At 38.7% G+C, this 50,621-nt stretch overlaps 8 protein-coding genes and 1 long non-coding RNA gene across 15 annotated transcripts; 5 read left to right on the top strand and 4 right to left on the bottom strand.

Annotated features, from left to right (window-relative positions):
• The first annotated feature begins 1,055 nt into the window (after positions 1 to 1,055).
• On the top strand, positions 1,056 to 4,006 carry LOC137098665 (C-X-C chemokine receptor type 4-like). Its single transcript, XM_067475148.1, has 4 exons — positions 1,056 to 2,343; positions 2,465 to 2,676; positions 2,777 to 3,060; positions 3,186 to 4,006. The coding sequence occupies exons 1-4, from the start codon at positions 2,329 to 2,331 to the stop codon at positions 3,779 to 3,781; spliced, it is 1,107 nt and encodes a 368-aa protein (XP_067331249.1). The 5' UTR covers positions 1,056 to 2,328; the 3' UTR covers positions 3,782 to 4,006.
• Positions 4,007 to 11,281: 7,275 nt separating this feature from the next.
• On the top strand, positions 11,282 to 16,758 carry mcm6 (minichromosome maintenance complex component 6). The gene is made up of 18 exons (XM_067475174.1): positions 11,282 to 11,495; positions 11,663 to 11,809; positions 12,366 to 12,476; positions 12,640 to 12,727; positions 12,809 to 12,970; positions 13,055 to 13,220; positions 13,324 to 13,472; positions 13,638 to 13,788; positions 13,880 to 14,021; positions 14,164 to 14,305; positions 14,391 to 14,498; positions 14,709 to 14,864; positions 15,038 to 15,166; positions 15,261 to 15,425; positions 15,549 to 15,675; positions 15,784 to 15,972; positions 16,081 to 16,220; positions 16,308 to 16,758. The coding sequence occupies exons 1-18, from the start codon at positions 11,398 to 11,400 to the stop codon at positions 16,416 to 16,418; spliced, it is 2,481 nt and encodes an 826-aa protein (XP_067331275.1). The 5' UTR covers positions 11,282 to 11,397; the 3' UTR covers positions 16,419 to 16,758.
• A 124-nt stretch (positions 16,759 to 16,882) lies between these two features.
• si:ch73-71c20.5 (DUF4748 domain-containing protein) lies at positions 16,883 to 20,718 on the top strand. The gene is made up of 3 exons (XM_067475190.1): positions 16,883 to 16,994; positions 17,235 to 17,466; positions 18,688 to 20,718. Exons 1-3 carry the CDS (start codon positions 16,952 to 16,954, stop codon positions 18,854 to 18,856), a joined length of 444 nt encoding a protein of 147 aa, XP_067331291.1. The 5' UTR covers positions 16,883 to 16,951; the 3' UTR covers positions 18,857 to 20,718.
• On the bottom strand, positions 19,479 to 29,342 carry LOC137098680 (protein lifeguard 3-like). The gene is made up of 12 exons (XM_067475183.1): positions 29,120 to 29,342; positions 24,367 to 24,693; positions 23,902 to 23,969; positions 22,860 to 22,924; positions 22,723 to 22,776; positions 22,566 to 22,616; positions 22,428 to 22,467; positions 21,745 to 21,782; positions 21,570 to 21,657; positions 21,364 to 21,459; positions 21,220 to 21,273; positions 19,479 to 21,076 (listed from the first exon to the last, which is right to left on the bottom strand). Exons 2-12 carry the CDS (start codon positions 24,686 to 24,688, stop codon positions 20,927 to 20,929), a joined length of 1,026 nt encoding a protein of 341 aa, XP_067331284.1. The 5' UTR covers positions 24,689 to 24,693; positions 29,120 to 29,342; the 3' UTR covers positions 19,479 to 20,926.
• Positions 29,343 to 29,581: 239 nt separating this feature from the next.
• On the bottom strand, positions 29,582 to 37,221 carry casp8 (caspase 8, apoptosis-related cysteine peptidase). Of its 3 annotated transcripts, XM_067475176.1 has the most exons (13): positions 37,029 to 37,220; positions 36,542 to 36,594; positions 35,886 to 36,043; positions 35,402 to 35,577; positions 35,155 to 35,260; positions 33,799 to 33,928; positions 32,191 to 32,228; positions 32,048 to 32,111; positions 31,810 to 31,871; positions 31,581 to 31,692; positions 31,276 to 31,403; positions 30,477 to 30,871; positions 29,582 to 30,312 (listed from the first exon to the last, which is right to left on the bottom strand). In XM_067475176.1, the coding sequence occupies exons 3-13, from the start codon at positions 35,991 to 35,993 to the stop codon at positions 30,171 to 30,173; spliced, it is 1,461 nt and encodes a 486-aa protein (XP_067331277.1). In that variant the 5' UTR covers positions 35,994 to 36,043; positions 36,542 to 36,594; positions 37,029 to 37,220; the 3' UTR covers positions 29,582 to 30,170. The 3 variants fall into 3 exon arrangements, with proteins under 3 accessions (XP_067331277.1, XP_067331278.1, XP_067331276.1); XM_067475177.1 differs by lacking the exon at positions 36,542 to 36,594 and having other exon boundaries at positions 31,276 to 31,358; positions 37,029 to 37,221; XM_067475175.1 differs by lacking the exon at positions 36,542 to 36,594.
• A 206-nt stretch (positions 37,222 to 37,427) lies between these two features.
• On the bottom strand, positions 37,428 to 40,711 carry catip (ciliogenesis associated TTC17 interacting protein). 2 transcript variants are annotated; one of them, XM_067475180.1, is made up of 9 exons: positions 40,289 to 40,711; positions 39,949 to 40,134; positions 39,786 to 39,841; positions 39,616 to 39,702; positions 39,150 to 39,317; positions 38,671 to 38,795; positions 38,045 to 38,121; positions 37,892 to 37,959; positions 37,428 to 37,770 (listed from the first exon to the last, which is right to left on the bottom strand). In XM_067475180.1, exons 1-9 carry the CDS (start codon positions 40,392 to 40,394, stop codon positions 37,588 to 37,590), a joined length of 1,056 nt encoding a protein of 351 aa, XP_067331281.1. In that variant the 5' UTR covers positions 40,395 to 40,711; the 3' UTR covers positions 37,428 to 37,587. The 2 variants fall into 2 exon arrangements, with proteins under 2 accessions (XP_067331281.1, XP_067331282.1); XM_067475181.1 differs by lacking the exons at positions 39,616 to 39,702; positions 39,786 to 39,841 and having other exon boundaries at positions 39,920 to 40,134.
• On the top strand, positions 39,245 to 40,077 carry LOC137098684 (uncharacterized). The gene is made up of 3 exons (XR_010910631.1): positions 39,245 to 39,334; positions 39,627 to 39,750; positions 39,969 to 40,077. It is a non-coding gene; the product is annotated as an uncharacterized lncRNA (long non-coding RNA).
• Positions 40,712 to 40,840: 129 nt separating the features above from the next.
• Positions 40,841 to 44,874, bottom strand: LOC137098678 (caspase-3-like). Of its 2 annotated transcripts, none has more exons than XM_067475179.1 (6): positions 44,468 to 44,874; positions 42,781 to 43,127; positions 42,650 to 42,684; positions 42,328 to 42,424; positions 41,684 to 42,233; positions 40,841 to 41,541 (listed from the first exon to the last, which is right to left on the bottom strand). In XM_067475179.1, the coding sequence occupies exons 2-6, from the start codon at positions 43,118 to 43,120 to the stop codon at positions 41,388 to 41,390; spliced, it is 1,176 nt and encodes a 391-aa protein (XP_067331280.1). In that variant the 5' UTR covers positions 43,121 to 43,127; positions 44,468 to 44,874; the 3' UTR covers positions 40,841 to 41,387. The 2 variants fall into 2 exon arrangements, with proteins under 2 accessions (XP_067331280.1, XP_067331279.1); XM_067475178.1 differs by having other exon boundaries at positions 42,328 to 42,433; positions 44,468 to 44,871.
• On the top strand, positions 43,586 to 50,316 carry LOC137098681 (interleukin-5 receptor subunit alpha-like). Of its 3 annotated transcripts, XM_067475184.1 has the most exons (11): positions 43,586 to 43,668; positions 45,387 to 45,445; positions 45,976 to 46,046; positions 46,624 to 46,676; positions 47,318 to 47,472; positions 47,585 to 47,757; positions 48,375 to 48,508; positions 48,653 to 48,794; positions 48,975 to 49,080; positions 49,694 to 49,775; positions 49,903 to 50,316. In XM_067475184.1, the coding sequence occupies exons 3-11, from the start codon at positions 45,983 to 45,985 to the stop codon at positions 49,987 to 49,989; spliced, it is 996 nt and encodes a 331-aa protein (XP_067331285.1). In that variant the 5' UTR covers positions 43,586 to 43,668; positions 45,387 to 45,445; positions 45,976 to 45,982; the 3' UTR covers positions 49,990 to 50,316. The 3 variants fall into 3 exon arrangements, with proteins under 3 accessions (XP_067331285.1, XP_067331286.1, XP_067331287.1); XM_067475185.1 differs by lacking the exons at positions 43,586 to 43,668; positions 45,387 to 45,445 and having other exon boundaries at positions 45,970 to 46,046; positions 47,404 to 47,472; XM_067475186.1 differs by lacking the exons at positions 43,586 to 43,668; positions 45,387 to 45,445; positions 47,318 to 47,472 and having other exon boundaries at positions 45,970 to 46,046.
• Positions 50,317 to 50,621: the final 305 nt, after the last annotated feature.

The raw sequence follows: 50,621 nt of genomic DNA, 5'->3' as shown, positions 1-50,621 counted from the left end.
ATGTGTTGTAGGCATTCTTGTTCACCTAAAATAAGTATGCTAAATATATTCAAATGCTTCATTATTTCAGCATGCTTTCATCCCACAGTGCATTAGTACAACTGCAGAAAGATCTCAGAAGGTGATGTTAAATTACCTAATAATCATTGTGCTTTTGAAGTTTAATTATCTCACACTGCCAAACATTGCATGCTAGATTTGGGGTATGAAGTGAGGGGAAAAACAACAGTAACATTACAGTATGTAGAACATAGAAAAACTTGAAATGATTGACTTTTAAGAGTGCCGTTGATAGACATCATCATTTTACAATGCAACGCTAAAATTCAACCAACTGTTCGGAAAACACATAAAATTACTTAATAAAATAGTTGGCTGTGTGTAACAAAAATGTGATCTTTTCCTGAGCAATACAGTAAAAAAAAAAGTTTAGCTTTCATTTACATATACATCTATAAATTAGCAGCACGCCATAAAGTTATAGAGATAGTGGGCAGAAGTAATGAGCCCTGTTTTTGTAATAGCCCACATGATGGCGCTACTTAGACATTAGAGTAATCTTTCATCCATACTTTCCCCATTGGCTATGCTTAATGTTTGTGCCTTTTGTTGTCCTCTGCTTTCACATATTCAAAATGGTTTGCTTTTCTCCCATAGACAGCTCTCTGAACCCTACACATGTAACAAACACCTGGCAGTGAGACTTTACAGTTATAAGATGTTAAAATGTCAGCTAAAAATCAGGGCAAGTGTCTCTTCTAAGCAGCATGTTATCTGGATGAGTTTGGTGAGGATACACCAGGAACACAGCAACAGTAACAACAGTCACTTGCCAAGATTTACACACCAATGTTATTTCTGAGATTTCTATGCTGATACCAGTGGATGTGGAGGAAGAGTGGGGAAACTGAGAAATAGATAAGGGACTGGGGTCTCGCAGGTTTGACATACTGTTTGGGGGGCGGGGAGGGGAACTGTTTACCCATGGGATTGATGTATGGTGGATTAGAGGATTACAGTCAAATCTGCCAAGGAAGCCAGGAAATGTGTCTGTTGGCCAAGTCGGCATCACTCGCAGGGAAAAGAAATCTGTCCTATCTTGCACTTGCATCTAATGAAATGCCAATATTTTTTCTCCTTCACTTGGATGTTTTTACTTGTTTTGTAGAGTTAGTCAATCGGGATAAAAGCATCTGCTATTGACTAAATGTTAATTGTAGAATATGCAGTTTAGTTATAATTGCTGAATACACTTGTTATGACTTTAATAATTAAATCCATTTGAAAAATAATTGATAAAGTAATTACTTTTTTCAATTTAATTTATTCCATTTACTGGGCCATTGAAGCTTTATCATTACAGTTTTCCATTGGTTGGTATAGCAATGTGTGTAAGCATGCTGCCTGAAAATTACTTGTCTGCTCAGCATTAATAGAACTTTGATTGAGGAAAATCCAACCAGCTCCATTTGTTCGTCTGTGTGTTGTCAGGCTGTGGTGGGACTGGACAGATGGATCCATGAACAAGTGAATTTTTTTAATCTTTATTTTTAGGCGACTGTCGACTTATAATACATTTATTTATTTTTTAGGGAAATTAAGTTACTATTTCATTTGATATGTAATTTATATTGTAATCACTTAGTTTGGTCAGTCTATAAACTAAATATTAAACACTGTAAAAGTGCCACACTCCAGGCTCCATAGCTGAAGACTTCAGGTGTTGCAACACGACATCAAATGCACAAATATCACAAACACCCACTCATGTTTCATGGCAGTGAAAGATCAATCAGAGACTATACAACATAGCAAAGGAGGGCTGATAATCATCTTATTCACTTGCATAATATCACACGCATTCCCGTCTTCTAGTGTCTTTTAATCTTTTTAAATTGTAGAAAAATGACGCAAAGTAGGTTCATACACCTTCAAGAGCCGAAATGCCTGATTGCGTGTCCTAAATTAACAGAGCATGGTGTTTAGAGAGATGAAGTTACCGCCCCCTCCCACCACATACACACACAAACACACACACACTACACATTGTTTGATTCTCATCTGCCTTCTTTCCTATTGCCAGTAGGTCACGATTATGACAAATCCGAGGTCTCAGGGCCAAAACAATTCAAGCAGCAAACACACACCACTCAGTATCCTGTGATAGAACCACTATCAGCACCTGACACCTCGAAAACAGGAAAAACATTTTAACAGGAACACAGATGTGTTGGAGTGTTTAGGGGAGGAGCATGAACACAAGTATAAACCCCCTCTAGAAAGAAGGCTCAACTTCACTCCGCTGAGAAGGAGAAAGACTGTCTCATCATGTCGTACTATGAGGTGAGGCCACACTAGAAAAAACATGTAACCCTTTCATTCAATCTGTGTTTAGGATGCACTTTAGTTGCCTCTTCCTGTACTCTGTACCCTAAATTTATTACATTTATATTTCTATCTCCAGCATATCTTAGTGACTGACTCCGACTTCAACGACACAGGTTCAGGCTCTGGTTCTGGGGAGCTGGGGGTGGACCTGGAGGAGCCCTGTGAGGTGGAACATGTGATGACCACTGAGCTTCAGCAGGTCTTCTTGCCAGTGGTCTATGCATTCATCTTCACCCTGGGGATCACAGGAAATGGTCTGGTTGTCATAGTGCTGGGCTGCCAGCGCAGGTGAGAAGATGGTTGGAGGGTTGATGTGGTGTTTGTGGTCTTTACAAGTTAGACATAGGCATAAAAAGAATTGGGTTTGTGCTCTTGTGTTTATCCACAGGTCAAAATGCAGCCTCACGGACAGGTATCGTCTCCATCTGTCAGCTGCTGATCTCCTCTTTGTTTTGGCACTGCCATTTTGGGCTGTGGATGCAGCTCTGTCTGACTGGCGCTTTGGGGCCCCCACCTGCATCAGTGTGCACGTCATCTACACGGTCAACCTGTATGGCAGCGTTCTCATCCTGGCATTTATCAGCCTGGACCGCTACCTGGCTGTAGTTCGAGCCACTGATACCAACACTGGTGGGCTGAGGCAGCTACTGGCACACAGACTAGTGTATGTAGGTGAGTGTGAAAACTTTGTACACCTTATCTCACTTAATCCTTTTTTCTCTCCTCTCCACTCATCTTCTCTTTATTACTTCTTACTCCTATAGTCCCTTATTTGTTTTTACCTGTTCCTCGCTCAGGTGCCTGGCTGCCTGCGGGCCTGCTAGCGGTGCCTGACTTGATATTTGCCAGGACCCAGGAAGGAGGAGATGGGGCTACTCTGTGCCAACGATTCTACCCAGAAGAGAATGCTCCTCTCTGGGTTGCAGTCTTCCACCTCCAGCTGGTTTTGGTGGGTCTGGTGATTCCTGGCTTGGTCCTGCTGGTGTGTTACTGTGTCATTGTCACCAGGCTGACCCGGGGTCCGCTGGGAGGCCAGAGGCAGAAACGACGAGCAGTCAGGACAACCATTGCCTTGGTGCTGTGTTTCTTTGTGTGCTGGCTGCCCTACGGAGCAGGCATCTCTGTAGATGCTCTGCTGCGCCTGGAGGTCCTGCCCCGCAGCTGCCGACTGGAGGCTGTTCTCAGTGTGTGGCTGGCGATGGCTGAGCCCATGGCGTTTGCACACTGCTGCCTGAACCCACTGCTCTATGCCTTCCTGGGAGCCGGGTTCAAGAGCTCAGCCCGCAGAGCTCTAACTTTGAGCCGTGCATCCAGTTTGAAGGCTTTACCACGAAGACGTGCAGGGGCCTCCACGACCACAGAGTCCGAGTCTTCCAGTTTACATTCCAGCTAGTATTTTCTTGTGCTGTATATACGTGTATATACTGTGTATTTGTGTGTGTATATGAACTTATCCATAAAGTAAAGCGAAAAAGTAAGGTGTAGTCTGCTGGCCCATGACACATTTTCTACCTTACTGTGTAGATTGCTCTGTAAATAATTTAAGGATGGATTTCATAAAGCTTGTGTTTGTTTTTTGTTTATTTGTTTTTCCACGTGTTCTTAATAAAATTGTCTAACAACGCATATCTGTAAATGTGGCTTTTATTTTGAAAGTTTCTCTTACTTCTTGACATAAACAACGTTAGTACCTGTCTTGCACTGAACTCACTAAGTCTGTTTCTCAGATAGATCAAGATAGGTCAATAAAACCCATATTCTTATATAATTTAGTCTTTTATCAACCAAGCCAATGAGATGGGAGGTTGAGGCATTTCAGCTTTATCACACAAAACACGACAGGAAAAAATACAATCACAAGGACGAGAAGCATTAATTGCAAGTATTTGGTCTCACACATGGATTTAATTGTCAGCCAACAGCTCCCAACATTAACCAATTTCCTGAAAGAAAAGTGTTTTTAAGCATGGTGATTCATAGAAAAAAGTGTTGAAATCAGTTGGTGGTTACATGTTCTGGTCATTAGTTGTAATAATTCACAGTCACTGAACCGGCTGCCATCTGAATCCACTGATGCAGAGCGTGAGCACAGAAAAGATCTTTCAAAAACTGAAACTGCTTTTGGAAATGGGATGTGTGATAACAGGCATCGCGTGTGAATGTATATATGAGTGTGCATGAAACAGTGAGTGCATGGATGTTTTTATGTCAAGTCAGATTTATGTTGATGATAAAAACAGTTTTGGTGCTTCTACGTGAGACAAAAGGGAGAACGGAGGGGTCAGAGGGTCCATTTGTCCATTACCATAATGCACATACACTCTCACGAGTGCTTCCCACATTCTTACTTCCACTTGGAAGTGAGAGAAACAGAAGCTGGAAGTTTACTGTGTCGCATTTCCTGAAGCAATAGGAGGAGGAAGAAGAGGTGTGTTGTGAGAGAGATGAAACAGATGAATACAGTGATTTGGTGCTTAACCGGATGAAGACCGTGTTGATTAATGTAACTATGTCCTGTCGTGTGCTTGTGTGGTTTTATATTTAATGTTGCAGAGAAATGTTTGATAAAAAAACAATTTTCAGTCACATTTTCATGTAAGTTTGGCCCGCTTCTTCTCCTGCTCCTTCACACATTCACGCAGGGACACACTATTTGTTTCTATTCATAGTGTATTCAAAACAGGAAAGACTTCCTGCACCTCTCTTTAGGTAAAACAAGCAGCTAAAACAATCAAAACACCCAAGCAGCTCTGCACTCACCAGCACAGAAAGCTGCAATAAAGAAAATCATTTTAACAACTTGAAGAAGAGACACTGAAGATCAATCAAACCTTTGATCCAGGTCCATGAATAACCAGCTATACAGTGGACCTATAAAATCCCAAAGGGGAAAGCTTTCATAATGATACAAATAACACAGACTTTCATGAGCCAATCATACATTTTACTATTTTTCTAAGCTTTAAATCTAAATAATGTGTTTGTTTTTTTCAACAATCCTTTAGGGTAATTTTTAATAGATGCACCTTGGACTATTTCCTATAAAGAAATGGTTAAAACAATTTTGAAAGTAATGAGCAATAAATACTTGTTCATAATATTCCAAATACAACTATTTGCAAAATAGCCATTCTTGTTAGATGTATTCTTGGTGTTTGGAGCTACTGTAATAGAAAATATTAGCATGCTAACACACCAGTGAACATGGTAAACATGATTTCAACTAATCATGCTAGTATGGTATGGTAAAATGCTGTATGGTAAAATGCTGTTGCTAAATCTGTTGCAGATCTAGTGAGGTGCAAAAGTTTGCATCCCCTTAGTTTGAAATGGCAAAAAGAGTAAAACACAGTTTTTTTTCATCAACATATTATTTTATGGATATTCAGCTGGTACAATTTGTAAGAAATCGATTAAAGTGAATTTAATTATGTGTTAAATGTTTGAAATTAATTTATTTGGTGGATACAAACCTCTGCGCTGTATGCTTCCCCAACCCTGCTTTTAGAGAGATGTACAGTAAACCAAATATTCCAAGGTAGTTCAAATTGTGGTTTAATGCATCAGTGAGTTATTAAATAGGATGCACATGTTAAAAAGAGAAGAAGTAAATCAAGATACTTTCACTACAGTATTTAAACCAACGATATTACATAAATATAAGTGACATGTTTTTTGTTGGTTGGTTTGGTTGCTATATTAATAAAAGTTAAAATGCTTTATTTTAATTTAGTTACACCTACAATAAGCCAGGCTATATTTTCAATATTCCAATACTTGTGATTTACAGTATCACCCAGAGACCACAGACAGTTGTGATGCTTGGCCAGGACTGTATTTTACTCTTTGTTTGTTTTAGTTTCAGTTTGGTTCTCAGCTTGTGAAAAACACACTGACTTATTTCTGGTTAACTTACTGACTTTATTGTCTTTAAGTTCTCTAAAACAAGGTCACTATAAGACATGTTCTGTGTGGATGTGTCACTGCTTTATTTCTCTTTGCGGGGCTACACCACCAAAACAATGAAAATGTGTCACCATCTGAATACAAATAATCCAGGAAATGACTTTTTTGTCTTCTCTTCTGTTTCATATCCTGCTACACAACACAACTGTCTGTTCGTTTCATTGTGTTTTTAAGCTGTTACCACAAGTCTGACACCATCAAAGCTTCATCTCTGTGCACAAGGTGGTTTGGTGTCTGCTACATGATTACACCACAGTGCATTACAGCGCTACTATGGACTGTGCCTCTATGGGAGTCTAGACACATGTATTATAATCTTACTACTGCAAAACATTATTCTTCCTAAATATATATTTTAAGGTGTTTAATGATTAAAACCTGTGCTACAGAGCAAGTGCTACGAGGCAAGTAGCTTATATAAGTATCCTCATGTAGTATGAGTGTGTGTGTGTGTGTGTGTGTGTGGTTACAGACGGTCAGTTCCCTTCTCATTCAGACAAGTGAGTTTCCTGTTGCTGAACAATCGTGGGAAAACCAGAGGTCAAGACAAAGGGAGAAATAAAGAGGGAAAAATAGTCGGGGTCGCATCCAAATGGCCTGCAATATTTTCCTGCTTTGTTCCCAGTGGATTAATACAATGTGACAGGTGAAACCAATAGGCTGCTGTGAGTGTTTGTTTTGAGCTCAGCAGGTGAAGATGTGAGAATGTTATGGGAACAGAAACAGAAATTAACAGAATGAAAGAGGAGAAACTTGTGTTTAGCTTCACAGATGGTGTGGAAGTTTTTGATATGCAGTTTTGAGGCAACCTCACTATTCTGCAAAAGTGTCCACTTTGTATTCCAGATTTCTCCTATTGTAATGGACATTAATGTTAGAAATTCTTCTGATGTTACCCTGGGGCAAGGTACTATCTAAAAACTTAGGATTTTCTATATTCAGTTTGGCACTTTAACTCCCCCTTTCTTTATAATTTCCCAACATTATCCACAGATCAGATCATCATTACCATCACCTTAATGTTGTGGTGGAGAGGGTGACCATGGTCACTCTGGCCTGTTGCTACACATTTTCCCATGCTGTTATGCAAAAAGAATTATAAACCCATTTGGATGTAATTGAAAAAACAGCATTTTTCAACAATTATAACTACTGAATGAAGGCTTGATACACATTATAATGTACCTTTAATTACCTTTCATGAGCTAGGATGAAAATACATATAAAGAAATCTTTATGGTGTGTTAGAAAACAGTTATTCACACAAACAATCTTAGCCACATGTGTTTTTTGATTAAAAATGATGTGTTCACGTGTGTTTTTTTTTTAACATTCTTATGAAGTGTTATTTGATTTATTTGTTATTTGATTTAACACAGGATTGTTTACTGTGGTGCTGCTCTATGTCTTTGCCCTGAACAGCCTCCTCCAGTGGCCATTCAAAGTCGCCACACTACAGGCTCATTGGCGTTAGTTGGGTCAAGTGATGGAAAATATGCAAAATTACTATGTGATGTTCTGAGACATTTCTGTCATAAAACCATCCATAATAAGAGATAAGACAGACCACAGATGGAACATTTTGGTTGTAGCTCTCTTTGGATCCAACACACACTCCTGTTGAGAGTTCTTTATCAGTTGTGTTAACTCCTACAGCTCTACCAATGTCAAACACAAGATGTGGTAGAAGTACTCTGCTACAACTATAAATACCACTTTAATTTCAGGTTGAAATACTTAGCCCATGTCTTAAAATACAAAGGTATCTGTACTTCACGAAGAAAAGAAGGTATTTTAAATGTAATACTTAAATTGGGCAAATATTTGGATTTTCATAGGTAGAAATTGGGGCAATTCTTTCTAGTTAATAATAAAAAAGACTTTTGGAATAAGTTACATTAATGTAGTGGATAATGCAGTTAAGTAAAAGCAACATAAAATAGAAATACAACAATATTACCTGAGTAAACAAACACTACTTGAACTTGGCTGTAAATTGGTAGTCTTGTCATTCATAGAACAGCTGCTTATTGAAGGGAATATTCAAACAGACTGCTGAAATGTCTCAAATCGCTCCTGCAGTTAAGTCCTCTTATGTGCTGTCCACAAGCGTTATGGTGATCCAAATGCTCTTGTTCCTTTCACACACATGCAAACACACTGTAAAATAGAAAATACATAAACATATCTCTAAACTTGACAATAAATAGAAATAAAAGAAATAAAGCAATTACCAATAAAATTATAGTAAATAAAAAATAAATAAATAAACATGCAACCAGGAGGTTCAAAGAATATCAAACTGATAGATAATAGAAAGCAACCCGCTTTATAAGCTCCGTTATATTACTTGCATTTATCAATGAAATTCTTTGCCAATATAATGATGTTTTCAATCAGGAATTTAGCATTGCTGTCATTCCAAAACAAACCAAATGTTATGCGTTCTGATAATCTTACTTTTAAGCCAGTCATTAAGGTCCAAAAGTTTAAAATAGTATCCCAGTAATAGAACAATAACAATGGTTACTGAAACACCATAGTCCACGCCCACTGGTGAGTGGGCAAAAAGTTGGTTACTTAATTGATCACATGGTGCGCTCAATTATGTCCACAGACGCACCATAAAAGAGCAGCGTGTGTAGCACTTCTTCCCTCAAACTGACCTTAAGCCAGCAAGAGGTACTAGTGGGGCCCAAAGAGCCAGAGGGCTGCTCAACATAGTCATAGATGATAGGTTTACAATTTGTAACCATTGTTCAATTTCCTATGTTGCTTGCCATCTGGCTGTAGGATAATGAATCAAACCCTACAGCAGGATGTAGTTCATGCCCCACCAGTGCCATACGGCAGCTTAGAGCAGATAAAAATGAACCCTACTTCACAGCTGGACTGACCCGAATCGTAAGAAACACAAGGGGTGGGTCGCAGCTGTGAATTCAACAGCACCTCTTCTGGAGCCAGCCAGTGCTGTCTCCAGAAATTTGGAGAAGGTGGGGCGAGAAAATAGCTGAACAGCAGGCAGTTGTACTGATACCATATGCCCAGGAAGAGAAGCCGAGAAACTTCCTATGCTTCGAACAATGTTTGTCCGCCTGCACAGTGGCTAGCCAATGTTCGACCTTCTCCAATGTTTGGAGACAAAGCTTGAGCAGCCCATGGGGTGCCCTCTGCAAAAGGGATTGTTAAGACTGTCTCCAAAATTGTCTTTGCCCCTCTCCCATTCCTGACAGAGATCTATCAGCAGCACTGCATATCCAGAGCAATCTCCATCATTAAGGACCCTCCCATGGACTGTTCTCCCCCCTGCTGTCTGACAAGAGGTACAGGAGTATCAGTTGCATATTCAGCAGGATGATGAGCAGTTTCTTTGCGCAAGTGGTAAGACTAAAAAATGTCCCCCCTCGCCACTTATGTCACCCACACTGCTGTGAGACTCACTACAGGCTGTATTTGGAATCACTTCATTTTAAACTACTGTGTGTTGTGTTCGTTTTGTTTGCCTTTATATCTCCCTTAAATTTCTAGTTGTTTTTGTTTTATTTTTTTATAATATTTAGTTTTTTGTTTTGTGCACTGTAAGAAGCTGGTGAGAAATGTTTTGTTTCAGACTGTGTATTTTATAAATACCATGTGAGATGTTATGAAATCTTGAATAACTGAAATCGAAATTACTGAAATTACTTTTTTATCATCCATATCTATGTTTCCGAACTTTAAAGACACAGTGTTGGACTAACTGAGGACTACTAGTCACTCTGTGACACCTGTGACATGTGTTTGAGCTGGATGGGGTCAGATATTTGACCCTAACACGGAAGTACCGCCCATGAGTCTAAGTCATTGTACTGTCTTTTCTGAGATGTTAAGGCACCACATGTGCTGACTGCCCTCAAGTGGTGACAATGAGGAACTACATCACTATGTTACATCATGCTATAAGAACATTAGAACTCATAGCTTTTATTTACAGGGTATGGTACATTATATATGTTTATCTATGTTATCCTAATCTTTATTATTATTATTATGATTTCCATGTTCCATATGATTTTTGGCACTTAACTAGCCTTCTATCAGCTAGAAACACCTTTCGAACTTAAAAGCGTTCAGCTTATAAAGAACACATGTGCAAAATGCTTTTTAATATCTTTTATACTTCTACAAATATTTAGCTTTTTAAAACAGTTTTTCTATAATCCAAATGAATGGAGAGCGTTTTCACCTACTCTTCAGTTTTGTTTCATTTCAGCTTTAACTAGTCCGGCAAACTTCAGCCTAAAGAGACCATTCAAACTTTCAGCAAATCACAAGACTTTCAGTTATCAGCCTTGTATTCCGCTTTTTAATATCTTTTACAGTTTTTGAATAAATTCGCAGTTTTAGATTGAGTTACTTTTTGGTGAATTTTCAACTTCTCAATTAGTGTGTTTTGCAGAATGTTGGCCCAGCTAGGTGGGTGACACTCTAACTTGTCAGCTTCACCTTTTATCAAAATTGTTTTTCTGGTCTTCAGTCAACTTTCATCTTTCCTCATTAAATTCTACATTAAAATGTAGGTATTTTTTGTTGTTACAGGAAATATAACTCTCAGGGTACTATTTAAATTACTGTGTCCTATTCGTATCTGGTCATTGCCACCTCCTCCTTTCTATTTCCTCCCTTCCTCCTTGTGAACCGAACACTGTTTTGGGTATGGTTTAATTGTCTACCCTTCTTTTCCCGATTCCAGAACTGTTGTAACGTTTTCCCTTTGACTTGGTCGTCTTAAAGCATAAACGTAAAGGTGATCAGGAAGTTTTCCGCGGGGAGGAGAAAAGAGCGTCAGTAACATCACAGCCGCTGATTGGCTTCAAGCTGGACCGTATTTACATGTCATCGCTGATTGGGGGGCAACGGCGCGCCAAACGTCACGTGGTCTGTTTTTCGCGCGAAACTGTTGCTCTGTTGTGAGGACTTCAGCGTGTTAACAGTCGCAGTTCCGTACAACCGTGTATTTAGTAGTTTTTCATTTCTTTTATCGAAGTTTGACAGGATTTCATCATGGATGTTGCCACAGCAACCGCGGAGAATGCTGGGGAGATGGTGAAAGACGAGTTGGCCGAAAAGTGCCAGAAGTTATTCCAGGCTTTTTTGGAGGAGTAAGTTAGTCAGTAGCATGCTTTTTGTATTGTTCTGGGCCGAAGCGATTTGTGCACGACTTCATCGCACCAACTTATAGCGCTTGATTTTATACAATTTATTAGTTTGAGGATCAGATTATAACTCATTTATTACATTTCATTATTTTTTTGTACACTCTCCGCAGGTTTCACACCGCGGATGGGGAGGTTAAGTATGTCCGGGAGGCTGAGGAGCTGATAAGGCCTGAGAGGAACACCCTGCTAGTGAGTTTCACAGATCTGGAGGGATTCAACCAGGAGCTGGCTACCACCGTCCAGGAGGAGTACTACAGGTGAGCCCACGTTACACAAAACTCATAAAAACTGTGTTGCTCCGGAATTTAATGCTCGTGATAACATAAATCTACAAGTCTAGTTCAGATTTGACAAACTTTAAAAAGTGATCAATGTAAGTAAATAATCGAAAATAATAGACAAACAACTGTAGAGACTGGTGGAACAAACACAGCAGCTGACAAAGGTGGATCTGAATTTACTGACAGTTCTGACAGCTGGTTAATTCATAATCTTACATCATTGTTTATGAGTGGATTACATATGTATGTTTTTACAAGTAACTTGTAACTAAAGCGGTCAGTCAGTTGTAGTGGAATAAACTTAAAATTATTTAAGTACTCTTAACCAGTGAACTGCAAGTACTTCAAAATTGTACAGTACCTGAGTTATAGTTACCACCTATGCCAATCATAACTGTGATGAGAGCAGCACTTTCACTGTTATTTCATACAGTATTAGTGCACACGTCAAACAGTATGTTTTGGTGAATAAACAAAAAGCAGTTGTGGATACTTATCCTCTGGATTAACATGACGCTTTCTCTGTTTTCAGAGTCTACCCGTTCCTCTGTCGGGCGGTACGCAACTTTGCACGTGATCATGGGAACGTTCCTCTCAATAAAGAGTTCTACGTTGCCATTGAAGATCTGCCCACCAGACACAAGTAAAATTGATATTACTGTGCATTTAAACATGACATACTGTGCTAGTCTTGGTAGAAATTGTATTGTTGGTTCAATTTCCAGTTATGTTAATTTTAACTAATCTGTACAACACAGAGAAGAATGTCAAATATGTTTGATTTTTTGTGTGGGTGTTTAATATAGGATCCGGGAGCTGTCCTCCATGCGTATTGGCAGCCTGGTGAGAATTAGTGGTCAGGTTGTGAGGACGCACCCGGTTCATCCTGAACTGGTAAGATTTACTGGAGGTGCACTTAAATAATTAGCCTAGATTGGTAGCAACAGAGGTAGAATGATTTCTTTGTGGTTTTAGGTGAGTGGCACCTTCCTGTGCATGGACTGCCAGGCAGTGATCAAAGACGTCCCCCAGCAGTTCAAATACTCCCCACCAACCATCTGCAGAAACCCTGTCTGCAACAATCGCTCGCGCTTCCATCTTGACACACACAAATCCAAGTTCATCGACTTCCAGAAGGCAAGTATTTGTATTTGAATGCGAACAAATTGTACAGATGGGAACACAGGCCTTGATGTTTCTGTGATTTCATCATATGTTTAGGTGCGCATACAGGAAACGCAAGCGGAACTCCCTCGTGGTTCAATCCCACGCTCCCTCGAGATTATCCTCAGGGCCGAGGCTGTGGAGACGGCTCAGGCTGGAGACCGCTGTGACTTCACCGGGACCCTTATCGTTGTTCCAGATGTGTCTCAGCTAAGCACTCCTGGTACAGTTAGTGGTTTTGACATAGTGTAAAGTAACATTATACTTGAACAAATCCTTCTTGTCTTTTTATACGCCTCATGATTGTGTGGGTGTTGTTCTTCCAGGTATTCGAGCAGAGAACAGTAACCGTGTAGCTGGGGGACCACAGGGCTTTGAGTCCGAGGGTTTGAGAGGACTGAAAGCCCTAGGAATCAGAGAACTGTCATACAGACTGGCCTTCCTGGCCTGCAATGTGGCCGCAACTAACCCACGAGTAAGACTAACACACATAAACAAGTGCAATCTTCCATCTCTGTGGAACAATCTAAACAAGCAAATAGCTTCAAGCTTCCAAAGTGTGTGTGTGTGTGTGTGTGTGTTTGTTTTTTTCTTTTTTTAAATTATTATTAAATGTTTGTGTGTGTCCTCTTCACTGTAGTTTGGAGGCAAGGAGCTGCGGGAAGAGGAGCAGACTGCAGAAAGTATTAAGAGCCAGATGACAGAGAAGGAGTGGGAGAAAGTGTTTGAAATGAGCCAGGACAAGAACTTGTACCACAACCTGTGCACCAGCCTTTTCCCCACTATCCACGGTCAGTGCTGAACGTTGCTTTGCCTCAAACAGTGAGGCTTCAGGTGTGCTTTGTTTTTTGGTTAACCTGTGACGCTATTGTTTTTGTGCAGGCAATGACGAGGTGAAGCGTGGCATCCTGCTGATGTTGTTTGGAGGCGTGCCCAAAACGACCATGGAGCGAACCTCGTTAAGAGGAGACATCAACGTCTGCATTGTTGGGGACCCGAGTACTGCTAAGAGCCAGTTTCTCAAGTATGTAGCACAAGCACACCAATGACTCACAGAGTTTAAACATTAGATAATCCTTCCTTGTTAATTTGCATAAATGGAGATTTGCACACTTGCTCTAGCTATATCTTTATCTATATATATCTATATATACATATGTATACAGGCACGTGGAGGAGTTCAGTCCCAGAGCAGTGTACACTAGTGGCAAAGCCAGTAGTGCTGCAGGTTTGACAGCTGCTGTGGTCCGAGACGAGGAGTCTCATGAGTTTGTGATTGAAGCTGGGGCTCTGATGCTGGCTGACAATGTGAGTGTTGTTGTTGTTGTTGTTGTTGTTGTGTTGTTTAATTAGATAGATATAGATGTGTATTAATAGTATTAATTGCTTCCAGGGTGTATGTTGCATTGATGAGTTTGACAAGATGGACTTGAAGGACCAGGTGGCCATCCATGAAGCCATGGAGCAGCAGACAATCAGCATCACCAAGGCTGGAGTCAAGGTAATTCATCACATCAGCCTCAGTTAGTATGACATTACATTAAAGCCCAATGAATCTTGATTAATACACACTTTTAGTCCAAAAAAGCGATTTCATTTTGTGTTCTTGAGCATAGCAAGCAAACTCAAAATAACTAAAACAATGTAAAACCCACATGCCATCCCAGTATCTCTGTAGCATAATAACCAGACTTTGACCTGACTCCTACAGGCCACCCTGAACGCACGCACATCCATCCTGGCTGCCGCCAACCCTGTCAATGGGCGCTACGACCGTAGCAAGAGTCTGAAGCAGAATGTCAACCTGAGCGCCCCCATTATGAGCCGCTTTGACCTTTTCTTCATCCTGGTGGACGACTGTAATGAGGTTCTGAGCATAGTCTGTGGATTTGTTCATATACTTTAGATATATTCTGTGTTAAGCTGTTTTTTTTGTATTTTTTTTTTATTTCTGCATCTGATATTTTTATTTAATTTGTGCATTTAACACTGTAACACCCTACATTTGTGCCATACTCAGTGTCAACGTGTGTTTCCTAGGTGACAGACTACGCCATTGCCAGGCGCATTGTGGACCTACACTCCCGTGTTGAGGAATCGGTAGACAGACTGTATTCTCTGGATGAGATCCGCAGATACCTGCTGTTTGCCAGGCAGTTTAAACCTAAGGTGTGTGTTTGAATGTATGTGCTGATATGTAATTTAGCTTTCACTATTACATACAGCAGTTTTATATTAACATTTACACATTTTATATGTATAGATTTCCAGCGAATCCGAAGAATTCATTGTTGAGCAGTACAAGCGTCTCCGTCAGCGCGACGGCTCAGGTGGAGTATCCAAGTCAGCCTGGAGGATAACTGTGCGACAGCTGGAGAGCATGATCCGGCTGTCAGAAGCCATGGCACGCATGCACTGCTGTGACGAGGTTCGTACAAAAACATTCCTATTCATTAAACACAGAGTGCACAGGCTAAATGAAACTATATAAACTAACTAGAATATTTTGATACAGAATGGTGACCTTTCCCTGTTCTCCTTATGTCTCCAGGTGCAGCCCAAACATGTGAAGGAAGCTTTTCGTCTTCTCAACAAATCCATCATCAGAGTGGAGACGCCGGACATTAACCTAGAGCAGGAGGACGAGCTGGATGAGGAAGAGGAGCAACAGCAGGAAGGTACTGAAATACAGTAAACACACTCTGTTTCTCCTGGAGAAACAGAGATGTTGCATACTTATACTAGATAATTAATTATTCAGCAAATCAAATGACTTGTCTTTGAAGGAGAGCACATCCCTAATGGATTGAACGGTCATGTCAACGGCCACATGGAGGGTGTTAACGGCCATGTGAATGGTGTAAATGGCCACACTGGCCCTGGCAGCCACCCCAAACCATCCCTGCGCCTATCTTTCCCCGAGTACAAACGTATCTCCAACCTGCTGGTCCTGCATCTGCGTAAAACAGAAGAGGGTAAGAGAAGTTTTCCTTCCCTCCCTTTGCCTAAATTTATCTACTTTATCACTATAGTGTTGTTGTTGATTTTTTTATCTCACCTTTTCCTCGACTGACTCTTTGCAGCTGAGGAAGAGGAGGAGCTGAAGAAAAGTGCAGTGGTGAACTGGTACCTGAAGGAGATCGAGTCAGAGATTGACTCTGAGGAGGAGCTGGTCAATAAAAAGGGCCTGATAGAGAAAGTCATCCACAGACTAGTTCACTATGTGAGTCTGTCTTCTGCAACAACACTGTTCTCAGAATAGCTGACAAATGTGTGTACATGATTGACATTATGCACTGTGTTCCAACAGGATCACATCCTCATCGAGCTGTCACAGGCAGGGTTGAAGGGCTCAGAGTCTGCGAGCTCAGAAGAAGAAGCTGTTCTGGTTGTCAACCCCAACTACACCCTGGAAGATTAACCTGCTCCCTCCATACCTCTGTTGGGTTTTCCACTCTATAACATCTTTCCTGATTTTTGATATTAAACTTTAACAGTCAAGTTGACAGACAGTGTTGGTGAATATTCCTATGTAACACAGAACGGTAGCGCCGGAGATGTTGGTAGACTTTTGAGTTTATCCTCTACTGTACAAAGAATAGATTCTGTATTTTCAGACTGATGCGTGTAAATATGCTTTCTTCCAGTTTGCTGACTTCTGCTTGTTGGATTAAGTTAAGGGCCACGAAATGTGTAATTGCTGTTTATCTGTAACTATATATTAAAGGCGTACACTCCTTGGTTTCAAAAAAGATTGTATGCCCTTTTGTAAAATTATGAGTTGGAAATGTGGTTCAATAAATATTTACAAACATTTGCTTGCCTGTGTTCTGTTGCACGGTTTGATTGCAGCAGGAAACTCCTGTACACACTGACTTTGTCCACTAGGTGGCATCAGTTTTAGCTTTATAACGGCGTGAATGCGCATGCTCACTAACGGGATGTTCAATAAACATGGCGGCATCCTACGTGAGAGCAGCCAGGAGAACGCTTCAAGGTAAAATAAACATGTAGCGGCACGGCAACAATGTTATCCTCATCTGTATAGTAACTTACTGTGGTGTTGCTGACTAATTTCTAAAAAGCTTCTTATATTGTTGCTTTATAAAAATTCTGAACCACACAGGTGAGTCGTAGTGATTTTCATGATGTTCCCCTCTACCTGACTCTCATATTAACTTGACTATAGCGTAGACAAGTCCTTGCTCTGCGGTATAAGGGTCTTTTCCACCCCTAGGTGTTCCCCTTGTTCCCAGTCGGTGGCTCCTCACGCAGATCAGACGAACCCCTTCAATTTGTCAGTGTTTGCGGCTTCAGACTGCTTGTTGTAGGCCAGTGCATGTGTCTGCAGCGGCCCCCTTGTGCAGCTCCAGGACGGAGCTCAGGAGAGACGAGGAGGAACAGGAAGGCCCGGAGTACATCCCTAAGAAGAAGGCGAAGAACCCCATGATGATTATTGGCTATGCCTGGTAAGTCTTTCTTCTTGTACACCCATAGTAGGTAACAGGAAGTAAAAGGAATTGTCGATTCACCTCTGACCTCATCTGCGAAACGGTATCCTCTGTATTAAAAAGTAGGTACAACAGTAGTACTTGCAGTAGTTTTAGCGGATGCAGTATATGCAGCTGGCATACTAATAGAACTGATATATAAAACAAGTCATAAATATGAACAGCACTTATTTTAAAGTGTATAAACCAAGAAGTAATCAGAAATGAGGTGCACTTTTAGTTTAGCTGCCTAATCATTATTTATCCAGCCATAAAACACAAATGAATAATGGATTTTTTTTTCTTCAATCAAACTAAGCCAAACGTTTTTAACAGTTCTTGCTATAGCATTTATTTCTTCTTAATATTTACGTTTAAGAGATCCCTTTAAAAGGGACTTTCTGTGCAAGTAACTACAAACATCTCCATCTCTAGAAAAAGTTTATGGGAATACGATTACGATACGACTTTTAGTCTTATATCGTATTCTATATCTTATATAGTCTTATATATTAGTCACGTTAAATGGATAACTTCCAAAAGTGTTTAGTACAAATTCCTGTCTTTCCACTGCAGCAAATCAGGAAATACAGAGGGGGATTTTCTAGTAAAGCACTTTAACTTAAGATATCAGGGAGATATTAGCTCAATTTGAACAACTGCTGAAGCTCATTATGTAAAACATGGAACACTACCATTGTACAGACCCTAGGAAAGTATATATATTCATGGTGTGTAGTAACAAGATCGATGATTAAAGCAAGACCTGTTTTAATGTTCATTTGAATAAACATTTTAATGTTAACTTGCAAAATTGTGACCTAGCCTTTGAACTATTGAGCATAAAAAATGGCTTGTTTATCTTCTTGCAAGTCTTTGTGTTCCATATACTGATTTATTCTTATTCTTATATATAAATATTTTTTTATGTATTCAAATACAATAGTTAGGATGCAATAGGATGCTCTAGCCAGATTTTTGCAGTCAAAAGTTCACTGCACACTCCTAGCCACAAGTAATGCAATCTAATGTGCAGTCTATCAAACTGCAGAATTAAAAACAAAAGTGAATTAACACAGCTACTGTAAAACAGTTTTCATTCACATTCATTATCCACTTTCCATAAAACAAGTTGACGCTTTCCGAACAGTCGTGGATCTCTCTGAGCACAAAATGTGTGTATGTCTTGTCTTTGTCCAGGATGATCGGTCTCCCCATAGGTATCATTGGCTTCCTCTTGGCCAAGAGAGAAGTGGACAAGAATAGACTGAACCAGCTTAAGATCCGGCAAAGGATGAAAAGGTCAAATGAGGGAGAATACAATGGCAGCCGCTTCCGCCACCATACAGAGGATGTTAAACTGGAGTAGTAGCATTCATGCATGGCTGCAGTGATTTGCAGTGTTCAGAATGTCACTACAGAGACAACGATTCTTGCACTAGACTAATAACAGGAAAGCTGTCAACTCTGAGCTACATTTGACTTTAATATTTCGAGAGGCTCTGTGAGATGCTCAGATCTGTGTAGTAATTTCATCTGCAGAAAAGATGGATGCAGGAAGTCTAGCAATAGGTCTGTAACGAAGCGTTTTCCTGGGACACAGACTTGGATTTTTTTCTAATGAAAAAAGATGGTTCACTTCATTAAAGCAACTTCATATTTATTAACCATAAGTCTGATTGTTCTATAAAATGAAAGAAGTAAATATGTATATGTGTTCATTTTATTTAAAGAATTAAAACTACAGGAAAACTGAAATATAAAAGGTATTTTATTGATATGAAAATATTTACAAACCCCTTACCAAGTTCCCATGAGAATTTTTTAAATTTATGCTAAAGATTTAAAAGATTTACCATATTTAGAGTCAAGGTTTATATGTAACTTTGGTTGAAGTCTATACTTTGTATTTGTGTATGCAACCAGCAGAATGGGAGTTTATCAAGTATACAAAAATCCACCCTGCAGACACTCAATAACTCACCCAAATCTGACTTGGACTTAGCTTTATAAACAGCTGGATACATTGGGTAACAGTACTGCAACAGCTTATTGAGTATAAACCTGTACATATTAAAGTAAGAAGTGTCATCTCAAAAACATTGTCATAGTGAAGGCACTATAGTGTTATGAAGAGGTACAATGTAGCAGAGGCTTTAAAAATAAATCTAAATAAATCGGTCAGCAGATCTGTCATTACTTTACTTCAGGGGTGGACATGCCGTATCAATACTACAAATAAGTGTTTTGAGTATCCATGCTAGTGTTATAATTCATGACAAATATTACCTCTTACATTGTTAAACTTGTTTGGGTATATCAACACACTTCTTAAAATAGCACTGTTAAATTTTAGTTTTCATGAGGTTCTGGTTTCACACTTTGAAATTTATTTAGCCTTTTAATTTCTATGCAATTACAATGTCTATTGCTTTTTTGGTGAGAGAGAGATGAGAAAATCAACACCGTCACCGTCTCTGCAGTAAATATAAACGTAAAGTAAATTAGCAGCCAGGGTTATTTTACTTTAGCTTGGCATAAAGACAAGACACACAGGAAAGACCAATTGAGGATCTCTGGCAACAAGCATCTATAAGACCTTTGCAAAAATAAGAAACCACATATGTCAATCTCAAACTTTGTGCAGATTTGTACAAATTTGGTCTTAAATATTTATGCTAAGCTAACTGGCTGTAACTCAGTGGTCTTTGCCTTAGCATATAGATATAAAAGTGTATCAATCTTCTCAGCTAACTCAGCATTAATGCAGAGAGAGTTGCTCGCTAAAAAGCTGAACAGTTCCTTGAAGTAATTTAAAGAGCATAGTTAAAAAACCTAATATTTGCCAATAAATCATTGTGTTGATAAAATGAAATGTTTCTAGCCCCTAAATAAAAGTATGGATACTATGATCCTTGACCCGATATTACCTGATATGTGATAGAACCAATATAATTTGATGATGTCCACACCTGCTGTACTTAAAACAAAACACAGAGGTGCTCTTTGTTTGCAAACTTGAATTTGAACCAATTATTTTTCTATTATCCATTTATAAAAAGAAATTATTTTGCACACTATAGCAGTACAACTACAGCTGAGAAAAACGTGCAGACAATCTCTGCCTTGAGTCCAGCAAGAGTATAACAAGTGTTGCAGCTAGAATTCCAGTGTCTACAGATATTTAGATTCTTGGTTAAAAACTGGTGAACTGCTTGATGAAGACACACAAGAAAAGTGCATTTTTGTGCATAGGATGACCTTCCTATGACCCATGACAAGATCTCAAAATCAGCCCCCATATGTTCCATTAAGTTTAGAATTTTATACTGTACATGTACTTTGATTATGACTGAAAACAAAGCAATGGTTTTAAAATGCATGGAATGCTTTGAAGGCCGCTTGTCTGCAGGCTGCCCTAAATTGTACGCTTGCAGACTTATTTTGTTGAGGCACCAATAATCTGAAGCAGGAAAAGGAAGATCTGGATGATGTCAACGTAGATGGAGAGTGCGGCAAACACATACTCCTCTGGGCTGATTGAGTGCTTCCTGTTTCCAATCAGCAGCTGTGTGTGATAAGCTAGGAACTATAAAACACAGAAGTGATTAAAACACACTAAAGGATGGTCTGTATTAAACACAACATTAAATGAAGGTTTAATGTCCAAATTGTTAAAACATTGTGTTTACACAGCATTTAAAATAAAGAAAATGAAAAGAAAGAACTCACCATAGTGAAGACTATGGCTCCCAAAGCTGCATAAAGCATGTGAAGCCATAACATCTACAACAACAAGCAGTTATTACAAAGATGAAAACTTGAAAAGGTGTGTTGTCAGAAAACAGTGTTTTGTTTGCCTCAGCTTTTACTCACATATTTGAAGGACAGGACAATGGTTGTAATGATGCCAGTCACAAAGATTACAATCCCAAGGACGCAGAAAAGACCCTGGCACTTTGTAAAGTCAACCTTTTAAAAAGAGAAACCAACAACAGGTGTGTTACTGCACAAATACTCTGCAAACATTTGAAACTGATAAGCATTCATGCACACACACACACACACACACACACACACACCTTTGTCTGGAAGCAGAAGACTGTGACCGAAATACAGACGACAGCAGTGATACCCAGAGCGAGAAACACTACTTTTGTTTCATAAAAACTAAAAAGTAAAGAGCAACACACAGTTAATGCTGATGAAACTAGCGGGATGTTTATATCGTACTGATGGACTGCATAACAGTTTTACCTGGATATGGATCCAGTCATGTAGGAGAGAGCCACAGTCTAAAAAAACCCAAAAACAATTAGGTCTCTGTGTCCAATTGTATCTACACTTACATCACAAAAACGTAGCAAAAAGAACTGTAACTTAACCAAAACTCTGATAGAAAAATATATATACATTTAATATTACAGACAGCATAACTACAATAAATGACTATATATTCCAATTTTAAGGACACAATAGCATGATTAAAACTGCATTTCCTTGGATGCAATAACATGTGGATTAAAATGTAATTAAAACTGAGTTAGAAAACTATTGTATTGGAGCTGGTCTAAAGGTGCAACTTTCGGGCTCAACTTAGCATTAGAAATTATGCAGCAGTAACAGTGACAATCAACTTCTACTGACTGACAAAACTGATGAAGTAATACACAGAGCTATATTGATCTCTGATCTGATAAAGCAACATAGCATATCAAAAGGAACTATGCAAACACAGCACATGTTTAGTGAAGTGACTCACTGCTTAGTTTTAATATCAAATATTGAAGTCGGACTTCTTGCACTAAGACAAGACTAGCATTGGCTAATAGAAATCTTCCTCATCAGAAAAGATACTATATTGAAGGCTAAATTCTGACTTTATGCAATTTCATCTCTATTTACTGATTCACTAGTCAACCACATGTCATCAGACTTACAAAGATGAACAGCAAAATGATGTTCCATGGGAACTTCCTCCTACAAAGACAGAATAAAAGATAAAATGTTTCTTTGTATTTTATTCTATAATCTTTGTACAACTGTTTCTCATAAAAAAATTGAGCAGTCCCACTCACCGTGGGCCCTTACAGCAGACCAGCACAAGGTGGGTGATTGCATATACGGCACTTTAATAACAAAATGCAGAAAATATACCATGAACATTCCAAATTTGGATTATTATAAAACCATATATCTTTTAATGAAATGATGATAATACAGAATGAGACTTACTATGATGCCCAATACACAGCTTGGTTTCGCTGAACGAATGTCTTCACGGGGTTGCTGTGGTAAAGAGAGACACAGTTACAGATTGATTCACTGTGACACTTAGACAACTAGCTCGATTTAACACTCACTATACTCACACAAATGTGAATACAGCCACAATGCCAGTGGTGAAGAGGAGCTGAGATGCTAAAATCAAATACACCTGAAAAACACGACAGACAAAAAGGACATTACACACCGCAGTGCGTCCAGTCAAAGCCTTCATTAGCCGCCGTTTGTGACTATTCTTTAGCCACTCCTCTTCTGTTATAGCTTGCTTCTTTCTCCCACTTAGTTTTAACATCTTCATTCATGCAGAAATATCCACCGATCCGGCACACCATTTGGACCGCCCGTGCAATTCATGGCAATCCAATACAGGGGCTCAGCCATGAATTATACTTTTGGAAGGTAATAATTTCTGAGCTTTTAGACATTTTTTCTACTAATTCTATAATGTGTTTACTATTGAGGTCAAAGTGGGTGGTGGAGTCACATTGGAGTGCATTATAAGAAGAAGTGGTTCTAATGTTTTGGCCACCTGATTTAAAATGAATGAGGTGTAGTAGTAATTATCTACTTACTGGCAGTTTCAACCCAACTGAAATTGCACAAGTGGTCATAATGTTATGCCTGATCGGTGTATGTTTGAAACAAATTTCAACTTTTTATTGAGGTTGCTGTGATATGAAATATTTGAGGGTTCCTTTCATACTAGTTAATTACCTAAATGTTTTTGTTAGCCCCAGTTCGTTTCTTAAAAGTTTCCTACATAATAAAAAAGTAGACAACAAAAATATTAGTGTAATATACACTCATAAGTCAGAGAAAGTGAGAAAAGAAACTAGAATCAATTTGGAATCTGTCTCATTAAGTTTCCTTATTAAATATGCAGTCAACATAATACTTTTTAATTTAGATGATTAGAACCATTTTTGAGGAGTCTATAAATACCTTCAAATTTGTGGTCAGTGGGTTTGTCAAAGATAGCCATGGACATATCTTTGACAAAACCATATGGTTTGCTCTGAACCTACTGAAATTATATTACATGCAAATACAAACTGGGGCTTTGTCAGTATGGTGTTTGTGTGTAACAAGTGTGTGTGTGTGTGTGTGTGTGTATGTGTATGTATGTACTTTTCTGATGAAGGCATGTCGAATGCTCAGACTGTCCCAACCGCTCCCGCTCGCAGCAAACTCCTCATCTGTGTTATCAGTAAACCATAAACATGAACGATAACCACAAAGTGGTTACAAGAAAACAAGAAACACATCATCCCTGACGAGTCAGCAACAAGATGCATCACATTGGAAATGCTACAGTAGCCCGGAGAGTAAATAATCACAAACCTTATGTTAGCTCATTTTCCAACATAATGAATAGATAGTTAACTTCAGAAGCTGAGTCACCATGTTTACAAGTTTCATTTACATTATGGCATGTATTCAAACCCTTCATGAAGCAGTTGGAAGCAGATGGTACAAAACAAAACAAAAAAACCCTGGTGCCCAAGATATCACTTCTTTTAAAATGTTCATTTTTAACAAAAAAATATTGGTTATAATAAATATTTAATTCTCAAAAAGCAGCTTGGGTCTTACCAGAGTTCAGGACATCTGATGGTATGGTAGGTGGGATGATAGGTGGCATGGGAGGCTGACTTGGGTAGCCTGCGCCTGGAGGGCCAGGAGGGTGAGGCTGCCCTGGATATGGGCCAGGAGGATAAGCTGGCCCAAATCCAGGCTGGCCTGGGAACAAAGGGGCATTTGAACCTTGCGGATAAGGAGCAGAGGGTTGCCCTGGCTGGGGACCACCAAAGTTGGGGAAGCCATATGCAGGGGGAGGTGGGTAATTCCCGCCCGGAGGTGCATACAGCGGACCACGGGAGTCGTCATACCCTGGAGGGTAGTCTGACCTGGACATTTCACCTGTGAAAAGAGGAGGGGAATAAAGTCCAGTTCATTTCTGTTTAAAACTTTTAAGTAAAACAGAGAAAGTTAGCAGGGAACCACAATGACCAATGGATCTGCATGGTAGGTGCCAGGAATCATGACAATCCCACAGAGATTGATCACATGACTACTTGCGCTCTTTGGTGAATCTTTGCATTTTTAGCACAATGTTTTGTTTGTATGACCTGCAGCTCTACTTTATTTAGCACAGCTCTCATCAGTGTCACTTTCAGCTACAGGAGGCACTGGTTTCAGTGTTGTAAATAATAAGACATGTTCTTTATGCCCAGCATCAAACAGCAGAGGTGTAGTGGGCAAGTAACTAAGGGAACATTTAGCTACTTAATGTGGCTCTTATTTTAGCAACATCTGATTCACCCAGTGTTTTAGATTTCTATAAATAAAACCTTACCAACAACACAGATTTCCCCATTTTCCAGAAGCTGTTTCTGAAGCACTTTACATAAAATCTGCATTATTCATGACCAGTAATAATGCTGTATAATAATTTATTTATTTAACACACACACACACACACACACACACACACACACACACACACACACACACAGCATCTTTACAATACTAACAACTGCCACTGGAGACATAAGATATACAGTGATAGAAAATAGTAATCTACAAAGTGAAGTGAGTGAAAGCACTGTAACTAAAGGGGTCAATCAGCTGGTGGCAAGTTACACTTCAGCAGGATGTTTCTGAATAGTGAGATTGTGTCCAAGTTTTCTAACAAAGTGTTTTTTCCCCAACAAAGCTGGAGGCACCTAGTTTAACACCGACATAGTTATTTAGCTGGATCTTTAGCTGTTTACAGCTATGTTTGTGGTAAAACGTCATTACAGGTGTTGTTCATGTTTAAAGCACATTTTCAAAAAAACAACGACACAGATTTATGGTTAAGTTAGAATCTTAACAATCACACTTGGGCCTGAGGATACATTTGGGGTCCTTCCCAGGTTAAAGAGAACATATGGTTCTGCTTAGCCATGTGGTTTACAAAAACCGCTACAGACTCAGAACCCACCACATGAATTTGTAAGGGAAATTTTAAATAATGTTAATACACCACACACACACACACACTGTAGTTCCATATAGAAGGATTAAAACAAAGTTGTGGCACTTACAAAATACTTTAAAGGGTTCACTAACATATTAAAATCACTTTTACAATGGGATATATTTAGATTTCCAACACACTCCACCAAAATGGATTAAAGCTCTGAATATTTGCTGATGATCTTAGCAGTTTAGTCCTTAGTATATAACAATAAGTCATTATATGAAAAAGACAAATGTTCTTGAAGCATTGTTTTCACTGGGACTTTTAGAACAACATGCACAGTGAAGGAATTCAAAAGCTGGCTCCATGTCGTGCTGCCATTACATCACAACACGAGCACCAAGCAACGGGACAGAAAACACTAAATGGAAAAAATGCTTCAGAGTATCTGCAATCAAACAGTCACAAAACTAATCAGTACTTGGTAACTGAAGCACAGTTAGCAAACTGGGTTTGAATAGGAGGGGTGTAACTGTGTAAGTTAACGTTGGCTGGCTGACGAGCTCATGTCATTATATTTCAACGTCATCACAACAGCATTACCACTAAAACCAAATCATCATGTGGCTCTGAGTCAGCTTCCCCTACCACCATGTATAGAGATACATATACATGAATTCAACAACAAAAAGGAAGAAACAAGTGGTAAAAAAAAACAGTTCTAAAGTAGTAGAGAGTTAAAGCTCTAGCCAACTTCTGATATAACGTTTTGACTGGTTAACAATATAGACATCAAATCATGGCCCCTATTCATTCTATAAAAGTTTATCAGTGGCTGTTACAATGGAAAAAAAACACCCTCATTCTTTCAGATTCCAGCCATAAAAATCTCCTTAATTATCCTCGTGCTTCCATAATTTTAACAAGAGCACTTCTGGCCTTGTTCATTTATTTGTCCTCCATTTTTTAAATAAGTTTGCACCTTACCGATTCTGAAACTCTATGTAAGGCCTGCTACATACATTTCCTAACTAAATATTTAATGATTTGCCCAAGTTAATTTGTCAGTTTCTGTGAATGAGATCCCAGTTATTGTTTGATACGTTAATTAACTTACAGTTTTGATGCAGTGTTGTTCTTTTGTCTTTGCAGTAGTTCCAGCTTAGTTCTAATGTCTGTCTGCCTTTGCATATATAAACAATTTCTTTAAAAAAAAAAAGAATCTTCTGAGAATGACTGGGATCTTTATGCAGACAGCAAAACATCGTGCTTGGCATTATCATATTTTTGAATCTTTGAAAGCGTTTCTACTCCGACATTGTTTAGATAATTACGTTTACAGGTTTGCAATGTTACTGTAATAATTTTGTTTATGCTCATGTAGCATAACACAAACTACAGTTAGCCAAGAGGTGTATTTCCTACATGGCAGACTGGGATTTTGACTGACCTGTGTCCAAGAAATGCACTTGTTCTTTCATGTGACGCCTATCATGTGGGTGGACAAAATAACAAAATACCTTACAAGACACCAACAGGAAGAACCAGTTTGGCAAAGCCTATCATTTTTGCTTTTGTTTAGCCTCTCCAAAGTTTTGATTTCACTTTGTAATATCTGAGACTGTTGTTGAGCAAATAACATGTAAAGTGTCTTTAATGATGATGACTACTTTTCCTTTATTTGTCCTTTGTGATGACTGGTCAAACTTCTTTGTCTTGTCATTCTGCAGTGTGTACAACTGTCTGTGAAATGGCTGTGAAATTTAAAAAATGTGAAAATAAGCAGTGCTCTAGTATTTTATTAAATTTGTTTATTTATATGTTTCTTTTTTCCTGACCTGTCCATCTACAGTACAGATACCTTTCCTGGTACCTTTCTTTTACAGTAACTGATGTCTGCAACCTTCCCTGGGGTAAAAGTGAATTTGATGTAATTGTGATTTGCATGTCACAGCAGGTCCAAATCCCTGGGGAGATTTAGCAAATTCTCACAAGTGTGATGGTTGGTCACCTATTACATGTCCAAATTTTTATTTTTTTTTATTTATTTATTTTTTTAAACGTGCTGCACACCTTGTCCCAATGGCACCTGTACCTTTTAAATTCCTACTCCCACTGGGAGTAGGGGCCTCTGGTGGAAACAAAGGAAGAGGAACTTCCTATGTTGCAACTTCCTTGAGGAACTCCTCAAAAGTTTCCTGGTCCCTATAAAAAAAATCCTGCAATGCAAACAGGTCTTTAGAGTGTGAATTATTGGGAGGTGAGGAAAGTCAGATAAAAGACACAGGTATTTCTCGTTAGTCAAAAGGTAGGGTAGTTTTTCTGAGAGCAGGGATTAGTCATTCCAAATTTAAACTGTGTTGTCCACTGGGTGATATTTTGCCTAGTCATGTTTGAATTTCCCAAGATGCTCTGAATTGTCATAATGCCACCTAGTTATGTCTTGCATATGTTGATTGACTTTCCTCAAACTGCCACATAAAGTAATGGAGATTCAGATTGTTTAGAAATAAGAAAAAAAATTAACCAAGTTGAGCGGTGATGATAAAGTGAATATTTTTCCATTTGAGATTGTTGGTTGGAAAATTTAACAAGACATTTGTTTACATTAAAGATAATGATAATAAACAAAGCGCAACCTAACGCTCCCCCCGCTCCTTATCTGTATGTTCACACTGTCTGTCTCCACAGGTCAGCCATTTCACTAGTGTTTGGATAGGAGGGATCCTCCATTTACAGCTAAACGAAAAAAAGTCACATCACAGGACAACAAGTGTAGATGAGGAGAAGCAGACAAATTTAACACTAATACTGGCTTTTGATGTGTCCGTGGCAGTGATATGACGTGTGCTGGCTCACTGGGACCCTTCAATCCTTTGAAGTCATCATTACTGTTATTAGTAACCCATGCGCTTCAGCTGCTGGGATAAGTCACAGTTTTTGTTGTACGCAAAGCTCTATTCTGGGTGGAAATCATGTGTAGATAAAAGCAATGCAGTCAGTCAATTAAACAAAAACTGTGAGTAACATAAAAGAACACCTACGTACAGAGCAGCAGGCTACAAAAATCACCCATTACAATTAAAAGGCAGTAGTTATATTTGAAGTTTACTGGGAACTGAAATGGCTACGCTTACAAACACCGACTACACCCACACTCCACCCTGTTCACCGACAACCCAGCGTCACAAAAAGTCCTTTCAGTGCTTTACTTTAGCCTGCACAGCTATGGAAAGCGCCCAGCAATGGGTCAATGTGAAGCTATTTGACAGGTTACCGCCTCATCGCATCAGTAGCAACACATTAAATTCACTCTCTGCTGAGTGTCTGGGTCATTTAACAACTACGGAAACAAAACATCCTTTAACTGCCTCCACTTACCGAGTAAAAGCTCCCACCGTAAGAAACAATGTGTCCGTACTAATTCTCAGCTCTACAATGACAAAATTGGAGACTTCCCGCCGCCAAGTCCTCTCTGATGGAAAAGTAAAGACACCTGATGAACTGCTTGCTGGGAACTTGTTCTCAGGTCTGATTAATGTTGAGCAGCTGGCGGAGCCAGATGTGAAACGGCGGCAGCAGAATATTTCCTGGAACATTGAGGTGCAGGGTGGAGTCCAGAGGAATCTATCGCACACCCACAGGACGTGTGTTTGAGAGAGACAAGGCCCGCCAGACTTAGCTGACTCATTTTCAACAGGCAGGGCTCATGTTAAAGGTGCATTACAACAATACGCAAACGCTCAAGTGCCATGTTGTGTTTTTACAGCACTGGAAACTTCCCAGTGAGAGCAGGTATATAGATATACAGCACTGTGCAAAAAGTATTAGGCCATCATAACCTTTGCATAACCTTATTTTTTTTATTAAGATATATAATCTTTATTATGATATATCCAAAAAATATACACAAATCCCATTATATAAAACCACAGATCAAGGCAGCTTTACAGGCAGATGTATTATACAACGTTCTTGACACAGGCTTGACAGGTGCTCTTTCACTGTCCAGCTCATCCCATACTGCCTATGTAATATTCAAGACTGGACTCTGGAAGCCCATGGCTAAGTATGACCACTGTTCTACTAAAAGTTTTATAAAATAAGTGAAGACATTCATTACAGATTTAAATCAAGCTGCTTTGTTGTGGTCTGTAATACCTGCATTGCGATACTGAAAATTCCAAATGATGACTTTTTTCACACATTATATATCAAAATTATCATTTTCTAAGAAAAATATATTTTTTGCCATGATCTTTTTTTCTTATTATGATAAACAGGCAATAGCGTCTCAGAACAACTACAAAGACAATGACATTCAAATTCATCACCCCACTGGACCAGATAAAGTAAAATCACATAATCAGAGTCATTCAAACACCTACATACACTTGTGGATATGGAAATTGGGCCAATGTGCATGTCACAGTCATATCACATATTTCAAGACAAGCTTCTTGGTAAGAGTGTATTTTGGCTCTGGCATTTGTTTGTAGCTATTTAGATCTTCTCGTCTGCTGACCTCTCTGTTGACACGCGTCAGTATAGTGAGTATATCGTCATTCTCTGAGCTGCACAGAAAAAAAATAAGAAGCACATTTCAAATGATAATCTTCCAGAGCTGTAGGTATGTTTAATTACTGTATCACATGAACAACACAGCAGACACGTTTGAAAACATCAAAAGCATCCATTCATTAACTAGCACAAACAAATCAAAAAAGGCCATTCTCACCTTTGAGCGGATTTTTCCAGCTGCTTGCACAGCTCCTGGATGTAGATGGAGCCTTTGGAAGTATGTCGAAATGACATGTATTCTGGCACAGTGGCCATGCCCAGCAGGAAGTCTGCATTCGAAGGGACTCTCTCAATAGGGATCTGGCCTGCATCTTCCTCAAAATAGCTTTGCTTGTCCCCATTCTCCTCCTGCCTTGGCATCAGGGGAGTCGGTATGAATCCTCTCTCATAGTCATTTCCCTGGCACGCCTGAATGAAGAAAAGTTTGGGCTTCCCTGCCAAGGTGGGGGCTCTCCCACTTGTGAAGGGCTTTGTCAGTTCTGCCAGGGGCAGCCGCTGCTCATCAGTCCCATAGACACACCCCTTCTCTCCATGGGATAACACACATACCACCTAAGGTTAGAGGCAGACACACTGTTTAGGTTTAAGCTACATTGTTTAACTTTTAGTTCCAAACAGCCACAATGAAATTAAGCTGAATTTAGCAAAAACTAATGATTAATCAAACAACTCTGCATTTAAAAAAATCTATTTGACAGAACCATTGTGAACTGTCAAGATTCATTTCTGTTATTGTGCACATGAAGCCAAAACCACCAGCTGACTATAGCTTAGAACAGTCTGTGAACAGGTAGGTCTGATTCCATCCATATATCCATGTTGTACCCTCTAAACATGACAAATTACTGTACATTACTGTACAGACATGAACCACTCCTCTAACTCCTGGCAATAAAGCAAAACCAGTGTAATTTTAAAATATCAGACTATCCTTTCAAGGGTGTAACATCCCTCACCAAGGCATCGTGGTTCATAAAATTATTTGTGCTCAGCTCTCCTAGTGTAGATCGCATTTCATCTGCAGTCAGGTTGTTGTATACTTTCATTTCAAAGCCAAGACGAGAGAACAGTGAGGACAGAGCCCCTGTGTCACATAAAAAATAAATAAACACAAAATAAGTTAATTAATTAAAGAACACTGTTCAATTTGTCTTTATTGTGCTTCACGTTATATATGACAATTATTAACTTTAAACATCCTCAATCCTGATTGGTGCCAGGTCTAGTAGCTAAGAGGAAAAACTTAAATCAGTGTACATACTCTCATCATGGTCAGTTCCTCTTCGATCTTTAAGAAATAACCCAGTGAACTTTTCATTGTTGATAACCACACACCAACCACGAGGATTATGATTCAGAGGGTAGTAGTCTGCCTACAGGGCACAAGAAAACAATCGCAAACAAATTATAAACACTAATGTTCTGAAATATGAGTGTTTCAATGAATGAATTAATTCATCAATGAATAAAATGTGTTTGTGTGAAGTTACCTCTTCGGGAAGAGAGGGGGACTGTCTGAGGGATTCTGCATCAGAGTAAACCCTCCTTCCATCTGGAGAACACAAACAACAGAAATGTAAATCCCTTATATGTCTATATTATAAAAGTGGCATTAGGTTAATATTAATAGCAGTAATTAACAGGTTCTAAAGCTATACTGATTATTATTAAAATATGAATAGGAGTAATTACAAATTAATTAAATACAATTCAGTGGAAGACACTCACTGCCGGGCTGAGTCTCAGATATCGATAGGTAAGGTGGTGCTGGTTGATGTCTGGGGTTGAGTCTCTGTGGGAAGGCAACAGGGTTAATGGCATTGGTAACCAACTCACTGGAAAAAACAAACAAAAAACATTTAAACACCTACCTGGAAATCCATAGTGACATGCTCCTGACGGGTTCCCACTGCAAAGAAACCAATCACCCATTGAGTTTAAAAGGAACAACATTTAAAGTACGTGTGTAACTGAGAGCCATGTTTCATTGAAATTTTATTTATGTCTGTTATATATGAATGATTACACAGAGGAATAAAGCTGATGAGCTATACAATTAAGTTATTGGAGAGAGTAATGGAAGCTAGGCCAGGAGGAGAGGTGAGCATTTGTGAGCAGCAAGATGGTTTCATGCCTAGAAAGAGAACAACAGATGCAGTATTTGCTTTGAGGATGTTAATGGAGAAGTACAGAGAAGGTCATAGGGAGTTGCATTTTGTCTTTGTAGGTTTAGAGAAAGCGTATGACAGGGTGAAGCGAGAGGAGCTGTGGTATTGTATGAGGAAGTCGGGAGAGGCAGAGAAGTATGTTATATTGGTGCAGGTCATGTATGAAAGCTGTAAGACCGTGGTGAGGTGTGCTGTAGGTGTGACAGAGGAGTTCAAGGTGCAGGCGGGTCTCCTTTAAAGATCGGGTCTGAGCCCCTTCTTGTTTGGTCTGGTGATGGACAGCCTGACAGGCAGGAAAGTGTCAGGTGTGTTTTGCCATAAAAGAGTATCAGCGAGAATGAAAGGAAATGTGTTCAAGACAGTGGTGAGACAAGCAATGTTGTTCGGCTTAGAGACAGTGGCACTGAAGAAAAGAGAGGAGGCAGAGCTGGAGGTAGCAGAGTTTAAGATGTTGATGTTCTGTTTAAGAGTGATGAGGATGGACAGGATCCGGATTGAGTCCATCAGAGGGACAGTTCATGTTAGATGTTTTGGAGATAAAATCAGAGAGGCCAGATTGAGGTGGTTTGGACATGTTCAGAGGAGAGAAAGTGAATATATCGGTAGAAGGATGCTGAGTTGGAGCTGCCAGGCAGGAGATCTAGAAGAAGACCAAAGAGGAGATTTATGGATGTAGTGAGAGAGGACATGAAGTTAGTTGGTGCGAGAGAAAGGATGCAGAGAAAAGGGTTAGATGGAGCCAAATTATTCGCCGTGATGACCCCTAAAAGGGAACAGCCGAAAATAAAAAAAGAAGAAGATATACTGTATGAATTATTAAGTTCATCGCGGTAAATAGAAATTGATTGATGTTTGGTTAAAAAAAGTATGTATGTAAAAGTTGTTTTGCAAAGTTTTATTTTGATGCACATGACCTGAGGGGTATGGTTGTGGCATTATGGGAAGAAATAATAGTGATGCAAAGGAAAGACATAATGGCCCCAAAATAGTCACACACAGTAACTGATCTTGCTTATGTTTGCGAATATTGCGGTTAGGTTAACTTAACTGCATGGGTAATGTGACATCACATTTCGGCTACGTTAGCATGGTTTACCAATGGATGCTAGCTTGATAAACTTTAACATTACCAAAAGAAGTACATTTCAAATGTTGTAATTTTCTTTTGTTTTTTGTTTTTGAGTGTCTGCTCAAGTAAAAGAAAGAGACAGAAAGACAAAATAAGCCTTCATATTTGCGTGATGCTTGGCCATTACTTCATTGGACTGGTGTAGGTACAATATGTGTGCTTGTAGCTGGTGTCAATCTTACCATCTATGTAGTTTTGTACAACTGATGCCAACTGTTGATCAAACTCTTGCAGCACATTTTGCAGCTCATAAAGATTTGTTTTTGACAGTAGACCGGTCTTTTCCATTTCAGCAAACAAATCAAGTGATGTCTGTAAAGAAGACAAAAGATGTTCTTGTGTCTTTATGAAGAAGTTTTACATATCAAATCTGGCATTAAAAAAAGATTTTTAGATTTACTAAACATTAAGCATGCACAATGCAATGTTAATAATTATTTATCTCATGTTCACTTTTCAACAATGCAAAATGCAATGTTACTTATCATTTGTGACTTTTTGTGGCAAAGTGGCTGCAGGTCAAATAATAAAATATGTAAATAGCTAACTGTACACTATGCCAACCTAGCAAAGGTATGTTAACAATAAATAAATAGTTTATATAAATAAATCACAATTTTATGTTAAATGGGAAGGTTGTATTGAGAAGATAAATGATGGCAACCACTGTTGATGAAAGATGAGGATGTCAAAATATAGCCACTAGAGGGAAACTACAACATAGGTTTTTATGTGTAGCTGATATAATCAAACTACAACCCATAGTGAAATTAAAAGAATACAATTTAACTGTAACCAAACTTAAAAAAGAGCTTAATATCTCAAAATGTGATGTGATAAATGCTTTTCCAAATGTTTCTATTTATACATTTTAACATTTTACAAATTAGTTATTTGATGTGGAATGGCAGAAATTACACCTTTCTATTTAAACTCAAGCACTGAGCCAGGTAACCTTCACCACCGCTGCCTGGGCTTGAGAGCAGAATGTGCGCCTCGCTCTTACAGAGTAGGTTTCCTGCATAATTTGCAGGCTCCATTACGCTCCCGAGCTGATTATGCCAGTGGTGGCATCATGATCTTCCACTTGCTCTTTTGTCCAGTTCTATCTTTGAGACATTTCATACCCCTTACTCTGTAGTTCAGTGCTATCTGGCCCCCAGATGGCCCACTCTAGGGAAGGTTAGTTTTTCTTGTCTCGCTATCCTATACCCTTAGGGGAGTCATTGAGTACCCCCACCCCCCCACCCCCACCCCCTTTTTTTCCTTTCTGCTGTCCCACTGTCTGCCTGTGAGAGCGATAGAGTTGCAACTTTTGGCCGGCTCAACAGTGGGCGTGCACTATGCTGCTTCATTTGGCGCAGCACGCACAGGGATTGGTTCATTATGCTACCGCAAGATATGTTAGCAACAATAAAGAAATTAACTATGGGCTTAGTTCTTAAAGTTATGTATAAAGACTTAGTGAATGAGATGTATTTGTGGGTGTGGCAAGTTGATTTCCAAAATGCAGGAAAGGTTGGAGGTTGTGTTCTTACATTGCTTGTCTCTACGCATTTTTTGCCCAACTTGTTGCTCAAAAGAAACTTCATTTTTTCAAAATTCTCCATAGTCATGTCTTCATATACTTTGTACAGCATCACCCTAAGAGGAGAAACAGAACATCAACAAAAAGGAAAGGGATAAACAACAGAAATTAAAAATATACTGAATTAAAATTTACTGTACTTTATCTGCGTTGAATTATTGTCTTTTTCAGTTAGCAAATATTTTCAAAGTTTTTACCTGTATGCTGACAGGGTTGGACTGGCATCATTTTCCACTGGTGTCCTGCTGTCCGTCTCTAGAAGGGTGAGGAGATCTGCTCGACGGATAGTGTTAAGCAACTGAGAAAGGAAGTTGGAATTATCAAGTAAACCTCTTTCTTCTAGTCTCAAGAAGAGATCTTTTGCATCCTGAACCTGTATTAAAAAAAGCCACAAACAATGGTTTTCAAATGTTTGAGAAAGAAATGAGGGGAAACAAAGAATGTCTGTAACTGGAGAGAAATTATGTCTAGTAAATACATACAACAAAGTATTTATGTGCTTTGAAAAACCTTTATACAATTAATCACTGATTCTTTCATTAGGAATCTTAAGAGGTGTGGATGTAATTAAAAGGTTAAATAACAAAATACCTTTTTATAGTGTTAAAAATTTAAAAAGTAAGAAATTAAGTAAGTAAAGTAAGTAACTAAAAAAGTTAAAATATGTTTTGTAGTACTCACCCCCTCCAGGCGTTTCTTTTGGACAACATCACGACACAAAAAGCAAAGTGCTGCCACCTCAGTGGACTCCAACTCCTCATCTATGTGGGACAGCTTCACCCTATCCATCTCAGTTCCACGGGTCTGGTGCCGAGCTCAACACTTTCTACAGGTCAGGACTATCAGAAGCAAAAATAAGGGAGGCATCATAATAATAAAAATATCACAGAATGAGTACACAAAACACCAGACACTATACATGCAAAATTTTTTGTCCTTTGGGCTTATCCCGGGAGTTCAGGGTCGCCACAGCCGATCATTGTCTGTTGATTTAGCAGTTTTTACACCCTTTATGCCCTTCCTGACACAACCATCCCCAATTTCTACCAGGCTTGGACCTGCACTGCATAGCTGGGGATGGGAAAGAGCTGTTGGGGGTTCAGTTTCTTGCCTAGAGATACTTAGACATATAGCCGGGACTGGGAATAGAACCACTGACCCCGTGATCCGTGGAAAACTGCCTTTATGAAAAATCCCTTCATTCCACTACTAAAAACTGCACAATACAGTTACAAAAATATTACAGAAATATCAACTAACACTATAAGTACTAAACATATCAGAAATTAACATAAAATCAATCAGTCTTATATTATTAGTTTTTACATTACACTTACAGCATCTTGTGTACAGGCCCCAGTTTGTATCTGAGTTACTTTCCTTCTTCCACCTAAAGTCCAGTAAGGAAAGTGTAGGGTGTCCCAATGTTAAGTTTAATATTTAGAACTAGCTTACAATGTTAATTGTTAGACAAACTCGTGATGATTGTGAAAGTGAACTTTTAATTAAATACATTGTTGCTAGATGACATTTACAGTAATGGTGTAAGATGATATTTCGGACTTTCCTTGGTAAAATCCACAGGAACGTAACGCGATGACGCAGCTAATTTTGTCTGCGAACCTGCCAACTTTTGCTTCACTTCACGAAATGGAAATTGCGCATTTAAAATGTTTTACACAATCTCAAGTGGTCCTACAGCATCATTGTGTCATCACTTAGCTAACTTTATATAACACATAATGTAAAATAGTCGTACTGAGTTACACTGAATTGAGCTAACATATAACCCCAGGCGGCTTCACTCCTGTGTAACCGACTTACCGATGCTGACTCATAGATTGTCAGTGACAACTTGCGTCCGAAAAAGAGAGGAAATGTTAGTCTTCTTTATGTTAGTGTTTTAACAGCAAAAATGAATTCTCTTGTAACTTGATGTAACTTCTCCGCTCACTCGAACCATCGTCTGTAAACAGGCATTTCTAAACTATACGTTTCACTTTCGGCGGAAATAGCGATAAACTTCCGCCTTTAAATACGCCACAGACAATCCAGGTTTAGGATTCATACCAATTTAATTGTCTTGAATAATTTTTATTTAGGTTTGGCCTACGCGACAATACCAAAAACCAATCTACTCCAGCCTCAGCTTGATCTACAACGTAACAAAATTGTCTTGTTTTATAACAGTTACACTTTTAATTTGAAGTCGGAACAAGCGGATGTTTGAAAACATTTTATTCAGGTAACTTTTTGATAGGATCACACAGTTTAGGTGAGTTATTCTCCACGATGCTGTCTTTAACAGTGAGAAATGCAGTTTCTATACGTCGGTTAACAGGAAGTTAGATGATGAGATCTCCCCCTGACTGTGCTTTTACAGTTACCGGTCTTTCAAGCTTAGCTCATAAGTTTGGCGGGAGGCAAAAGGGAGAAAGTACTCTCTGGTAAACTGGAACACATCCTGTGGTTTCCTCAGTAGCAAGAATTGCAGGAAGTCAGATATGAGAGCACGGATTTCTGGATGCTGTCTTAGGTAAGAAGCATGATCTGCCTTCAGCTCCTCCTGGCAAAAAGTCAAAAACACATTCATATTCTGATAAAAAAAATAGACAGGTGGGAAGTAAACATTTTTCCTTATGTAAAGTAATTCTGAAAAACTGAGTCAAATAATAACCAATTTTTACCTTTCTGTCGAGGAATTTTGAGCGCATCTCCATGTCTTCTTCCCATAAATGAGGGATCTTCTCAAAACCTGACATGCAAACAGACATAAAAACATCACTGACACAATATCTAGTGTTTGTAGTGGATGAATTTTTAGGTATGAGAATGATTACCTATTTCTTGCTGTGATGGCAACTGCAAACACCTCATGGTGATAGGTGATCCCACCTGCACTCTGCTAGCCAAGTGCCTGATCAGATAAACCAGGCAACAAATTAATTTAATAAGTAATTTGCAAAACATGCATATATTTACTCATAAATACATGCACTTGTTGCACATGAAAAATAACTCACAGAAACAACTTTTGGCTCTCTATCTTTACCATGCTCTCTCTTATCCGTTTACAAGATTTTCATGCAGTATATCAAGTATCTTATGCAATGGCTTTACAGGCAACAGCTTCAAGCTTAAAAACAGTTACAATACATGGGAAAACCTTTTTAATATGGTGCATTATTGTGTAGTTAAAATTATGTGTTTTCTTTGCTGTTTAATTTTGCAGCCATCTCTTGATATTAAATATTAATACTCTGTGGCTTTCAATACATTTTCAGCCTGTCAGAAATTCTGCACCCATTGTAATATATTGTTATTATTGCTTTTGGAAATGAAGGTAGAAGAACATTTTAATAATGTATTATACAGCCCTAAATACAGTCCTGTCCATAGTGGTGACAGTGAACTGTCTAAAAATATGCAAGAATCTAGAGAAATACAGCATAGTCATTAGACTTACCCATCATTCAGGAAGTAGCACTGCCAGGTAGTGGGTTTGCCCTCAACGGAGTGAACAATTCTTTCCACCCCAAATACCTCCATGGTTTTACATCCAACTTCCAGCAGATTCAGACCCAGTTCACTCTGACCACAGATAGAGAGTCAGACACTCTAAAAAAGGTTGGGTTGAAAATAACCCAACTTGGGCTATTTGTGTAACCCAGTGATGGGTCAGATAGGGACAAAGCTAACCATTGTTTGGTTAGTTATTTAACCTATCCTGCTGGGTCAAATTCACCAATAGGTTTGTTCATGTTTGACCCATCACTGGATTAAATATGAGTGGCTTGTTTAACCGATGTTACAGGTAATAACAACCCAATGATGTCCTTTGACTTATAAAAACATTTATACATTTGAAAATATGAGGTACAGGCAATCCCTCATCATATAAGTCATTGATTTACCAATATGTCTTACACAGAAATAATTACTTACAAAAGTGGTGTGGACAATGTGCAGTCCCTCGTCAAAGGTGATGAAGGTCATGTTTTCTGGCATCGCCTTCCCCAGAGCGATCAGACGCATCAGCAGCAAGTTGGAACCCTCTGTTACCAGTCCTCTTAGGACGGACATGGGATAAGACACACTCTTTTTCGTCACCTCCTGCACACACCCAAAAAGTATTACAACAACACCAGATTTGCTGACATCTGCAAAAAATAATTTTAATGATGTCATGTAACCAGATAAATGACTCTGAATCAAATCATTGAATGGATTAACATATATGTAGTAAACAAATTTACAAAATTGCATATGTAACCCTTAGTTGTGGTTAATCATGACAAAAGCCATTTTTTTACTTCTTTCGCTGGGGCTGTGGCTGCTAGAACTGTGGGGCTGTTTTGTCTTGTTTACAGACGGTTGTCTCTCACTCTACAAATCATTTTTTTTCTCTCACCTCTCCTACAGTGGTAACTTTATCTATCACCATCTGCCCATCCAGCTGCACCATGTGACACCTCTTGTTCCAAGCATGGCCTTCAAGCTATATAAACAGAAAGATGTGACATAAGACCAAATTGCACTGGGGAAGGTGACACTGCTAACGTGAATACTGCAATGACTTACTTTGATATACTCATGATAGTCTTCCTCTAGCACCTCCAGCTCAGAATTTAAGTAAGCTTAAATTGTTAATAAATTGGTAAAGATATGAAAACACATATTAACAAATGGTAGAAGACAAAACAGTGCATATCAACCTGTGTGGGAAACCATTGCTTCTCCTGACCTGTCACTGTTGTTCCACAGGGGGACTCATCAATGGCTCCGTGGCTCTGAGCTTGCAGCAGAAGACAGGGCTGCTGGTCTCTCCTGGCAAACTCCACCGTCACTCTGAACGTACCCAGGTCTGTGCCGCACTCTGACAGAGTCACCAGAGAGTCGGGAAACACACACTTTTGTAGCTCTGCAGGCTCTGAAAAAATTAACACGAAATTAACAACTTCTTTGTCAATTTCGCCTGCGTGGTAGTCAACAGCTCACCACGTGCCAAAATCAGGTGCTAATTCTCATGTGTGAAAAGCGGATATCTCTGACATCTCAGAAGACTGTCAAAGAGATTCACCCACCGATGTTGGACATGAATGTGAGAGCTACGTCAGAGGCTTTCAATTCCTCACGGGGCTCGAGTCCTTCAGTCCACGCAGGAGACTCGTCATGTAACTGGATTTCCATGGTTGGTTGCTCTTCTATTGAAGATCTTTCTGGTAGTAAATAAGTATGTAAGGCCCTTCCGAGGTGGAAATTGCGTTACAATACATTTGTTTTTTTATCGATAGTTGGTTGTTTTTTTTTTCATTTATATGGTAAGCAGCATTTTTCTGGACTTCTGTGTACAGCCTCTCTTTTGATACGGAAAAGAACACGGACGAATCCGTTTGTCATGGCAACGACGCCACTGTACCGCAAGGACGGTTGTATCTGCGCAGCCGAATGTGGACGCAAGCTACCGTAACGTCAACGTTCTACATTATGATTGAAAGGAGCCAAAACTTATGAGATACAAAGTAAAATGTTTTAGGTAAAAAATAGCATAGTGTTGACTAAATTAAAATAATGGCATAAGCAGACTTGATCATTTAAAACCAAAATTATTAATAAAATTAAAAATTATAATAATGTAAACATGTAGTACATTTTATTGGTGTAGCACATTTCAAGAGCAGGACGTTATGAACTAATTAAAATAACAGCAGTGAAATGAAAGACACAAAAATACAGCAAAAATTAAAAGCAAAAAACAGCAACATCTTAAAACCATACTAAAGCTAAATCGTGTCATGTTTGGTGCTTTGCTGCAGAATTTGGAACCATGTGTAAGCATTTCATGGAGGTTGTTTAAAGGCATGTAAAAAATGGCATGTTAGTACGTAATATCATTTGTACATACATATCATCCAAATTCAGCATTTAGTGGTTCTATTTAAAAAATAATTCTAGCTATAAACTTTGCTAGGTTCTAAAAACCTGACCTTTGTAACCCCCACGTCTTGGAACCATCAGTTTTCAATTATTGTTCTTATAAAAAAATAAGTTTATTGTTTTATGCATACCTGTGACAGTATAAAAAGTAATGGTTCAACGTAGTAAGAAAAATGTTCTCCTGATAAATGTAAACATTATTAATCAAGACATAAAGTTTGGAAAGTTTGCATGATTTCTGGTGATTTAACTGTAGTTGCTTTGTGGTGATAAAACAAGTTTCTTCCTCAGGGTGAACCTAACTTCAGGCATCTGCTTTGCTGCACCCACTTGACTGGACCCCTCTTTCTGGCCAACTTCATTGTTCACACGGTGGAGGATGGTGGTGATGTCTTCACCCCTAAAACAATATCCATTGTTCAAAATACATTACTGTCTTTCCCTGGCACAGATTATGATCCATTAAAGTATACATAATATATGTATAATATATTTTAAGGAACAAAACTAACTAAACATACAATTCTGTGTTTCAAATTTACCTTGGACAGTGCCTCTGTAGCTGCTGACACAAAGACTGAACAAACCAGCTCCCATCTGTTTTGTGTCTAAATGCTGCATGATCTTCAACAGTGGCATAAGCAACCAGAAAATCCCCTTCCTCAGGGATCGACGGTAAAGAAGAATCATCAGCCTCAACATCTGTAAGTATCACCCCATGCTGTGTCTTGTCTCCTTGGCAAGCCTGAATTAGGAACACTTTCGGCTTGCCAGTCAGGGGGGATTGGTCAGTCGCCTTGAAATTCCTAGTTATTTGTTTAATGCAGAGAGGCTGCCAGTCAATCCCAAAGACTACACCCTTTTTTCCATGACTGAGAATACAGCAAATGAAGGCATCACCGTGCTGAAGAGGCTGCTGAAGTTCAGTGAATTCAGTATGAGACCACTCTTTTACATTAAACTCCTGCAGCTGAGAGAGGTCACCGCTCAGGGAAGCAAAATATTTCAGTGCTCGATCCATCTGGTCCTTGGTTTGGTCTTTACACATCAGCACTCTGAACCCCAGCCCACTGAACACCTCTGACAAACTTTCTGCAAGAAATGTTATTAAAAAATACAAAAATGAAGCTTCACCTGCCAGCAAATACAGTAGGACAATAGTGAATATGTGAATTCTCTAACATACGAGTATCTTTGTTGGTTCCATTTCTCACATTGCCATCTTTAAAGTTCTCATTGTTTATGATGACACAGAGGCCAACAGGCTGGCTGTTCAACCTATACTGCTCATCCTCAAAACAATGGAAACAACAGAATAGAAACACACAAAGACTTTTACTAAAAAAGTAACGTAATTATCTGTAACATTTGCATTTTAAAAGATATGTGTCTCCAAAGTATATAACAAAGCATTTAAAACCCTTCTTGTAGCTCTTTAACAAAGCCATTTAAAAATACTGACTCATACATTGTGACATATATTCTGCTACCTGAATGAAAGTCCTCACCTTCTTTTGTCTCTTGCACTCTGGTGAATTATCATCTAAGGAAATCAGGGGTTAAACTGAATTATATGGCATAATATACAATTTTGCACAACATTTCTTTATTAAAAATGGCTGCGTGTAAATGAAAGTACCCCTGATGTCCCATGAAGAAGCTTGGACAGGCTTAGGTAAGAGCTGGTTGTGATTCAGTTGTATGTTCTTAAGTTCTGGGAAGGTTGATTTAATGTCCTCATCAGTTTGCAGGAGGGTCAGGAAGTATTGGCAGGTGTTCTCTCCTTTAGTCATGATCTTATCGACAAGCTCAGTGACGTGTCCTTCCTCATCTTTCCCATAGATGATCTTAAGGTTTTGGTACTCACGTCCGGTTATCAGGTTTTTCTCATGTACTTTGTTGAGGATTAGGCTGCGGTCTCCACACAAAATTTCCAAAATTTTTGTTTTATTGTTTCTCACTGTGTCTTTTGCTGACATGGTGAACCTGACAGAGATGTGAAGAAGCAGATCATTGCAGGTTTGTGTAACTCACAGCACAGTAATCCAAATTCAAACAGTAAAATCAGATTTTTCTTTAATTTGCAGGTTTGCATTGTAGACCCAATGTTTGGCACATATTATAATATAGTTACTGATTTTATAGGCAACTTGTGAGGTTAAGGAAAAGAGTTTCTAATAGCAGATACAATAGTGAGTGTATTTGGAAAAGTGGGTGCCCAATTTGAGGCATTTAAATTACACTATGGCTAATGCAAACTTCAACCTGAATCCAGCTGTCACCGTGACCAAGTATTTCACTTTAAATACTTGGCCGATCAACCGTCCTCACTATGTAATTTGTCACTTGATTGACTTACAGGGAAGCCAGTCTGACACGAGATTTTTTTTTTCCTGAAACATGGCTCACCGCGCATGCGCATGAATACAACGGCGCCAAGGGCTGCAAAGCTCTAGCAAGCTAGCGAGATAGCCTCCCGACTATGCATCCCTGGTTGATTCTATTCAGTGCAAGTCATCAGAGTAAGGTAATGACAAAAAATGTACAGAGTTGTATTGTGCAATATGGGTTCATGTAGTTATGCAAGCTACACCAACATATATTGTGCATATAAAGAATTCTCAATATATTAATAAATAAATACATGTTTTGTATTTTTATAGTAGGTAGATCATTTTGACTTGATCATTTTATAAGTAGGTCGAAAGCCAAAAAAGTGTGGGAAACCCCTGCCTTAAAGACTCTTCTCTGGTAAAAGTAGTGGTTCACAGCGATAAACCACTATGAAGAAGAATCTGTATTCAGAAACATGATTGAACAAGCTACACAAAGGATGGATTTGTGCGTTATTAGAGGTGTATTCTAATATAGTTTTCTCTTTTTCAAGACAAAAGGTAGGCGACTAAGGGCTTGGTTTCAAGACTGTAACTTCAATCCAGTGCTCACTCCAGATGAAGAGGGTTCACTAGCTGTACTTAAAGTTTCTTGAGATCTTGGGCACAAGCAGATAATACGCAGATAATTTGCCCAATTGAAGCCCACTATCTGGTACATATCGTACCAGAGCGTGTATCGAATGAATAAAATCACATGACTACGAAGGATTATTTTACCCCCAAATCTGTCTTTGGCAAAAATAAAGTTTTATAAGGTTTCATCATCCCATTACTGAATGTTACATTTACCCATCATGTCCTGCAAACTACCCAGTCCGCTTTTATCCAAGCCAAAACCTTTATGTGTCTGACGTGAACTACTGCGCTTCCACGACACTTAGCAGCAAACGGTGCAATACAGCGGTAATAACACAAAAGTTTGCTTCTTACTTCGAACTCTGGAGCGCCAGTCAGTCCGTCCGTGTGGCTACTTTCGTTCTAAAAAAACAGGTGGACAAAAAAAAAAGGCGCTAGTTCGTAGCTGAGAAAATGTGGGGACGGTAATTGCAGAGTGTGCGTTAGCTATTTGTTTTTAATTTTCTGCTTCCGCATATGCTCTGCTGTCATCGTTCAGGTAGGCAGATTTCCCGTTGTGGCACAATTGCTCGAGAAAAACTACTACACAAGTAGTTTTCAGGAAGACGAGGCAACGTCAACACATAAGTGCCTGAGGCCGCCTAGCGGAAGAATAGTGATGTACCTTTAAATTGTGTGATGACTTCTTCCTGAAGAAAACTCCTGAGCTCTAGGGTCTAAGCAAGACCTTACCAGAGTGGACAAACTAGGACAAACTTTAATAGGAAAGTACTGGAATTTACTGGATTTCTTGGGTGACTGGAGGAGCGAACGTTACTTGAAATGTTTTAGTGAAACGCTACCAACAAAAAAGAAAGAAGCTCAATGACTTAACATCCAGATAAATACAAATGGATACTTCATCGATTTAATAGGAATGGTTCAACACATATATCAGAAGACATAAGACAATTGATTAATACATGGCGAGAACTTGGCTGTCCCTCTCTGATGGTCTAGTGTTGTTTCAGTTTGAACAAAAAAAATAACTCATTTAGTTAAAAATTGTTAACGTGTACCTACTTTATTTTAAACTGTTAAAGGGTTTGACAACGTTTTTGAAAAAGTTATCAAGTCAACATTCTTGATTTGGTAACTAAAAAGTACAGGGTCTTCAAAATGTTGTGAGTCAGTGCTGTAGTTATGAGAGAGTGAGAAAAAAAGAAACAGAAAGAAAGTCACAGTTTCCTGAAGCTCTGTACAGTATGTGACGTACTGCTTCTTTTTTCCCCAGAAGTGTGCCCTCTGTGAGTGAAAACCGCAGTCAGCGTGAAGCTGGAGGGACAGCAGGAGGTAATGCCATCGTGTTAATGTCATTTACAGTAACGTGCGTAGTATTATAATATATGGCATATTTAGTAGTACATTATAAAGCTACAAAACTATTGTAGATAATAATTCATGGCTATGTCCATTTAATATAGTTAAGAGAAAGTAGTAGCTTTAAGTGAGTGTGTAAAAAAACACTGATAATTTCTTTCTTACTTTGGTCTTTGTTAAGAGATTGGAATTGTTTTTGTAGGAACGGGACATGTGTACGGTGTTAAAACTTAATCTACAACTAAATGTGATGTTCACATGAGGAAGTCTGTTTGTTTTTTGATTATATATCCACTCTTACTAGAACCCAACCTGTATATGTAGGCAACAATAAAAAAGGGGAAGTATGAAAAGTCAGGAAATTACAAAGTATGCACTAAAAGTCTCCTGCTAAAGTATGTCATTCAACACGGTATGTTCAGTGTTTGTTGATGTAATGTAATGTACTTTTTTCTATTTCTGTCTTTGTGTGTATGTGTGTGTGTTTGTGTGTGAAACATTAGGCTGGCTATGAAACTATTTACTGTCCATCCCGTTTGGCCGATTTTTCTGAGTCTTTGGGCCTCTCAGTGTGGTGAGTGACTTTTTACATTATAGACTACTCACACACAATATGATTTTATAGATGATGATGGCTATAAAATTATTCTTCTACAGTTCACAGTGTCTTCTTAGTCAACTGTATTTGGGTTATCTTACTTTCATCAGGGTGGTGTGACAGTTTTTGTGTTCCTTGTATGAAGTATTTATGAAAACCAGCACTCCCACCACCAAGATGATAGCAGAATATCAAAACAGATGATGGATTAAGCTTGGTGTGCTGCAAAACAGTGATGTGTTTTAATTTCATTTTAATTTTGGCTTTTAGTTGAAGCTCACACAGAAATAGATGTTACTGTGTTTGTTTAGAATTGGAGGTGGGAGGTAGAGCAGGTTGTCTGTAGACGCAGTGTTGGCGTCAGTAGTTCAAACCAGTCCACATGTTAAAGTGTCCTTGAGCAAAACACTGAACCACAAGTTTATCTGTGCATATGTTTGTATCTGTGGATAAAATCATCTTCCAATATATGTAAAATCAATTTATTCATAACTGTGCAACTCTAATGCTATATATATCTATAACTCTAGATCTATACTTTCTCTTTCAACAGGGACAGAGGACAACAGTTCAGATGTTTGTCAGGAGGATATGAATCCAGATGAAGTGAGAATCAGAATGTTCTTTTAGCTCTCAAATATAGACAATGTGGTGGAAAAGATTAAACCAAAGAAAAATCAATACAGTTTAACTCAGCATTTATTCTTGTAATTGATATTAGGCAGGGTACAGATTTACCTTTTCTCTACTGAGAAATGTATGTGTTTGAGGAGCCAGAACTACACCCAGAGAACAGGAGATAGTTCGTCTACGGACTTTCTCCCTCATATCAACAGATTTCAGGGACCTTTATCTCCTCTGCTCACATCTCACCATAACTTCACCCAACATCCTGTTTTCCTTCAGGGCTTATTGTCTGATTCTGGGAATGTTCTGGCAAATGTAATGCCACGGGTTATAATGACCCTTTTATATTCTTCCTGTCTCTGTAGTGCTCCACTCCAACACATGCATACAAGTCACAACACACTTAAATAATTTACAAAAGTAAAATATACAGTTTACAAAAGTAAGACGTGCATATATGTGCATATAGCCTATATGTACTACAGTCATATGTAATATATGTAATCTATGTCATTTATGTAATCTCTAACTAATACAACACAATAAAAGCTGGTTCATTGAATACAGATTTAATGTTTGAATTCTGTTTTCTGTTCTCTATATTTGTGAAACAATTTTAGCTCAACATCCTGAGTTCTTCAGGGCAAATGGAGTATGTAGACAAAAATGATGTAAATGAAACCTTTTCCTGCCTTCTTTACCCAAGAGGTTTACTGAACTGCTCCTGGTCATTCCAAACTTTAGAGAAGGATGCGCAGCTTTCTGTCCATATCAAGTATTCATCATTTTCAAATTACAAAACAGTAAAAGTAAAGTAAATATTTACAGATACAGATATGGTGAATTATATTTTGAGTTTGTATGTCTTTCTGTTTCTGTTCATCCAGTGTTTGTAATGGTAACACCAGAGCTGACTATTGGAATATTGCATCTAAGGATGGAGTCGGATTTAAATATTGGAATCTGCATGCGGAATTCAAGTCTGTCATCCTCGAGTTTAACATGTCTCTGCACGACAAATGGACTTCCTACACCTACATGTATGAGATGGAGTTATTAGGTAATACACTCTTGTTGCAAATGATAATACTACACATGGTCTTTAATGACATCCAGTGTTTAAACAATGCACCAGGTAGCACTTCAGTTAGTCTTTTCACTTGGCTCTCAATAGTGGGTCATTAAATTCTGTTTGTCTATGGTAACTCCACAAATATACCACATATATTATATTTTTAGGTTGTGTCAGTTGTGCAAAAAGTTATTGTTTTATTGCTACTTGTAAGCATGTGGTAGAAATAAAATTGTGTGGGTTTCGCGTGGAAAGAGAATTTCTGCCTCCCACACCATGATAAGGTCAGTGGATATCAAGGATCCCGGGTATCATAAATGTTAGCTCAAAATAGTGGTTGACATATTTCAGTCTGGGCCACAGTGATGAACAGACAAACACAGTGACAAAGCCAACCATAGATGTCATCTCATATAGTTTGATATCAAGGGGGCTGGGATTCTAGCATATTTTGGACTGACTGGCCTTTTGTTAGTTAGCTGGCATATAAATTGTTTCAGTAGGCTGAAGGCTAAGGCTAAGTTTAAGCTGTAGGTATAAAGAGTGGACAGCAGAGTGAATGAATAATCAATTATGTGACTTTTTTGTGAATGTGTGTGTCACAGAGGTCCTGTCTCCACCATCAAACATCTCTGCATCAGTCAAAGATAAATACCTGATGGTGACGTGGAGTTTGCCTGGTAGTCGAACAACCACAAACCCACAATGCTTTGAATACCAGCTTGACCTGGGTGACCAGGTACAGTTTATACATGGATTTTGATAAATGATGCCTGTTACTGTAACAGTACGTACTGTGGTTTGTTTTATTTTACACAGCAGTAGTTTAAATAAAATCCAATATGCAAACCTGAGTTGACAACTGATGAATCTTTTCAAACAGGAAGAACCCAAAAATGTGACCGCAAAGCTGTTTTATAAAGATCTGAATGATCCCACTCGCACCTATAGTGTAAGGATAAGGGCTCGGAAGAATAAAGAATGCTTTCTATCACATGTGTGGAGTGACTGGAGTCACACTGTCTGTAAGTGCTTATGTTTCTCAAGTTATTAAAACTAGTTGTAACCAGACACAGGTGCCTTGTTGTCTGTCCACCCATTAGTTGACTGCCTGGTGCCTGGCAGCCTGAATACACTATGTCATATTTCATGTTATTATGATTGAATGCAGTAACCTTTAGAATGATCCTCCCATGTGTCTGTAGGGTTGGACCAGTCGCGTTTCAAACTCAACACACTGGTGATCATCTCAATTTCACTTGGTGTACCCATGATCCTCCTGGCTGTGCTGCTCTTAGTGCGCCATCAGAGGTACTATTTGCGTCGCTTGTTGAATGACTAACTGGTTGACTGATGCGTGAAGCACACATTCTCATGCAACTATTTACACATGCACACATCTCCTCACAGACTTCCTATGTCTTTTCACACCTTTTTTTTGAGTTACATACTTCAGTGAGTTGTTTTTAATCTGATGTGTAAAAACTCTATCCTCTCCTTTAAACCTGTATCTGACCAGTGTCAGACAGAGTTAACCTAGACATCAGCCTAAGTGATGAAGAAGAGAGACAAAAGAGGATGCAGAAAGGAGTGTGGAAAGGAGAAGTAAGAGAAGTGCATGGGAGGTGGAAGTGTTTTCTGAAAAGTCACCACACAGCATCTACTGTAAAGTTCCTTAAGTTGTTGTCAGAAACCCCCTGGACTTTTCAAAATAAAAAAATGCAAATACAGCTGAAGGAAGGATGGATTTATATTCCTATTTTGGTTTTGGCAGTCTGACTTTTGTCAACTGATTATGTCAACTGAAAAAGATGCAGTGCAAGTAAAATGTATCATTTATTCCAATGTAGCTGGCAGCAGGATATGTTTAAAATGTGTTTAGATATTTTTACTTGTGGCTGATTTTGTGATGTGTGTGTTTCAGGGTGTCTGAACTTCTGTTTCCTCCAATTCCATGCCCACCACCCAAGTACATATACTTCTTGGAAAGAAATGACCCATCCAGTGTAAGTACACATACATACTGTGCATATATGCAGTCATATCACACATCTTACTCAACCACACCCAACTACAAAGACTTGTGAATAAAAAGGGTAAAAGTCTTGCTTTGTGTGCTTTGCCTTTTTTTAGTTCGTTCATCTTGCCCAACCAGCTAAGGTTGAGGAGGAGATAACAGAGGTGGAGGACACAAAGGAAAATGCAGAAAAGACATTTTAATAGCCACACAGGGAGGATTCATTCAAATTCGAAGCATTCCTTAAATGACGTCAAACTCCATGAACTTCCAATTGCATTTTTAAGCAGTATTTCCTTTCATGTATTAAAGGCTTGCAAAGCATGTAACTGCGTGTTTTGGCATTTTGATGTGTAATGTCTTTTTTTGTTTATTTTATAATAAATTTACATCTATTTGCATATGGAAACCATTGAAATGTGTTCATATTTTGATGTTGTACAGTAATACAGTTGAATAAATGTTGCTAAAATGTTGCAAAATTGCAACAATACACACAGCAAAGCATGCTAATAAAAGTATATAAAATATTTATCATTTTCTGCTTTAGACAGAAAAACATTCATTTATTCAGTCTTATTTGGCTATTTTGAATTGGCATACAGAATCAAAGTGTATAAAAGCAAAATAGCTTTCCAAACCTCACAAGTTACAGAAACTGAAAAAAAAAACATGAACATCATAACATTAAAGCAAATGTTTTTCATTTTAAAAAATTTACTGATACCACTCCCAATTCAGTCTGTTAATGTGATGATACAGCAGTAAGCTTAGTACACAAACTCAAGATACGATGAAACATCTATGTACAACATTACACTCATAGGCATCTCTA

Source organism: Channa argus, chromosome 14, assembly GCF_033026475.1.
Source record: "Channa argus isolate prfri chromosome 14, Channa argus male v1.0, whole genome shotgun sequence".
Taxonomy (NCBI): domain Eukaryota; kingdom Metazoa; phylum Chordata; class Actinopteri; order Anabantiformes; family Channidae; genus Channa; species Channa argus.
The sequence above is the reverse complement of the archived record's forward strand: the minus strand, read 5'-3'. Positions and strand labels throughout refer to the sequence as shown.

Excerpts from the sequence above, each read along its gene's own strand:
- LOC137098665 (XM_067475148.1), top strand. Across the intron at positions 2,677-2,776 it reads GTGCTGGGCTGCCAGCGCAG|GTCAAAATGCAGCCTCACGG; the intron begins GTGAGAAGATGG and ends GTTTATCCACAG. Across the intron at positions 3,061-3,185 it reads ACACAGACTAGTGTATGTAG|GTGCCTGGCTGCCTGCGGGC; the intron begins GTGAGTGTGAAA and ends TTCCTCGCTCAG.
- mcm6 (XM_067475174.1), top strand. The coding sequence starts at position 11,398 with ATGGATGTTGCCACAGCAACCGCGGAGAATGCTGGGGAGATGGTGAAA. Across the intron at positions 11,496-11,662 it reads TTCCAGGCTTTTTTGGAGGA|GTTTCACACCGCGGATGGGG; the intron begins GTAAGTTAGTCA and ends CACTCTCCGCAG. Across the intron at positions 15,973-16,080 it reads TCTGCGTAAAACAGAAGAGG|CTGAGGAAGAGGAGGAGCTG; the intron begins GTAAGAGAAGTT and ends GACTCTTTGCAG.
- si:ch73-71c20.5 (XM_067475190.1), top strand. The coding sequence starts at position 16,952 with ATGGCGGCATCCTACGTGAGAGCAGCCAGGAGAACGCTTCAAG. Across the intron at positions 16,995-17,234 it reads AGCCAGGAGAACGCTTCAAG|GTGTTCCCCTTGTTCCCAGT; the intron begins GTAAAATAAACA and ends TTCCACCCCTAG. Across the intron at positions 17,467-18,687 it reads ATGATTATTGGCTATGCCTG|GATGATCGGTCTCCCCATAG; the intron begins GTAAGTCTTTCT and ends GTCTTTGTCCAG.
- LOC137098680 (XM_067475183.1), bottom strand. The coding sequence starts at position 24,688 with ATGTCCAGGTCAGACTACCCTCCAGGGTATGACGACTCCCGTGGTCCG. Across the intron at positions 21,783-22,427 it reads TCATTTTGCTGTTCATCTTT|ACTGTGGCTCTCTCCTACAT; the intron begins GTAAGTCTGATG and ends GGGTTTTTTTAG. Across the intron at positions 21,077-21,219 it reads GAGCCATAGTCTTCACTATG|TTCCTAGCTTATCACACACA; the intron begins GTGAGTTCTTTC and ends TGTGTTTTATAG.
- casp8 (XM_067475176.1), bottom strand. The coding sequence starts at position 35,993 with ATGGATAGGGTGAAGCTGTCCCACATAGATGAGGAGTTGGAGTCCACT. Across the intron at positions 32,229-33,798 it reads TGTACAAAACTACATAGATG|TGGGAACCCGTCAGGAGCAT; the intron begins GTAAGATTGACA and ends GTTTCTTTGCAG. Across the intron at positions 30,872-31,275 it reads TTATGAACCACGATGCCTTG|GTGGTATGTGTGTTATCCCA; the intron begins GTGAGGGATGTT and ends CTCTAACCTTAG.
- catip (XM_067475180.1), bottom strand. The coding sequence starts at position 40,394 with ATGGAAATCCAGTTACATGACGAGTCTCCTGCGTGGACTGAAGGACTC. Across the intron at positions 40,135-40,288 it reads CACATTCATGTCCAACATCG|AGCCTGCAGAGCTACAAAAG; the intron begins GTGGGTGAATCT and ends TAATTTTTTCAG. Across the intron at positions 39,703-39,785 it reads ACTATCATGAGTATATCAAA|CTTGAAGGCCATGCTTGGAA; the intron begins GTAAGTCATTGC and ends CTGTTTATATAG.
- LOC137098678 (XM_067475178.1), bottom strand. The coding sequence starts at position 43,120 with ATGTCAGCAAAAGACACAGTGAGAAACAATAAAACAAAAATTTTGGAA. Across the intron at positions 42,685-42,780 it reads TTCTTCATGGGACATCAGGG|ATGATAATTCACCAGAGTGC; the intron begins GTACTTTCATTT and ends TGATTTCCTTAG. Across the intron at positions 41,542-41,683 it reads CTACAGAGGCACTGTCCAAG|GGGTGAAGACATCACCACCA; the intron begins GTAAATTTGAAA and ends ATATTGTTTTAG.
- LOC137098681 (XM_067475184.1), top strand. The coding sequence starts at position 45,983 with ATGAAACTATTTACTGTCCATCCCGTTTGGCCGATTTTTCTGAGTCTT. Across the intron at positions 46,047-46,623 it reads TCTTTGGGCCTCTCAGTGTG|GGACAGAGGACAACAGTTCA; the intron begins GTGAGTGACTTT and ends CTCTTTCAACAG. Across the intron at positions 48,509-48,652 it reads AGCTTGACCTGGGTGACCAG|GAAGAACCCAAAAATGTGAC; the intron begins GTACAGTTTATA and ends CTTTTCAAACAG.